Consider the following 72,089-nt stretch of genomic DNA (forward strand, 5'->3'; position numbering starts at 1 on the left):
TTTTATCGTTTTTTTTCGGTCGTTGCCTTCTTACATTGGTTCAATACACAGCAGGACGGAGCGCGCACACACACTCTCACACACGCACACACATACCGAAGCAGAGGCTGTGCTGGGCGGCGGGTGTGCCACGTTGATGGCACATCCTTTGATGTTTTGTGGGTCTCGGCGGCTTCCCCGCCCCCACGCCTCAAGCTGTTCCCTGTTGTAGAGGGCCTGGGCTCCACGTGTCCACATCCCTAGTAGAGGGCCGGCCGGTGGGCGGGTTGAAGGAGGACAGGCAGGCTCAGGAACAGCGGGACGTAGAATCTGGAGACAAAGTGAAGCAAAGGAAGAGAAGTGATGGCGCACAGACTGTGCACGATGCTGCTCCAGGCGCTGCTGGTCACCGTCGTATCGTGTAATGCGCCACCAGTCCCGTTAGATGACATCGTGATCGAGAAGACCTTCACTCCTCCCTCGTGTGACAGGGCGGTAAGATCCGGAGACTTTGTCAGGTACCATTACCTGGGATCATTCCCGGACGGAAAGAAGTTCGACTCCAGGTAAGACGGTCCTGAACTCCACTGGATCGAATCGAAGTGAATTGAACTCGGCATGAAGTGTGGTTAAATAGGCAGGGGTGATCTGGGATTAGCAGTTTGGTTCGGGCGCGTCGTGATACCGTAGTCCGGCTCTCCACGGCCCGGGGCTACAAATTCTCTTTTCCTTTCTTCCCTCCCCTTCCTTGCATGCAAAGTGCCTGAAAGTATTTGAGCGAGTATACGTTCATGATAAGTAACAGTTTCCGCGCCTGAAGACGGTGCAGAAGCTTCCGACGGGCGGCGCTGTACCAGTTTAAGCGGGCAAGGGGCATTCACTAATAGCTGCGAAAGTTAGTGTCTGCCTCACAGATTGGCTTAGTTCTGTGATTGCGTCTTTCCAGGCCTACTGGTGTTAGTACAGTCCTTTGGATGCAGGGGGCACTGTGTTGGCGTCAGGGCTATCATGCCCTCACTTCAGTCATGACGGTTCAGGCAAATTTATTTGTGGAATTCTGAGTTTTTGCGTGGCATGTTGCAGACTGCTTTCATGGTGAGAAGAGGTGTGCTTCAGTGACGACCACTTATAACTCGCATATGTTTTTCACAGATTTTAAGTATTCTCTCCGGCTGAACGTTCACTGAACAGGAGGAACCATGGTGCTACATTTACAGAATGAACAGCACAGAATGTGCTGGCAGGTTTTAATAAATTAATCTAAATTCCTAGGTGCTGGCATCCTCATTGAGCAGCAAAGTGTGTATTTGCATTGTGGCTTACAGACCACATGCTATGTTATTTTCTTTGCATTTATTAATATGTGTATTTTTCTGCCTTCTGCACAGCTATGACAGGGGCTCCACATACAATGTGTTTGTTGGTAAGAAGCAGCTCATTGAAGGCATGGACAAGGCTCTGCTGGATATGTGTGTCAATGAGAGGCGTCTTGTGAAAATTCCTCCCAAGTTGGCATATGGTGAACGAGGATATGGTGAGTCTGAAACTCTCTACACGAATTGCTGATGATGCTGACTGTATTCATAAAGTGGAGGAGTTATATGAGATAAACAGCACTTAGTGATGGGCTCTGTCTATAATGAAAGGCATTTGGCCTCTGGATATCATGTCCTTCCTGGGTGCAGAGACTCTCATCACTTGAGGTCACTCTTAATTATCTTTTCCATTATTTATTTTCCTCTTAGATGTCAACTGGACATAGTTCAGCAATTAATTAATGAACAGACAGAGCTGGGCTTCATTTGTATTAAAAAGTTTCAAACTACTTTATGTACTCCTTATGTAATTAGTAAAGTGAACTTGACTCCTGGAGAAGCTGGTAAAAAAGGAGCTTGGAGATCAGCGTTCGCAGACACAGCACTCAGTGAGCACTTTGGTGGCATCTCCATGCTACTTTCGCCCCTCTTCTCGCCTATCTCTGCCTCGGAAGCAATTTGTATGCTCACTGTCTGCCAGCCCTGTGATGCTGGCTGGTGACCATACATAGGGCAGATGGACTCTAGCAGCCAGGAGACACATCTGAAATGCACTAACATGGTGATTGCGGAGCTGCTTTTATATCAGTTTCTCCAGGTAGACCTGTCTTCCTCAGAAAAGTTTCAACTACCTGCGGAGCCTGTGCAAGAAAAAGTCTGCATGTAAGCTCGTCCTCAATTACTTGCCTGCTGCCGTTTCATAAGTCAGATTGGTCCGGTCCTAACTCCTCTATTTTCTTTTTTTTTTTTCAAGTGTATGACTTATGAAGGTCCATCCATCCATTATCCAACCCGCTGAATCCGAACACAGGGTCACGGGGGGTCTGCTGGAGCCATTCCCAGCCAACACAGGGCACAAGGCAGGGAACCAATCCTGGGCAGGGTGCCAACCCACCGCAGGACACACACAAACACACCAAGCACACACTAGGGCCAATTTAGAATCACCAATCCACCTAACCTGCATGTCTTTGGACTGTGGGAGGAAACCGGAGTGCCCGGAGGAAACCCACGCAGACACGGGGAGAACATGCAAACTCCACGCAGGGAGGACCCGGGAAGCGAACCCGGGTCTCCTAACTGCGAGGCAGCAGCGTTACCCACTGCGCCACCGTGCCGCCCACTTATGAAGGTGTATTTCATTAAAGAAATAACAACATTTTCTTTGATTACTGAAGTTCTAAGTGAAGTTGCCATCTCCGTAAAGTCCCGGTTGCTCGTCTGTAGTTACATTAATGGCAGGTGTGAACTGTGAACCTTTAATGTGAACTTCAAATAGTGTGTTAACGATTGTCCAGTCACATTAGATTAAAAAAAACTAAAATAATACTAATTCACTGCCCATTTCTGAATCAAAATAAAATGGAGGTGCTTATAGCGGGTCCATCAGCTAAAGCCCAAATTGGGCTTCTCGGCTCTTTCTCTGTCTTTTGCATACCTCAAGTCCGCAATCTTGGTGTAATCTTTGACAGTAACCTCTCTTTTGAGAAACAAGTAAATTCTGTAGTCAAGAGTTGCTTTTTCAAGTTTCGTCTGTTAGGTAAGATCAAGCCTTTTTTATCTTCTAGGGATCTTGAGAAAGCTACTCATGCTTTTATTTTTTCTCGCCTTGATTACTGCAACTCGCTGTATTCTGGGATTAGCAAATCCCTGATATACAGGTTACAGTTGGGCCAGAATACAGCCGCTCGCTTTCTGGTTGGGGCAAGAAAGTATGACTCTGTTTCTCCTATTTTAGCTTCTTTACACTGGCTGCCTGTCAGTTTTCAAATTGATTTTAAAATTTTGTTGCAAGTTTTTAAATCTTTACATGGGCTTGCTCCTGCCTATTTATCTGATCTGTGTGTTTTACACCAGCCATCCAGAGTGCTTAGATCTTCTGGTCAGTTGTCTCTTGTTGTCCCTCATACCAAGGGGGACAGGGCTTTTGCAGCTGCTGCTCCTCGCCTGTGGAACTCTTTACCTCATCATATAAAGGAGTCGTCTACAATTGAACTGTTCAAAACAAGATTAAAGACTCATTTCTATTCACTTGCATTCTGTGACCTTCAGTAATACTGATGGTTTCCTCATTGTGATTATATAACATCACTTCTGTTTATTATTTATTTTATTTTTATTTATGTTCATATATTTTTATTTCAATTTGTTATTTATGTTGTTTGTTTGTTTTCTTTTATTCTATTATTGTACAACACTTTGGCCACAGCATTCCTATGTTGTTTTAAATGTTCCATATAAATAAATTGACATTGACATTGACATAAATGTGGCAGCAACAAATTAAAGGGCAGCCTCAGGTCACCTACTGGCCAAAAGATCAAGGACTTAATTTGGCCGGCACCCTTCACACAGGTATTCACACAGAAATTAAACAAATACAAGTCGGAACCAGTTTTTAATGGATGTTGACATGTTCTGTGTGGACACCAGTGCCAAACACCCAACACAAACAGGCTCTGGACACAAATTAAAAGCACAAAGAATATTTTATTATGGGAAACTCTTCCCCTGGTGTTTCCCACCACAGCCACAAGTACAAGCAATAAAGCACAATACAGTAAATCAACTCTTTGTCTTCTCTCTCTCTTTCTCTCTCGGTCACTGCCTCCTCCACTCCTCCTTGCAAGCATTGTCCACCTTCCTCCTGACTCTGCCTCGTCCCAGTGAGGCAGGCAGCTCCAATTATTTCCCACCTAGGAGTACTTCCGATCTTCCATACACGTGGTCCAAAAGTATTTCTGGGTGGGGTTGGAGCCCCATGAAGTATGGCTCCCCTGTCCTTGCTGCACCCACTGGGGACACCCACGAAACCCAACAGGGCTGCGCAGAAGAACTCCATGTCCCATGATCCTCTGTGGCAGTCTGAGGCACCGCTGCAACCCAGGGGGGCTGCCATCTAGAGCTCTGGGGGAGGTAATGCACTTTGCACGTTCTCTCCCCTGGTCCTTCCATCCCAAGGGCGTCCCGGCTATGTAAGGACGTGGGCTATCCCTCACAGCTGACACTGGGTACATTGTGCAAATAAACAAATTTATTTCATGATTGTTTCACATTACAGTACCTAATTAATTTAAGTAAGAGTTTTTAAAATATTTGGATGGAAACAGCACCCCATCACCTCGCATTACAAACTGCCACTAGTGGATATTGTTTATAATCGACAAATGCTAAGCATGCAATTTTGGTTTCTCAGAAATCAATTTAATAAAATCACTTATTGTGAAACATAACCAATAATATTCAGTGGAACATCCACTCAGATACTAGTGCATTTGAGAGCATTGACTAGCAGGGGTCACTAAATAGTGATGTCATTCTATTTTAGGATATTTTTGATGTCAAACAGGTTCTCTGTTGCATCCTAACCACTAGCCCCAGATCCTATTTGTGCAGCTTGTTGCCTAAAGTTTAACTAGAAAAGTATTATGGTAAGTGAGTTTGCAAGATTACTTTAAACCTTGTTTATAATTCATTATTTCAGTTATTGGAGTTAAATATGAATTTGTAATGAAATGACATACCTTGCTGCCATGCTGGTCTCCATGACGTAAAGCTGATACCATACATTCCTCCATTTATTTCCTGATCCTGCTTTTTCTAAAAGCAGGTTTCAGAGAATTAGAGTTAATCCCAGCAAGGTGGGGAGCAACCTTGGGTGAGAGGCCAGGTCTACTGCAACATGCACTCACATTAACTCTCTCACAACAAGACAATTTCATAAGAGATGATCTAATTTGTCTGTCTTTGTTAAGTGGATTGAAAAAACAGGGAAAACTCATGTGCAATCCAGGAATGAAATTAAGCTCTAGCCATTCTGTCCTATCGGTAAATAATTTAGGGCTGAAGCTTCCTTTCTGTTGCTGATCATGTTTTCTTTTTCAGTATTAATTGCAGGAAAATGATGATTTCACTGATGGCTTCAGAGGAGCACTTGATGTGTTAGGCAGAGGTGAAAATGGCAGATATCCTCTTGTCCATCTCAGTATGAATTGATACGATTCTGCAGTTTGACTGTTTTTTTTTAAACTTAGCAGAGAAGGGTTTAGAACCCAGAAATTCCCAAATCTTACTCCACCTTTCCAAAAGAGTATTTTATTAAAACACTATTATAGTTGATTAGCCTGCCAATATCAAGAGTAGATTACATTACCAATAAATAATCAACTTAAAGCAAGATACTTATCAGCAAATAATGTCAAATATTTAACGGTGCTTTTGCTATATATTTACTACAAGTTATGGAAAGTTTTGGTAAGTGATACTATATGTTTAAACAGAGAAAAATACAGATTTGCAGCTTGTTTTAAGCCCATCTTTCAGACATGCTACTCAGAAAATTCTCAGGTACAATTTGGATTCTCAGGTTCCATTTTAGAAAGCTGCAGGAACCTCCGTTTCTTCTATATTTGCCACCTATTATCCATTCTTCACTAAAGCCAAAGCACATTTCCCCTCTCACCTTAGAAAAGCAGCAACTGTGAAGCAAGAGCTCCATAGCTGTTTCTCTTATTATTAATTCGCTAACATTAAGTATCAGTGGGTGTATGTGAGGATGTAAGTGACACTTTGCGTGATTTATCTGAAGATTCTGCTGCTGTGTATTCGCCAACAGTGGGAATTTACACTAGGTCTTTCATCCATCCATCCATTTTCTAAACTTGCTCTATCTTGAACAGGATTGCGGGGAAGCTGTAGCCATTCTAAGCATGTATATGGCACAAGAAAGGAACAATCCCTAGTGCCAATTTAGATTTTGCCACTCAACCTGGCCTGTATGTTTTTGAACTGTGGGAGGAAATCGGAACACCTGGATGTGAACCCCGGCCTCCTTTTTGCGAGGCAGAAGCTCTATCACTGTGCCACCATATATTACTTCTCACCCTTTTTCACACATGTACTTAACTGACCCCTCCTTTAACCGTCACCTTATCGTGGTGGAGGGGTTTGCGTGTCCCAATGATCCTAGGAGCTCTGTTGTCCGGGGCTTTATGCCCCTGGTAGGGCCACCCAAGGCAAACTGGTCCTAGGTGAGGGATGAGACAAAGAGCGGTTAAACAAACCTCCTATGAAGAAAAACCATTTTGGACGGCGTTTTCCCTTGCCCGGACGCGGGTCACCGGGGCCCCCCCTCTGGAGCCAGGCCTGGAGGTGGGGCTCGATGGCGAGCGCCTGGTGGCCGGGCCTGCACCCATGGGGCTCGGCCGGGCACAGCCCGAAGAGGCAACGTGGGTCCCCCTTCCCATGGGCTCACCACCTATGGGAGGGGCCAAGGAGGTCGGGTGCAGTGTGAGTTGGGTGGTGGCCGAAGGCGGGGACCTTGGCGGTCCGATCCTCGGCTACAGAAACTGGCTCTTGGGACGTGGAATGTCACCTCTCTGAAGGGGAAGGAGCCTGAGCTAGTGCGCGAAGTTGAGAGGTTCCGGCTAGATATAGTCGGACTCACCTCGACGCACAGCTTGGACTCTGGAACCAATCTCCTTGAGAGGGGCTGGACTCTCTACCACTCTGGAGTTGCCCCCCGGTGAGAGGCGCCGAGCAGGTGTGGGTATACTTATTGCCCCCCAACTTGGAGCCTGTACATTGGGGTTTACCCCGGTGGACGAGAGGGTAGCCTCCCTTCGCCTTCGGGTGGGGGGACGGGTCCTAACTGTTGTTTGTGCGTATGCACCGAACAGCAGTTCGGAGTACCCACCCTTTTTGGAGTCCCTGGAGGGGGTGCTAGAGGGCATACCTTCTGGGGACTCCCTCGTTCTGCTGGGAGACTTCAATGCTCACGTGGGCAATGACAGTGAGACCTGGAAGGGCGTGATTGGGGGGAATGGCCCCCCTGATCTGAACCCGAGCGGGTGTTTTGTTATTGGACTTCTGTGCTCGTCACGGATTGTCCATAACGAACACCATGTTCAAGCATAGGGGGTGTTCATATGTGCACTCGGCACCAGGACACCCTAGGCCTCAGTTCGATGATCGACTTTGTGGTCGTGTCGTCGGACTTGCGGCCACATGTCTTGGACACTCGGGTGAAGAGAGGGGCGGAGCTGTCAACTGATCACCACCTGGTGGTGAGTTGGCTTCGATGGTGGGGGAGGATGCCGGTCAGGCGTGGTAGGCCCAAACGTGTTGTGAGGGTCTGCTGGGAACGTTTGGCAGAGCCCCCTGTCAGAAGTAGCTTCAACTCCCACCTCCGGCAGAACTTCGACCACATCCCGAGGGAGGTGGGGGACATTGAGTCCGAATGGGCCATGTTCCGTGCCTCTATTGTTGAGGCAGCTGACCGGAGCTGTGGCTGTAAGGTGGTCGGTGCCTGTCGTGGCGGCAATCCCCGAACCCGCTGGTGGACACCGGCGGTGAAGGATGCCGTCAAGCTGAAGAAGGAGTCCTACAGGACCCTTTTGTCCTGTGGGACCCCGGAGGCAGCTGATAGGTTACCGGCAGGCCAAGCGGAATGCGGCTTTGGTGGTTGCTGAGGCAAAAACTCGGGCGTGGGAGGAGTTTGGGGAGGCCATGGAGAATGACTTCGGACGGCTTCGAGGAGATTCTGGTCCACCATCCGGCGTCTCAGGAAGGGGAAGCAGTGCAGTGTCAACACTGTATATGGTGGGGATGGTGCGCTGCTGACCTCGACTCGGGACGTTGTGGGTCGGTGGGGGGAATACTTCGAAGACCTCCTCAATCCCATTAACATGCCTTCCAATGAGGAAGCAGAGCCTGGGGACTCAGAGGTGGGCTCCCCCATCTCTGGGACTGAGGTCACCGAGGTGGTCAAAAAAACTCCTTGGTGGCAGGGCCCCGGGGGTGGATGAGATACGCCCGGAGTTCCTCAAGGCTCTGGATGTTGTAGGACTGTCTTGGCTGACACGCCTCTGCAACATCGCATGGACATCAGGGACAGTGCCTCTGGATTGGCAGACCGGGGTGGTGGTCCCCCCTCTTTAAGAAGGGGGATCGGAGGGTGTGTTCCAACTACAGAGGGATCACACTCCTCAGCCTCCCTGGAAAAGTCTATTCAGGGGTCCTGGAGAGGAGGGTCCGTCGGATAGTCGAGCCTCGGATTCAGGAGGAACAGTGTGGTTTTTCGTCCTGGTCGCGGAACAGTGGACCAGCTCTATACCCTTAGCAGGGTCCTGGAGGGTGCATGGGAGTTTGCCCAACCAGTCTACATGTGTTTTGTGGACTTAGAAAAGGCATTCGACCGTGTCCCTCGGGGAATCCTGTGGGGGGTACTCCGAGAGTATGGGGTACCGGCCCCCCTGATAAGGGCTGTTCAGTCCCTGTACGATCAGTGCCAGAGCTTGGTCTGCATTGCCGGCAGTAAGTCGAACCCGTTTCCAGTGAGAGTTGGACTCCGCCAGGGCTGCCCTTTGTCACCGATTCTGTTCATAACTTTTATGGACAGAATTTCTAGGCGCAGCCAGGGTGTTGAGGGGGTCCGGTTTGGTGGGCTCAGGATTGGGTCACTGCTTTTTGCAGATGATGTTGTCCTGTTTGCTTCATCAGGCCGTGATCTTCAGCTCTCTCTGGATCGGTTCGCAGCCGAGTGTGAAGCGGCTGGGATGAGAATCAGCACCTCCAAATCCGAGACCATGGTCCTCAACCGGAAAAGGGTGGAGTGCCCTCTCAGGGTTGGTAGCGAGATCCTGCCCCAAGTGGAGGAGTTCAAGTATCTCTGGGTCTTGTTCACGAGTGAGGGAAGAATGGAGCGTGAGATCGACAGGCGGATCGGTGCGGCATCCGCAGTAATGCGGGCGTTGCATCGGTCTGTCGTGGTGAAAAAGGAGCTGAGCCGCAAGGCGAAGCTCTCAATTTACCAGTCGATCTATGTTCCTACCCTCACCTATGGTCATGAGCTATGGGTAGTGACCGAAAGAACGAGATCGCGAATACAAGCGGCTGAAATGAGTTTCCTCCGCAGGGTGTCTGGGCTTTCCCTTAAAGATAGGGTGAGAAGCTCAGTCATCCGGGAGGGGCTCAGAGTAGAGCCGCTGCTCCTCCGCATCGAGAGGAGTCAGATGAGGTGGCTCGGGCATCTGATCAGGATGCCTCCTGGACGCCTCCCTGGTGAGGTGTTCCGGGCACGTCCAACCGGGAGGAGGCCCCGGGGAAGACCCAGGACACGCTGGAGGGACTATGTCTCTCGACTGGCCTGGGAACGCCTTGGGATTCTCCCGGAAGAGCTAGAAGAAGTGGCCGGGGAGAGGGAAGTCTGGGCATCTCTGCTCAAGCTGCTGCCCCCCGCGACCCGACCTCGGATAAGCGGGAGACAATGGATGGATGGATGGATACTTAACTGAAGTATTTACTGGTATAGTGTACATACATGGAAGGAGTTAGTTATCCATCTTAACATATTGTACGTTTATTTGTAGTTAAATTAGTGTTTATTTTCAGTACAATTTACAAAGTAGGTGTCAGTGAATTGGCATCAGTATAGTAACTATATAGTACTGAAGGTTTTAGTTGTACATAGTCTTCAGTGGTTACCTAACATGAATCTGTTTTATTCAGCTTAGCATTGTGGAAAATTGTAGATCATACTGGCAACATTGAGTAGGAGTGACCTGTGAATGGGGCAAGCTTTTATTCCGTGGCACACTTAGCATCAGCACTCCCACTCACATCATACTCTTATAACATTGTTACTTCTGCTGATTCACATGCCCAGAATCCTTGATATTAATCTCAGCTTAGACACTGTTTGTGTATATTTTGCATCACACATGCTCCTGATGTATGCCTGAGTTTTCCTCTCGCATGCATTAAGGAGGTAGATTACTTAGCAACTCTAAGCTTGCCCAGTACAAGGAAGTGTGAGTGTGTGTGAATGAGTTCCGCAGTGGACTGATACCCTGTGGCCCCTGCAAACGCGCACTGGATTAATCAGGTTAGAAATTGGATTAATGGTGTTACAAATGACAGAGTTTGGCTGGCATCCTAACCAGGACGGACGGTACTTACCTGTCCAGGACTCCTTTTTAATGTAAGGATTTAAGGAGATCGCCTACCAGAGGCATGTGCTCCCCCAGTCTGACAGGTATGGCAGCTCTCTGGTGGGCCTCCTGTATATACTTCTGCAGAGGTTCACTGGGATTAGAGTTCCAATAGGCACCTTGCTGGGGCTCCAGAGAGAGCTGTGGGGAGGAGGTTTCCTCCTTTTGGAGAGGTTCCTTCTGGCCTGGAAGTGCTTCCTGGATGCAATGTGGCTGCTTTGGAAGTACTCCCGAGTCTGGTATAGAGGAAACGACTCCTTCTCACTTCAGTTGAGTCAGAGTTGGGTTGAGGAGGAGGAGGGTGAAGCTAACTAAGGAGGAGTGAAGGAGAGGAAAGAGACAGAGAAGAAGACTTTTGCTGATAATTGTGCTTGTGCTACCTTTTGAAGAAGGCTGTGAAAGGTATTTGTGCACAATACATCACTTGTTTGTGTGAAGATGCAGGTCCACTCCATGCTCCCATCTTGCGTTCGGGAGCCCTGAACCCGACACCGTCGGTAATGTCATCGAGATGAGCTGACATATGAGGACAATTCTCTAATGAAGCCAGGGGATAGTGCAAAAGTGCTTTTATTTTAAAACCAACAAAAACAGTTAGTGCAGTGCTCCACAGTTCCAATAAATAAAACCATAAAAACCAAGTGTTTGGTGGGGATAAAAACATCAATAAATAAATCCATTTAAAATCCGAGGTTAAACTGCAGTCTCTCTTATTACGATCACAGCCCACCTCCCCGGCTCACCCATTGCTCCCGCAGCCGGCAGAGACCCAACAGCCACGAGCTCATTTCAGCCGACCTCCGTCTTGGCTTCCTTACGGATTCACTACCAGACCGTCCGAGGTCGGCTGTCCTCCCTTCATCCTTCACGCTCACGTTGTCACTCCTCAGAACCCTTGGGAGGACACCTGCCTTGCTCACCCCACTCCAACTGAACATTCAGTGGGGCAAACTAGCTCCTAGAGTGCTACCAACAAACGCTTCTTCGTGAGGCCCCAGCTCGTGCTGTCTCCTCCTTCCAGGTGGCCAGATCGTACTTCCAAAACCGGCATTCATGTCCTTTAACCTCCTGCTTTCTTTTTCGATCCATCTATCCAACTATCTCGATTTCTCGATCCCCCTATCTTATCTCCCCCAGTTTCTCGACATCCATTTATCTCCTGGTGTCAACCCATATATATACATCTCCCCGTGCCTCCGTGGGCGCAGCGCCTTAATCACATGCTGCAGGAAGCCAATGAAGCAATTGAGAACGATCGCACCCACACGTGCAGGTGCGACTCGCTTCAACTACCTCATTAACTCCCCACGGTCACGCAATTGCGCCCTCAGAGAACGACACGGCTATACGGATTAAAACCTGGCCCTTTTTTTTGAAGCCGCAGACCCGCTATACCACAGTTTGAACCTGGGACTTGTGTTTTGTTGTTTGGGGTGCTGCAATGCCCCCTACTGTTCACAATGGATAGTTATTTAAGTTGTTGCTTACTAATAAGGACTCAAGTGAACACCGAATTAAAGTAACTGTTCCTGTTTAGTATGAAATGTTTTTTGTGCCTGTGTGTGGTCCACACTTTGTCAGTTAATTTCTCACAGAGAAATAAAAAGAAGCAAATTAAAAAAGAAAACTGCATGGTTATAAAGCAGTTAAAAGTTCACATCCTGGAGTGCTGCAGTGGCTGTGTGTTTTTGTTCTAACTCAGTTACTCAATTAGATGGTGATCCATGCCAATAACTGAACTTGTTATCTACAATTATGGCTTGTTAAGGCTATGTCACTTTTTGTGGTTCTTCCAGTGATTTTCATTCATAGCATTCATTTGTTGGCATCATGCTGCTGTGAAGCCAGTCAAATAATGTCACCTACCCAGTGACTCACTCCAAATGGTCTGGGACTTGGTCTGATAAAATCAATCAAGTTTAATTTTGTCTTTAGTCGTATGCGTGGGCTCTGTGTGCATGAGAGCTGATAACCCATGAATGCTTATTCAAAAGTATGAGGCATATGATGCAGCAATGAGAAATAAGGAACATGTTTCGGACCTCAAAAGCCTAAGAGAAGCTCATCTGCCTGGTGTCTTGTGTTTTAGGTACCATGATGGAATGTAAAAATGAAAAAAAAAAAGGCCCGGGACTTTGGGCTAAACTCACCGTACCTGTTAATCTAGTGCTTACTCTGTCAGGCAGCACACTATTGACTGTCAGAAAAGGGAGCGTGAAGGATTGTGCTGGATGGTTGGCATGCAATTTCTAAATGTGACAAGACAAAGCAATTTTCAGTCATTTAAAACTGAAGTGGTCTGGCAACAGGGTCAGAAATTGTAGTCAACAATTTGCGTAATGTGACATCGGCTTTAGCATGTTTATTGTCTCATTTCAGGCCATTCTTTTATTGTAGATGTTTGCTGTCTGGGGATATGATTTGTGTCTCAGTATAGATTAATAATTATCAGTTCTTCACATTTTAAAACAGATACTTCATAATTTACACATACATGTAAATGAGACCAAGTTAGATGATGAGCTGTTTGTCCCTTTGTCTTTTACATTTAATTGTTAATGGGTAGCTGGCTAAATGGCTAAAACGCAGAATTTAATTGTTTGAGACCTAGAAAAAGCAAGTAAGGTTTGTAAATCTTAACAAGCGACTTAAGTAAAATGTTGCTTTAGCCAACTACTTAAGAAGCAGTAATTGGCTTCTAATTGATAAAACGGACCGGAACAGACATTTAAAATATAGCAAAAATATACTTCTTTTTGAATTTTCTATAAATATCTTAATATGCTGTCTTTCAAAATGTGGAATATGAGTAAACAAAAGCCAATTAATTAAACAATGAAATCAATTACTTAATGTTACTACTGATTGCCAAATGTTAAATTTCTAAACCAGATTCAAAGCCAAAGAAACATAGCTTAAGATTTTGAAAACCACATAACCAGGAACAAAAGAGACCTTCTAGTTTTCACTTATTCCGCAATCTTGGACAATGCAGACTACATGACATTAGTTTAAATAATGTCTTGGTGATGACATTACACAAAGTGAGTTCTGGGACACCCCCCCTAAAAATTGGTTGTTGCATCATGGCAACAAAACTACAAAATGATGGCACCCATTAGAAAAACAAAATAGTGCAGCAGTAATTACTAAGCATAATAAAAAAATAAAATAAATCTTAAAACTTATTGCAAGAGAAAACAGAAAGTAAACCCCAGAAAAATTAATGAAGTATAGGCTATTGTAACAGGATCATTAGACTGATGTTGAGAACCAGTGAAAAATATAATAAAGAGGAGATATGGTGGTAGTATTCTGGATAATTAGATTTATTTTCTTTATAGACTATGAGACATTAGTGAAAAGAACAGAGATTTGCACATATCTGGAATGACTGTCACTTGGCAAGTGATGCTGCTTATATAAACCCTTTGAAAAATCATACAAATAAAGAAGGATTTTGTTGAATAAGCTACTGTAACTTTTCAAAAGTTGTTCTAATTAGAGCTAGTTTAGAATTTTAAAAAGTATATATATTTATTTATTGATATTGTTAAATTTTCCAGTATGCAGATTTTGTAAACAACATCACCATGCAAATAAAAGTTGCATTTCTGCAACAAATGTATGTTGTAAGGCAGCAATAAAATGAAATGTACAATGTACAAGGCAGGGATTTGTTCCTGCCTTGCGCCCTGTGTTGGCTGGGATTGGCTCCAGCAGACCCTGTGACCCTGTGTTAGGATATAGCGGGTTAGAAAATGACTGCCTGACAGTGATCTGAGCTGATGTATGGCAATAAGAATAAGAAGACAACAACAGCATCATAGGGATACAAAGAAACAGGTAGTGAGTGAGGAGAAGAGTGAGTATAGGGAAAACTGAAATTGGAATCATTAGAAAGATTGGTGGCAATGGTGTAAGACACACAGGATTGAAGAGATAAATAATCCAGCTTTCCAAGGTAGAAACAGTTTCACAGATGCCTAACGAAGTCTTTTTAGGATGAAAAAATCTACTTAATAGTAAAAAGTATGGCTTCTCTGTTCCTACCAATTTATTTACTAGAAACCAGTACAGTGTTTCCCTTTCGGTTTGTGCGCGCCGATGATTTCCGCATGTGTTGCATTGTTTTCCGTGTGTGCGTGCTTTCGCTGTGAAGTGTTTGTACTCTGTTTCATTTCCCTTCCGGTTCGTACGCACCGATTACTGTATTTAAGCACGTGTTCAGCCTCTCCCTGTTCATTGTTCTCAGTCAGACGTGCGTGCTTTACCTGTGAACTCTTTGTGCTCTACAGTATTTCGTGTGCTTTTGCAGTTAACCATGGCTTCTAAGCAAGTGAAGAGTGGTGAGAATTATTGAGACTTAATTATGAGAAGTGTTGCAATGTTACTTTTCTCTATTTTCAAATGTTCATTTTTCCCCCTGTGCTTAAAACTCATTTAAAAAGAGTGTTTACAGCGATCAGGTTGTAATGCTATTGGTGTGAACTCCTGTAATGTTACTTTCTTGGTTGGCCATTAAATAAAGTTTGGATTTGTTCAAATGTTCCTTTTTTTTCCCCCTGTGCTTAAAACTCATTTAAAAAGTGTGTTTACAGCGATCAGGTTGTAATGATATTAGCGTGAACTTGGTTGGCTTTTAAATAAAGTTCGGATTTGTTCAAATGTTCCTTTTTTTCCCCCTGTGCTTAAAACTCATTTAAAAAGTGTTTATACAGCGATTGGATTGTAAGGCTATAGTGCAAACTGCTGCAATGTTACAGAGAGAAGTGGGGGGGGCTCACGTGCTGCTGAGAGAGAGAGAGAGAGCGCCTGCGTGTGCAGCTGAGCAGGGAGCCTGGGTGTTTGTGTCAGTGTTATTCAATGTTTTTACAGTAGTTTACTATTACACTGTGCATTCTATGGTGTAATTAACTATATTTGTGCTTAAAAATCTTTAAAAAAATATATTTACATACAGTTCGTACGGTCTGGAACGGATTAATTGTATTTACATACAATCCTATGGGGGAAATTGCTTCGGTTTACGACCAGAGGTTTGGAACGAATTATGGTTGTGAACCGAAGTTCCACTGTAGTTGTTATTAATGAAAGTGGATATTTAATTCTATGGGTTGTTAGTGCTTTCATTCCAAACATCAAATCCATCCACCAATTATCCAACCCACTATATCCTACCTACAGGGTCACGGGGTCTGCTGGAGCCAATCCCAGCCAACACAAGGCGCAAGGCAGGAAACAAACCCTGGGCAGGGCGCCAGCCCACCACAAAGCACATGCGCACACACACACCCTCACTCTAGGGACAATTTAGAATCGCCAATGCACCTGACCTGCATGTCTTTGGACTGTGGGAAGAAACCGGAGTACCACATGCAAACTCCACACAGGGCGGACCCAGGAAGCGAACCCAGGTCTCCTAACTGTGAGGCAGCAGCGCTACCCACTGCGCCACCCAAACATCAAATCTTTGTAATACTTATTTATTTATTTTCCAAGAACATCATCCAAATGTAAAAACAAATTAGTGATTCTTCACTGCTTTCATCATTCTGCACATATTACAACAGTGTGGCTTCATACTGTGGCTTCATAGTAAATGAGTCTGGGTGCTAAACTGGTCTACCTGTAGTCCAAAACTGTCACCAATTGAAAATATTTGGGTTATTTTGAACTGAAAAATACAACAAAAGATCCGCCAAACTACTGAGCTGCTGAAATCCTGTTTCAGGCAAAACTGAGCAAAACTACAGCAGTTGATCTCCTCAGTTTCCAGACGTTTATAGTGTTGCAGAGGTGGTGCAACACAGTGGTAAACATGCCCCTATCCCAACTTTTTTGAAACGTGTTGCAGGTGTCAAATTAAAAATAAGCATGTATTTTTCAAAAAAAAGTAGCACTGGCCAGTTTGTGCCCCATATTTTACCTTTTTAATTTGAATTATCTTCTAGCTACAGTATGTAAAGTATCCTATGATGGATGCTTTATAAAATAGTAAAATATAGTAACTGCTTGTGATACGACTAGGAGAGAAGACATTTCTGTTTCAACATTTGATATGTTTTCTTTGTACTATGTTCTATTAAAAAGCAATTTCCCCTTGGGGATTAATAAAGTACATCAAAATTAAAAATGTTGTGTTTTCATGATTTGCAAATCATCACATTCTGTTTTTATTTATATTTTGCACAGAATCCCATTTTACTGTAGAAGGAGATACAACATGTACTTCATAAGAGGTGATCCACCTAAAGCTAAGCATGTTTGGGCCCAGCCAGTACTTGGATGGGAAACCAACCAGGACAAATCTTGGATTGCTGCAGGAAGAGGTGTTGGGGAGGCCAGCATGTAGCACTTACCCAGTAGTGTGAATGTGGATCCCAATGCAGAGATGGGGACACTGTGCTGTAACAATGGCGCTGTCCTTCGGATGAAACATAAAACCGAGGTCCTGATTCTCTGTGGTCACTAAAGATCCCTGAACATTCTTTGTAAAACGTAGGGTGTATCCCGAAGTCCTGGCTAAATTGTCCACCATGGCCTGGTCATTCCTGCCCCCTAATCATCCCCTGTCTCTGAATGGCTATCTATCTCTCACCCCTTCACCACCTAACAGTTAGTGTGTGGTGAGTGTACTGGTGTAAAATGGCTGCAGTTGCATCATCTAGGTGGATGCTGCACATTGGTGGTGGTTGAAGTGGCTCCCCACTCACTGTGTAACTTTGAGTAGCAAGAAAAAGCACTATATAAATGTAATGAATTATTATTATTTTATTTATTTCAATGCCTTGAGAGAACAGGTGAAGCAGAATGTGGGTCTCAAAGGATTTTAGAAGAGAGCAAAAATTTGAACAGAGAGCGGAGGAAGGACCCCTTTTATAGCTTTTTGGGCAGTAACTGAATCATTGTAATCAATGCAATACAAGCATCAGTCATTCTAAATGTTCTTGCAAAAAGTCTATTTTCTCCTAAATATGATTTGTGGGAGCAGATTCATGGGCCTGTCTCTATTAGCATTTAACATTCTCTCACAACACAGTTATATTTAGTACTCAAATTAAATAACATCTTAAAGTAACCCTGATTATATGGCAAATTATGTGTACTTCAGGAGTGTCCAGTGAAAATGAAGGACAGTTCTACTTAAACTGTTGCTTTAGATTCCTCATTGACACTTCTTTAAACAGCCTTTGCCTCACAGATGCAAGAAACTGGGTTTGGATTCCAGCCTGGCTGCTGTCTATAGAGAGCTTGCACATTTTCCCATGTCTGTGCGAGTTTTTCTTTGGTTACTCTAGTTTTCCTGTCACATCTAAAAACTCAAATAGATATGGGAATGTGCAAACTCCACACAGAAAGTAGCACTGGCCAGTTTGTGCCCCATATTTTACCTTTTTAATTTGAATTATCTTCTAGCTACAGTATGTAAAGTATCCTATGATGGATGCTTTATAAAATAGTAAAATATAGTAACTGCTTGTGATACGACTACGAGAGAAGACATTTTTGGAATTTAGTACTGGCCTCCTCCAATCCATCCATCCATCCATTTTCCAACCCGCTGAATCCAAACATAGGGTCACGGGGGTCTGCTAGAGCCAATCCTAGCCAACACAGGGCGCAAGGCAGGGAACCAATCCCGGGCAGGGCGCCAACCCACCGCAGGACACACACACAAACACACCAAGCACACACTAGGGCCAATTTAGAATCGCCAATTGACCTAACCTGCATGTCTTTGGACTGTGGGAGGAAACCGGAGTACCCGGAGGAAACCCACGCAGACACGGGGAAAACATGCAAACTCCACGCAGGGAGGACCCAGGAAGCAAACCCGGGTCTCCTAACTAATCATCTGATGTAACTTTGAAGAGCACTTTTCGTGGTGGGGGTTGCCCACCATTAGGCACATATGTCTACTAAGTTCAACAAGAATCCATTAATTTCTCTTTCTGTTTAATGCTCATGTTCTTTTTTCATTAGACCAAGAAAAATATTCTCCTATTTTTCTTTATTATACTTAGGGCATATAAATGAGGATATTTTTCTCAATTCCATGAGAAATTAGCTCTCAACAGCTGTAAACATTTCTAAATTGTTATATAAATAATTTTTCACCTGACAATGTCTCATTGGATTGCTTGCCAATAAACAGAATAATCAGAAACTGTAAAAAGTGTTTTCTAGTGTATTTCCTCTTTATTACAAGTACACTACTACACTCCCATTTAGTTTATATTTTTGAAACATTTTTCTGCATGACCCTGACCATGTCACTTTCCTAATTCCTGTTCATGTGTACATTCATTGCTACTCAAGAGTGAAAGCTGTGCTACATTATATGTTGTTAGTTTATAACTTCTAAATAATTTAGTGAATCATAAAATGGCATTTCATCAAAAAATGTTTCATGAATCTTGGGTATAACTGTGCTTTTTTCTGTTCTAATCAACTTGTTAATTGGTAGTGTAATCATTTCTTTGTTCCTTGGGAGATTTCATGAATTACACCATGTATATTTGTTCATTATAAAGTGAAATGAATTATTTAAGAAGACATTAAAAACAGATATTCATCATTCATTACTCGTAAAGTTGCACACCAGCTGCAATTATTTTAAGTTCTGCCATAACATAATGAACGAAACTCTTGGTTGACCATATAAACCATATAACAGTTTTGCATTACATTAAATTAATGAAATGACCCAGGAAATTATTACAAAAGAAGAATGAACTGTTTTGAGTGATGAAATTATTGGCCTCATTCTTTATGGTAGAATAGTGTTACAAAAAGCAGCTATAGATTCTGAGTATTTAATTATTGTGCTAATACCCTTAATGGGCTCTGGTTTTCAAGACAGATACAAAAAATGTTTTATGCTTCATACATTGTCTTGGGTGCTAGGTCTGAAAGAGTTAACGGCTATTATTCCCATAACTACAAGATGTCAACTCTGAGCCCCGAGCCTGGTATATCGACTTGTTTTGTTTTCCAACACCCCTTGAGTGAATTCATCTATTGGTATTTGCTACAGGTGATGTGATCCCACCAAATTCTATTCTACATTTTGATGTTCTCCTCCTTGACATCTGGAACCCAGAAGACAAAGTACAAATCAAGACATACTACTTGCCCGAGGGTTGTACTCGCACAGTCCAGGTCTCTGACTTTGTCCGTTACCATTACAATGGTACCCTGCTGGATGGCACTCTCTTTGACTCCAGGTATGAGCTGCAGTCTTACTCATGTTTGCATGTGACTCTATGGCTACATGAACTTTAGAGGTCTGAATTGTATGATACATCTGTAGTACTTCCATCAGCTCTGTTTAGCATGTAGTTAGAGAATTTGAATTATTTTACAGACTGTTTAGCCCAATCTCCACTACTTTTTCCAATACATTTTATACTCCATTTTTACTTGTAGCCATAATCGCATGCGCACCTATGACACATATGTGGGAATTGGCTGGCTGATCGCAGGCATGGACCAGGGGCTGCTGGGAATGTGCGTGGGAGAGAAACGTATCATCACAATGCCACCTTCGCTGGGATATGGGGAGAATGGAGATGGTAAGAATAATCTTGGTGCCACTCTCAGTTACTAATGTAATGCTTTAGTCTCATATGGCCCTGAAGCTCCAGAGCATTCTGAAAACAGAGCTGAGTGATGAATTCTAAGCAAAGCCTTTGCACTAATGAAATGAACATAACCATAAAAATAGACCATTTTCAATTATTCAGATAATACACATTATTTTTGCTAAATGCAAGCCAATGATGCTGCTATTTTCCTGAAAACTCAAAATGATTTTGTATGTGGTTCTTTGCACTTTTGTTGCCACTTGAGCAGTTGTCTGTTTTCTGTATATCTCTGTAGGGATGAAGTTTAAAGCTGAAATGCACTTTTCATTGTGCTAAAGTAGTAGTCCTTGACTAAACATTATTTCTTCTCCTTACCTCCTTCCATCAATGGTTTCCAATTTTAGTCCCTGGGATCCCAGTGGCTACAGGTGTTTGTTCCAACCATTTTCACAATCAGTGAGTAATTTTACCAGTTATTGAGCTTGTAGTTTAATTAGTTGTTCTTTCTTTTCTTCTGATATCTGCATATAGGAAAGAGTGTATTTTGTCATAGCTTTAAGTTTTTACACTATTTTGTCATTAATTAATTCACTTTTTTCTGTGGCATATGACAATGACAATTAACAATAGACATAGTCGACACCAGGGCAAATGGCAAAGAATGATGAAAGGCTTGATATTAGAAATTGCTAAATTTTATTGGAATGTTGGAGTTATACTGTATATGCATTACATGGAGATAAAACCATTTTTTATTTAATTTTGGTTTTATAAATTTTTATCATCCATGATTATGATTTTCATTCTGCTTTTCCAGGTGTTCTGGTTATTTAACCACAGCCTTTCAGTGTTCGAGTCATTTGCCCCTGTGTTTATCCACTAGTCATTAATTGTCATTATTAGGATTCAATTAAGGAAACAAAATCCAGAGAAAAAAGGAATCCATAAAAAATGACAAAAGAGAGTTAAGATTTTAAATCCAAGGCAAAAGTATATATATTTTGTATGAGTGTAAATCTCACACAAATGCTCTTTTCAAAGTGCAAAAAGGAAAAGAAGAAAAAAAGACCAGCTAATTAAACAATGAGATCAGTTATAGGGAAAATGACTCTTTGATTGTGGATCTGGTTAAAAGAAAAACCTTCAGCCTCAGAGTTCTCCGGGACAAGATTTGGAAACCACTGCCTTACATTGTCTTTCCCTCTATCCTTAGGCAGCGATATTCCTGGTCAAGCCTCTTTGGTTTTTGATGTAAATTTAATCGACTTTCATAATCCCAAAGACAGCATTGCTGTGGAAAAGGTCTATGTCCCTGAATCCTGCAAACGGAGGAGCAAGGCTGGAGATTTTGTGCGTTACCACTACAATGGGACATTACAGGATGGAACTTTTTTTGACTCCAGGTAAAGACTTTGGGTTCACAGTGTATTCAAGGCAGTGCTACAGAAGTGAGATGATCCCTTGCAGGTGGGAGGAGTGTTGTCTTTGTTTAGCTTATCCTCAGATGGGCTGCTTCTCTATCTGTTTGGGTTGAGTCATCCTGCTGCATAAAGCACCATGATGAGTTCCTTGGTAAACTGTCTTTCCGCAGATAAGCCATGGAGCATGATTTGCTGTTCAGCCACGTTGTTATCCAAATGTAAAATTGCCTTTCATTTTAGCCACTCAAGGAACCGCACCTATGATACGTATATTGGAAAGGGATATGTTATCGCTGGGATGGATGAAGGCCTGCTGGATCTCTGCATAGGTGAACGGAGAAAGATTACTATCCCACCGCACCTTGCATATGGAGAAGAGGGCACAGGTAAGGAAGGAAGCAAAGTCATTTGTTCACTGAAAAGTCTTTTGTTTAATAATGATATAATGTATATCATATTTAAGAAAATCTCCAAAAAATGTGTGCATAAATATAAAATGTATGATAAAAGGGAAAATCATTATTACAGTGTGCCAGAGTTTAAAAATTAACAAGAATTAAAGTTTTTAACAAGTCCAGGCAGGATTTTCCTGAAGGTGGGTGCCACTGCTGAGGCAGCACAACTACCTGAGGAACACTTGCAGGAATTTGAAGAATGCCTTTTTTTGTTGACTTCAGGATTCTCACAGGTCACAGGCCAAGGTGCCATGTCATTCAGGGCCATAGGTGAACAACACTGTGGTTTGATTCTTGAACAACATTGAAACGGTTAAGGTGTAACGTACCTTAGGCAGAAATGGACCATAGATGTGTATGACCTGAGACCAGATTTCAACAATAATGTTGCAGTAAGCTCGTTTGAGACCGATGAAATGGACTACAACCTTCTAATTTAACCTTAAGCAATCTAAAACAGTTAAGCCATGGATGGATAGGAAGGAAGCATACGCAAACACCAACAAATTGGAAATGAGATCCGAAATGTATATCCTAATAGAATATACATATTACACACAGGCAGACAGGATTTAAAGGGTAATTGTAGAAATAATCAATGGACTAAATTCTGTTAAATGTGTGACTGTCTTACACAGCTTGGAAAATTAACCATGGCTCACTACGAGTGTTAACACCAGTTATTACTGAATTGCAGTTTCCACTGCTGAATGTTGGGCAATGGGCAGGTAAGGCTGATGATCTGTGAGTGATCTGTTTTATGAATTCTAGCTTTTCTTTTGTGTTGTACAAAGGAAGAGTGGGAGAAGAAAGTTATACACTTGCTGGAATGGTTACTACATGCCTGGATGCTGTTGAAAAGTGAATGAGAAAATGAATGCTGAGTATCTGAAAAGGACACACTTTGTGATAGCCATGATGCAGCTGAACCTTAGAGTTAAAAGATCACCACCTGCACTGGCCCCTTGTCCCATCTTCATTCAAGTTGTTCTGCATTTGTAGTTTTTACGTGCTTTGGTACAACAGGTGACCGGTATTTTAGTTATCATGTTCTGAAATCTGACTAAATTGTAGATATATGAAGAAAATATGTTAATATTTATGTATAGCTCTGATTAAAAGTAGTCAACTCCCTGTCCCTTTCTTGTTACCTGCATTAATGTGCATTTTACACAGTGCATTTGATCAGATCATTTTGTGGGTTCTAGTAATATACACAGGAGAGTCTAATTAAAAAAATAACACATTACATACAAGGTAATCAAAAATGCAGTCTTCACGTTTGGAGTAATCATGTTTCCCTTTAGTGAACTCAAAATAAAATGTGGGTAATTTATTAGATACTATGTGGGTAATTTATTAGATACTATCAGCCCTTACCTTTGGCCCATCCTAACAGAGTGAAGCTTCCAGATTACACATCATACTACGATCAAAAGAAAATCCTGAAAATAGTTGTGGTTCGATGGCACTGGGGACTCATTTAACCATAATCTAAGTGGAGAGAGTGCCTAGGACAGTAGTCTATGCTTCCAGGAACTGTGGTTTTGCCAGAATCTAAAGATGTTAAAAGAATCCTTGAAAAATAACTTGGAATCTGCAGGCCACTTTTGCCTGCTAAGAACAGCATTCATGATTCCACCATTGAATAGGTACTGTGAAAAAACTGAATGCAAAGTGTAAAGCATTGCTTACTCATAAAAACACAAGTACATACCTTAAAATTGTGTAAAATTCACCGGAAAAACCTTCAGGAAGTCTAGAACAGAATTTAATGGACAGACACGTTATGTGAAATATGTCGCCATAAATCTGGAGGAAGGCAAATACTGAATAGCAGGATAAGACTCTCTTACAAAAATTAAACATGTTGGTGGAATGGTGCTTTTTGGAATTAAAATTTGAATAACTTCAAAGAACCATGAATTTTCCTGTGCACCTGAGAAGAGAAGATAAACCCATCTGTCCATAAGCTGAACTGGAGAACAGTAGTGTAATGAAGGAGGAGGAGAGCTGAGCTAGGCTAAGCCATTTCAAATTTGGCAGTTTAAATCCAGACTTCAACACCTTTCGAGATGTTTTATTTAAAGAAAGTTATGCTCAAAGTCCACATGTCCTTGAATTTTAGGCTAAAATTCATTGATAGCACGGATGATAATGATTGCTGTCTTTGGTGCTAAAGGTAGCTTAATCAGTTACTGAGTGAAGGAGTAGAAGTACGTTTTCACACAGGACATCAAATGTTGCATAATGTTCTTTAATAACTTATTTATTTACATCATTTGCTCATTCAGGGTACCTTGTATTTAATATTATGTTTTTAGTTGAAACTCTGATAACATTCTCTATGAAGAATATGCAGAAATAATGTTTATATACATTGTAGGTGAAAATACATAATACTAATACAGTACATAAAATTAGCAATCTACTCTATATATATATTGCGGAAAGACAGCCCCCGGGCACAGACAGACAGACACCAAATGTCCAAAACACACATTTATTGCTGTCCTCTCTATACAGCACCACACAATGCTCTATTAGCCAAACTCAGTCCCTTCTTTCTCTCTCTGTCCTTGAATCCTTTTGCTTTCTCTACTCCTCTCCCCACAAGCTCCGTCTTCCTCCTCCTGACTCCGGCTAATGACTGGAGGGAGGCGGCCTCTTTTATCCCCACCCGGATGTGCTCCAGGTGCCCTCTGATGAACTTCCTGCGGCACTTCCTGATGTGGCGGAAATGCCACATGAGCACCTGGGAGCACTCCGGGTATCCCCAGTATTCCTTCCACCAGCACCTAAGGGTGTGGCGGAAGTGCTGATGTCCAGGGCTCTACAATCGTCCGGGAGCTCCCTGGCCGTGGCCATGGGCCCCTATAGGGTTCATCTTCCATGGTCAATTCCCGTGGCCCCCATACAAACCAGGGCGGCTGCCCTCTCGTGGTTTGGGGGAGGCATAGTCACTATATATATATATATATATATATATATAAAATCCTAAGCCTAACAGTGCAACAATTTTATGTGACTTTTTATGTTACATTTTTTGTCACGCTTTAAATTGGACTTATTTTAAAACCTACATATATATGTTTGGTATCATTCTTTTCAGAATTTATTGAACTTTAATGTGATGTTGTTAGATTTTCAAATTCTTATTCTGTTTTTAAATTAAACTAAAATATCAAGAACTCATGTCCCATGAGACGAGACTTTGTGCCAACAGTTTTAACCACGCCTGGGGCTGGAAATAAAAGACAAAGAGTAGATGGCAAAGACAGCTGCTGTACAGGCTTTTAAATGTTTGAAGTGCCGCATGAGATGCAGATCACACAGCCCAGCAGGAGCAGGCCAGCAGCTGATCGAGCAAAGAGTAGGTAAAAAAAACTGTATTTGTTTCCCATTGTATCACCGTTAAGTGGCGGTTTCAGAGGAGCGACCGCATCTCCTTGGGGTGCATTCAACCCCCCTCTTCAGAACGTGAGCGGCAGAGACGTAAAGTGGCTGGCATGTAGCAGCTGGGGGTAAGCCCCCTAGTATAATATACTGATATGTGCTTGTGTGATTATATTGATAGTGATCTGGAGGGGAACTTTTTTTGGTCTCATGGTATGACAGCCAATTTGGAAAATGTCAAAATCACCTAATCAACTGCTACTCTCACTGGTCTTAATAACTTCTTGTATACAGAAAGTAGCATATCCTATAAAGTTTCCTGTAGTGCTATAATTATATAAATAAAAGATTGTGATGTCTGCGGTGGGTTGGCACCCTGCCCAGGATTGTTTCCTGCCTTGTGCCCTGTGTTGGCTGGGATTGGCTCCAGCAGACCCCCGTGACCCTGTGTTCGGATTCAGCGGGTTGGAAAATGGATGGATGGATGGATTGTGATGAGCCACTGTCAAACATACATTTGGAATTTTGCAAACAATGCAGGTTTCCCTGGAATTAGACTGCAACAGGACAACACTCTTTGACCATAATTAATCTATGAAACAAAGCACTCCTAAACAAATCCTGTTGACTATTGGTTCCAAAGGTGAAGCAATATGTTAAGTTTGTTCCTATGTGTAATACATTATATGAAGATATTTTGGTACTTTTATGTTAAAGGGAGGTGTTGCACGCACACACATATCAGTTCCAAATGGCATTAAATGCACAGTGATTAAAGTATTTTGAATGAGTTGATGCACTGCAGAACCTAATATGATCTTTACGTAAATCCATTTGGCTCCTCTGACTTCAGAAATGGTTCACACAGGTACTTTTCTAGCCATTTAATCAAAGATTTCACTAAACACCCTGGTGATGAACTGATCTGGTACCTGCTGAAGTGGTATAGTAACTACAATTATTTGTGCAATTCAGTTTGAGCTGAACAGAAATATTTTGTTATTTTTTTTAATTTGTTCACTTCCTGCATTTGAACTCGAGCCATGGTTGCATACTCAATTGCCTCTGTATAGTTTTAAGATTTATTTTTGCTCCTGTTATTAGCAACAATGGAATACTTAAATACTCTAGATATCATGGTAAGGAATACACATAATTATATGCATAGATATAATTGCCATCAATCTTATTCAATGTTGATCTGTCACAGCTTTTAAATGGAAATTTGCAATGCACTTATTTAGAGAAAGCAAAATATATGCCACATTTTTAAATCCCATAGGAAGTGCAGATATTATTACATGAGGAATGTGTTTTCAGGAGTTCAATAATAAATGAGAAGTAGAATTAACTGAGAGGCCGGATGCATTGAAAACCTGATGCCAGTGCAACCCTCCAGGACCAAGATGGAGTAGTCAAATTTAATGCCGATGTCAGATTACGTGACTAATACTCACAGGGCATATCAGATTTGCCAGCTGCAGTTGCCGATCTTGTTGCCAGACCATCTTAATTTACACGACTCAAAATCATTGGCCATGCAATACTTACCGACTGCATACCTTCCAGCACAGTCATTCTTGCCCCTTTCTCTGACAGCCAATAAAATGTGCTACCTGATGCAGCCCAAGCTGTATGAAGGGTTAACAGGTACAGCAAGTTCAGCCACAGTATCGGTTCTTTTTTTTCTTCCATTCTGTCATTGTATGTAAAACAGGAGACATCAGACAGATCAGCTGTCCAAAACACCCATGTCCCTTATTTCTCGTTGCTGCATTATATGCATTGTACTTCCAGACGAGCACTGGTTGTCATGCACACAGAGCCCACACCTACTATCAAAGAAAAAATAACACCTCTTTGATTTTTTTGGGGGGAGACTCACCGACTAGTTGGATTGGCCTCGCAGGAGTGTGCTGCTGACAGCCTCCAACTTGCTAAGATTATGTAAATGAAGTCTATGACTGAAAATCCCTGGAATAATTGTGTAACGTAACGTGACTTGGCCTTTAAATGGAACTACAAGTGGACATCACTTGGGTGGTTATGAGAGTGCTGTGCAACTGTAGTACACCAGTCACAACAGTAATAGGCAATGTTTCCTTTTTCCTTCAGGTACAAAGATCCCAGGCTCTGCTGTTCTAGTGTTTGATATCCACGTGATTGACTTCCACAACCCATCTGACACAGTGGACATTCAAACTGTGTACAAGCCTCCAGACTGCAGCATCCTGAGCAAGAAAGGGGATTTCATTAAATATCACTATAACGCCACACTGATGGATGGGACTTTGCTTGACTCAACGTGAGTATATGCCCCCAACTCCTATCATCTCCCTAAAAGAGACCCAACAGTTTACTCCTATTTTGCTAGCTATGGCATACTCTTTTACACCAGCTTTTGTGGCTCACTTCAGGTATACGTATGGAAAGACGTACAACGTTGTTTTGGGCTCTGGACAGGTGGTCATCGGAATGGACCTGGGCCTGAGGGACATGTGTGTGGGTGAAAAGAGAAAAGTCATAATCCCACCACACCTGGGTTATGGCGAGCAAGGTGTGGGTAAGTAACTACCTGCAGTTTAGAAGGAAACAGACTAAGCGTTTTCTTATTGCTGGGGTGTTTTTGCCTCCCACTCCACTGGGAGCAGTACTTCTTTTTGTAAGGGGGGCAAACATCAATTTTAATTTTACCACCAGTAAGTTGTGTTTAATAGGTGGTGTACTTGAGACAGTTTGTTGGACCATTGCTTTTTGGCTCTGATGCTTTCTATCTTTTGTGGTGTCCACCCCTATTGGTCCCTTGCCAAATTGATATGGGCTTCATCACCATGGTAAACTTGCCAGAAACTTTATGGACTCCTTAGGAGCTTTACTTGGTAACATCTATCTTGTTCTACCCACTCAGATGGGGAGGTCCCAGGAAGTGCTGTGCTGGTGTTTGACATTGAAATAATTGAGATGGACCCTGGGCTTCCTGAGGGCTACATGTTCGTGTGGAACAGTGATGTTTCTCCCAATGTATTTGCTGAAATGGATAAGAACTCTGATGGACAAGTGGACTCTGTAGAGGTAAGCAAAAAGTAAGCAATGCTGGTAATTCAATAATGGAACTGCTTTGCACTAACAATCTTTTTTTTTTTCCCTGAAAGTTCTCTATTTATATCCACCATCAGGTGGCAACAGGAAATGGAAAACTGGCCCCAGGTTTCAGTGCAACTTCCATCATCGACACTATGTTCTCAAATCAGGACCGCAATGCTGATGGCAAAATCACACTTGAAGAGTTCAAACTTAAGGATCAGGAGGACAGGCATGACGAGCTATAGGCCAGAGGGACTAAAGAGGTGAGGTCAGGGTTCAGAAGCTGAGGCAGCAACACTTGGATTTTGACAGTTTGGTGTAAATATTGAAGAACTGGATTCCATTCACACTTTTGCACTGCTTTACATCTGCAGTTTGCGTCTTCAAGGATGGCAGCTTACTTTATTCAGACAGACATTTGACTCTGCCTATGAGCAGCAGGGAACAGGCCATGGCCACCCGGAATGATAGAATTTGAAAGTCAAGCTCCCAGGAAGCCTTTATCTGTTGTCAATTTAAAGCCACATTATGGCTTTGTGCTGCTTACTGCCCTGGCCCTGTAACCCGTGGTCCAAATTGATTGATTGAGCCATTTCTGGTATGAGGTGGCTGGTGTCTGCACTGACCCAGACCATGCAGAAAAGAAGTCCATTTGTTTACCTTTACGTATGCTGTGGTCTGGTGGAATGTGAGGCAGCCTGTCTGTGATTTTATTTTATTTTTTTACAGTCCACTATACCTCACGTTGGAATCACTGATCAATCCCAGTGCCTTACTAGTGTAACATCACTTTTGCCAATACAATAAAAGTTGGCCTCTGATAATCACAGCCTGTCTCATCTCCATCTCTTTTATCTAGAACTCCCATCTAATTTTGTTACCACTACTCAAAATAAAAGGGAAAGGTATTCCACCTGAAAATATTTGGTGTTTGGTTTAAAATGGAGTCTTTCTCTTTTAGATAGACACTAGGGATGTTAGCGATTAACAATTAATTAACCTACTTTAAGAGTTTAAAGCAAATAATCTTATAAATTATACAATTAATTTAAAATTTATTTGGGGAATTTCATTGTTGTGCAACACCTGATACAGTATTATCTAGAGAGACATATTCTACATAAAAATAGACTTGTGTGGGCAGTACCTAGACTACAAGTCAGATTGTTTTACATCCTGAAGCAGGATATGTGCCTTTAGTAATAATGAAGCATGCTAAACATACTTCACTTTGGAAATATTTTCAGCAAAAGGATGACAAAATACAATCCAGACTGCACTGAAATACCAGCACATTTTCAATGCAATATTACTTGCAAAACCAGCTTACAACTTACAGAGACTGCATCAATGTAATTAGTAGCACCCACAAGTAAAAATTGTATTGAGGAAATCACCGAAAATATGTATAGTGTAAGAGCAAAACATATTACCAATTAGTATGGTTAACGATAAAAGGCTTTCAGCAGCTAATTGATTTATAAGCCAGAATACCACATTTCTTCTTGTGGCAGTATTATCACATACATAGAAAAACAGTTTACTGACAAAACACAACAGATGAAAACCCAGGAAGGCAATGACAATAAACTCGCACTCGGGAATAATGTCTGGTCTGGATAAGACAGTTAAGTTCCAATACAATAATGCACCACTATACAGATGAAGGCTGAGAGATAAAATTGGTGGTACTACAGGGAACAACATTTTCTAGCCTAACACAGAGCATACAGCTTTGCTAACAGCTGACAGATGCTGTGTAGATATGGGGTGGCAAAGTAGTTGCATGTGTTCATGATAAAACATAAACCAATATGATCACTAATCTGTCTCCCGTGAAATGGGGCTTGACAGCATTTTTCACTTGTGCACTGCCAACTACAATCAGTGACTGATTTAATGTGTATCTTAACCATGTCAGCATAACCTAGAACATTGGTGACATCAGAACAGCTGTTTTAGGCTGCCGATCAAACAGCTAAGAGGCTGTACATGTAACCGACTCTCGACTATATCAACATGTTCCTAATTGTAAACAAAAATGCACTTTTTATTAATATAAGAGATGGTTTGTGAAATATTTCTCGTCGTGCTAAAACAAATTCATGCAATTTCAATATATACACAGTGAGGAACATAAGTATTTGAACACCCTGCGATTTTGCACGTTCTCCCACTTAGAAATCATGGAGGGGTCTGAAATTCACATTGTAGGTGCATTCCCACTGTGAGAGACAGAATGTAAAAAAAAAATTCAGGAAATCACATTGTATGATTTGTACAGAATTTATTTGTATTGCACTGCTGCACATAAGTATTTGAACACCTGGCAATCAGCAAGAATTCTGGCTCTCAAAGACCTGTTACTCTGCCTTTAAGAAGTCCACCTCTACTCCACTTAGTAATCTTAATTAGTAGCACCTTTCTGAGCTCTTTAAAGACACCTGTCCACCCCACAGTCAGTCAGACTCCAACTACTACCATGTGCAAGACCACAGAGCTGTCAAAAGACACCAGAGACAAAATTGAGACCTCCACAAGGTTGGAAAGGGCTACGGGGCAATTGTCAAGCAGCTTGGTGAAAATAGATCAACTGTTGGAGCAATTGTCAGAAAATGGAAGAGGCTAAAGACGACTGTCAGTCTCCCTCGGACTGGGGCTCCATGCAAGATCTCACCTCGTGGGGTATCACAGATGATAAGAAAGGTGAGGAATCAGCCCAGAACTACACGGGAGGAGCTGGTCAATGACATGAAGAGAGCTGGGACCACAGTTTCAAAGGTCACTGTCGGTAGAACACTATGCCATCATGGTTTCAAATCACGCATTGCACGGAAGGTTCCCCTGCTCAAGTCATCACATGTCCAGGCCCGTCTGAAGTTTGCCAATGACCATCTGGATGATCCAGAGGAGGCATGGGAGAAAGTCATGTGGTCAGATGACACCAAAATAGAACTTTTTGGTCTAAACTTCACTCGCCGTGTTTGGAGGAAAAAGAAGGAGGAGTTGCATCCCAAGAACACCATCCCTACTGTGAAGCATGGGGGTGGAAACATCATGCTTTGGGGGTGCTTTTCTGCGAAGGGGACAGGACGACTGCACTGTATTAAGGAGAGGATGAATGGGGCCATGTATTGTGAGAATTTGAGCAACAACCTCCTTCCCTCAGTCAGAGCACTGAAGATGGGTCGTGGCTGGGTCTTCCAACATGACAATGACCCGAAGCACACAGCCATGATAACCAAGGAGTGGCTCTGTAAGAAGCATATCAAGGTTCTGGAGTGGCCTAGCCAGTCTCCAGACCTAAATCCAATCGAAAATCTTTGGAGGGAGCTGAAACTCCGTGTTGCTCAGTGCCAGCCCCGGAACTTGACAGATCTAGAGGAGATCTGTGTGGAGGAGTGGGCCAAAATCCCTGTTGCAGTGTGTGCAAACCTGGTCAAGAACTACGGGAAACGTTAATTGCAAACAAAGGCTTCTGTACCAAATATTAACACTGATTTTCTCAGGTGTTCAAATACTTATGTGCAGCAGTGCAATACAAATAAATTCTGTACAAATCATACAATGTGATTTACTGAATTTTTTTTTTTACATTCTGTCTCTCACAGTGGGAATGCACCTACAATGTGAATTTCAGACCCCTCCATGATTTCTAAGTGGGAGAACTTGCAAAATCGCAGGGTGTACAAATACTTATGTTCCTCACTGTATAAGGCATAAAAATATTTTCTGGGAGATTTATTTTTGTATTTTTTTGTTGTTCAGCCAGGTGTCTCTTTTTTGGCTATTAATCAATCAAAGGGAGTCAAATATCAAATAAGAAGTGTGATCAAAATTTTCATCCGTAACAATATAGCCTTGAACCACACTCCCAGTATAGACAGCAGCTTTCATTATCACCCTGAATCACATACCCTGGCCTCCCTGTTTCATGTCACCCATGATAAATTTGCAAAACTGTCAATTAATCTGGGTCTAGGAGTAGCTGACAAGCCTTTAGACAGAAGGACAGTGACCAACAGACATTAAGTGAAATATTTAATCTGTTTTCTTGTGGTAAACAAGTCCGAGTATAGAAAAGGCACCACCTGAGCACAAATAAGAAACAACAGCAACACACAAATGAATTTAAAGCAACAGTTTCAACCAGCTGAAGTCACTTTTTCCATGATGTTTAAGCCTGTGAGGGGCACCAATGTGTGCTTATGATACTTTGACACCCCTTTATCTGAGGTCATAGACAAGTGTCTTGAATACAGCCCACTGTGAGGGGTGGGTTGGGTTCAAGGATCCTGGGGTATGGATGATGCAGTCACTCCATCTCAGCTGGTCTGTATCCATTTGCTGTCTTCTCACCTCTGCTACCCTCCCCACCGCTGCTTTGGTAGTGGCACTTGTGACAAGAGGCTTTGACAGTTTAGCAGTTGACATTGGAGGATGGCCAAATGAGAATACACAGCCATGATCAAAAGGAAAAGCTGTCCAGCTCCATCCCAATCCCACAAACCATCAGAGAATCTTCTGTAAAATGGAATTGGGCACTTCAAGTGTCTCATCCTTGACTAAAACTATATCATATAATTCCATGTACTTTTCTAGAAGTGCATCCACCTGGAAAAGTAACATAGACAGCAGTTAGATGGCCAGCAAAGATGATAAAGCAATGATGGGAATGAGAGTAGACACTCAGGAAACCAATGATCTATAAAGTCTAGTGCTTTGGGACTCTTTTGACCTCAGCTACATAAATGTGGAACTTCTCAAAACAAGTCCCATTCTACTTGCCTTATCATTTAAAAAGCCAATCTTCAGGATGTTCTCAACACTGGTAACTCCATCAGCCATGTTTAAGTCACCCAGCGAGTCCCCAAGAAGAATGATGTTGCAATTGTCTTTAAGCTGTCTGAAGTAGTCTGTGTTCTTCAAGGCACCATCATGCTTATTGTAGACATGGATCAGCTCCCCTTTGAATCCCCTCAGGACACCCTGCAGAAAATAAAAAGGTATGGATTGATACACTAAAACATGCTATAATTTTATTACTGCTTTCAAAGTGTATTAAATCCAGATGTCTCTTTAGTTGTGTCAGTGCAGCAGAATCCTACTTTCTCATGGGATGGATCAGCAATTGGTGCTGGAAGGGTGCACTCCAATGTTAATTGGGAGCGTGTAATGCTATAAACCCTTTGCTGCTGTGGAGACATGCCTGAGAACATGTCCACAGCTGAGAAGGAGGCATATGTTGTTATGTTTACTCCACCTGGTACTAAGGCCACAGATACCAATTGAGTTGGGGAGGGTGGGGGATGGAATGTACCTGCACCCCATCTTACATTTTCATCGAAGTCCATGAAGTTGGAGACAACTTTAATGTTGGGGTGGTAGACTCCTGCTTGCCGAATGATTTCCTCCAGGATATCCCCCAGACCAGCTGAGAAGATGAACACAGGAATATTGTGGTGATGGAGCTTGTCAAAGAACATCTCGTATCCCTCCCTGCAAGGAAAAAGAGTGTCAGAAAAATGTGGTACATATGTTACAGTCAATACTTCCAACAGGCCCAGACCATCTCATTGTTGGTAGGGATAGGCAGTTACGACTGTCCGATGGTTGCTTGGAGGGTGTCTAGTGTGAGAAGATGGGGTTGGAATGTTTGTGTAGTGTGGCTTGAATTTAGGGACATTGTTCAAGTGGTAATTGAGCCTACCTCAGGGAGACATCTGACTCCCTCACCACCTCTGGCAGCTTCTCCTTCTGCAGGCCTTGCTCAATGAGTAAAGTGTGTGACTTGAAGTACCTGAGGAGAAAAAAAAAATAACTGTTAGTCTGGAAAAGGATGGCATCAGCCCAAGAGCAGCTTAGGCCCCCACTGGCATACCACTCCACAATGAAGGGAAATTTCTCTTCAATGCTGAGTTGTGGGTCGATCTCAATCGGATAGTAGGTGTTCTTTAGCCTCAACAGCTGTGCAAAATAAAAGGTGGCAGACATTAGGAAGGTGGTTTATAGTAGCTCTCCCTATTTCAACATGGGTAGGATGACACATTTACCTTCTCACGACATTCCTCTGTCACTAGTTTGCAATTGTCAATGATATCTGCCAATAAAAGAACGTAAAATATAAGATATTTGTCTGGAAATTTTGTTTAGAAAATAAGCAGGGTAGCACTTACTGTGACACGTTGGGCATCGCTTTCCATTGCTGGAGAACTTACTGAGTGTCATATCAAAGTCTGTTATAATCTAGGGAGGAGAAAAAAAAAGTAAAATTTCATTACCACCACCCTCAGGGTGTAAGCAGGAAGATACCAGAAGTTTGAAGGGCTAAAGCACTAAAAGACAGGTTTGTTTTGATTTTGACAAAGAAGTAACAATGGCATGTGGGCTTGTTTAGCCAGTCAGTCTCAAGCCACCCATCTTCTGAATCCACTATTTCTATTACAGGGGAACAGAGACTCAGAACCTATCCTGTGTGCAATCTACAAATAGCAAAATTTGACTCTATACTCCTGCGGTGGGTTGGTGCACTGCCCGGGATTGGTTCCCTGCCTTGCGCCCTGTGTTGGCTGGGATTGGCTCCAGCAGACCCCCGTAACCCTGTGTTCGGATTCAGGGGTTGGAAAATGGATGGATGGATGGATGGACTCTATACTCTGGCTCTATTAGAAATTGGTTCAGAAGTTTTACTTTATTTCTTGATATTAAAGCCAGCAGAAATAGTCAGCCATAGGCAAAGTTTATACCACTTCTAGACACTTTTCATCTCTGTGGCAGCAAAGTCAATGGTGGCTCTAAATTTTACATAACAATTCTAACTTAATTAAGCAGGCCACTAATAATAAAAATGTGACCTGCTTTTAAATGCAGTTAACATTTTTTGCATTACTTACACAGCGAGGAAGCTTCACAATAGTAGGCCTCCTGTTTAGCGCACCAGACCCCTGTTTAAATCTCACCCTAGCAGTGCCTGTCAGAGTTTGCAAGTTCTCCCTGTGTCTGTGTACAGTTTTCTCTAGCTACTCCAGTTTTCTTTCTATATCCAAAAGATATTTATGTCAGGTTAACTTATGATTCTAAATTGGCCGTGTGTTTGTGTACTGTGCTCAGCATTGGTGTTTGTCTCATACTCACTCAGACACTACAGTATATAGAAATAACCCAGACTGGATTCAAAATGAATGAAATTCAAACAGGCATAGCAGAATTGGAGTGCAGTGACTAACACAGTTTCTTTATGCCTTTTAGTGTGCCCAGTGCTACTAGGATTGCCCGTTGCTCCCTAAGACACTGAACAAGAAAACTCCACAAACAGATAGAATTAATGTTATACTGACATGTGCCTTTGATGCTTAGATGTCTTCATAATGCTAATACTAGAATCCCTGAAGCCTATAAAAAAAGTCGTAATCCCAGGCCACCTTAAATTCTTTGCACCTCTCCATCAGCGTCTTTGCTTTGCAAAGCTTTACACCGGCTGTTACAGACTCAAAGCAAATGTATGTTTTTATTATATAATAGTAATAACAACAGATGCTCACTACTCAAAATGGAAAATATGGGAAAAACCTGGGATCGAACCTGCAACCTCTTGATTCAAAAGCAGCCATTCTTACCTCTACACTAGCCATGCAATTGGTATTTGGGTGTCGGTTTCTATATATTGGCAGCAACATATAAATTGAATAATTTCTTTTTCTTTGGTTATATTTTTGAATAAATGTGCACTTGTTTTGTTATACTTTTTGTGAAAGTGTATATTTGATAGTTGGACTTCATTCTTCATAAATTATACACTTCACGTGTGAGGTGTCACTGGTCCAAAGCTTACATTCCAATTTGCTGAAATATTTCACAAAAAATAATTGTGAATTCATCCAAATACTCCTTCCTTGCAGAATGAGAAAAAAAATTCCAAAGACAAGCTGGATGAAGTGCAATGACAAAAGGTTAAAGTGAAACCCAACTGTCCACTTTATTTGCAAAACAGATATGATATGCACTGGCTTTGGTCAGACTAATCTTCCACATGATGCACTCACATTGATTAGTTAAGAACAGCCAGACCAGACTTAATTGTTTTGACTTGAAGAGAGCACTACAAGCACTAAATAGTTACAAAATACATTATGAATACAGGAAAAGTGGGGACTAATCCTCTACTGTATGTGCACAGTGCCTAATACTCAGTTGCCCTAATGTAGAAAGGAAACACGTTCACTAACTCTGCGCGCCTTTGCCAATTGTACACCACTTACCTGTAATTTGGTAGCCCCGCCCTTGATAAGGCCACAGATGATCTCCTCTACCTTCTCTGGGTCCCTGATGTGAACAGTTTTCTTCTGAAACTCTGGCATCTAGTTGGAGGAAAAAATAAGTAAATGTAAGTCTATATTAACACTACTAGTTTCATCTAGACTCTGATTTTTTGAGATATCTAACACAGCTCTTTTTTCTGACTGTGCAAATAACTATCCATCTACTCTGTTTCCAATTTAACCAGTGTTATCTGCTTCAGGACAATGGGGAGCTGGCATCATTGGGTGCAAGACAAAAAAACAGCACTCTATAAAAAAACCAGTCCATCACATACCAGGCCGGTTTAAAGTTGCCAGTTAACCTAACCCATACATCTTTGTAAATTTTTAGATTTTCTGTAAATTGTAAAGGGAGAAGTACTGCTCAGATTAAATAGGCTGAAATCAAACAAATCACCAGGACCAGGACAAATCACCCTCGAGTTCTTAAGGAGGCCAGTGAGTACATATGTAATCCCTTGACACATATTTTTAGGAAGTCACTGCACACTGGAGAGATTTCGAGGGCCAGTAAATGGTAAATATTATCCCGCTATACAAAAAGGGTGACCTGGCAGATCCAAACAAGTATAGGTCAGTAAGCTTAACATGCATCAAAGGAAAATTAATGGAAGAAATTATTAAGGATAAGATTGAGCAGCATATGGCAAGTACAGGAATTTTTCTGAACTGTCAGCATAGGTTCTGAAGAGGGATGTCGTGTTTTATTAAGATGCTAGAATTCTGTGAGGAAGCAACAAAAGGATATGATTAAAGTGGATGATATTATTTATCTGGACTTTCAGAAAGTATTTGATAAGGTGCCACATGAGAGGTTGGGCATCAAACTAAAAGAAGTGGGAGTTCAAGGTGTTTTTAGATGGGTGCAGAATTGGCTCAAACACAGGAAGCAGAGGGTGATGGTGCGAGGAACCTCATCAGAACTGGCCGATGTTAAGAGTGGTGTTCCACAGGGGTCAGTGCTAGGGCCGCTGCTATTTTTTATATATAAATGATTTAGATAGGTATATAAGTAACAAGCTGGTTAAGTTTGCAGATGATACCAAGATAGGTGGATTGGTTAAATCATTAAAGAAGGACTTAGACAGCATTCACGCTTGAGCAGATTTGTGGCAGACGAAATTTAATGTAATTAAAAGTAATGTATTACTCATAGGGAGTAAAATGTTAGATTTGAATACACAATGGGAGAGTACACTTTATGAGAAGGATTTAGGAGTAGTAGTAGACTCTACACTATCAACTTCCCGACAGTGTTCAGAAGCCATTAAGAAGGCAAACAGAATGTTAGGTTATATAGCAAGTCCAAGGAGGATATGCTCAAAGTTTATAATGCACTGGTGAGGCCTCATCTAGAGTACTGTGTGCAATTTTGGTCTCCAGGCTACAAAAAGGACATAGCAGCACTAGAAAAAGGTCCAGGGCTAAAGGGGATGAATTATGAGGAAAAATTAAAAGAGCTGAGCCTTTTCAGTTTAAGCAAAAGAAGATTAAGAGGTGGCATGATTAAAGTGTTTAAAATTATGAAATTAATTAGTATAGTGGATCAAGATTGTTATTTTAAAATGAGTTCATCAAGAACATGGGGAAAAAGTTGAAAACTTGATAAGAGTAAATTTCACACAAACATTAGGAAGTTTCTCTTTACACAGAGAATCATAGACACTTGGAATAAGCTACCAAGTAGCATGGTAGACAGTAACACTTTAGGGACTTTCAAAACTAGACTTGGTGTTTTTTCAGAAGAATTAAGTGGATAGGACTGACAAGAAGAAAATGTGAACTACGCGCAGACAGTGTCCAGGGTGAGATAAGAACTTGGGATTCTGGAGCTGTGAAGCAGCAACACAAACTACTGCATACCTATATGTATAAATAGCAAAAAGTCGTACTGGTGCAGGTACTGTTTTATATGATAGTCATTAAAAGCCTAACTGCTCTATTAGAACTTGGTTTGTAAGTACATCTGATCATTTCAAACATAAACTACAGTGAGTTGCTCTGTGGAGCAACTGTATCTGTGTTAGTTCTGTATCTGCACTCTATATAATATCAAATGTATACACATGGTGGTACAATAATAATGCTGCTGCCTCACAGAAAGGAGAACAGTGTTCACATCCTGGATGCTCCATGGGTTTCCTGTAAGTGCTTGGGTTTCTTCTCAGAGACATGTGCAATAGGATAAGTGAACTAGCAATGCTTACGTTGGCCTTAGTGTGTGTATGTGTTCACTATGTGATGAGCTAGCACCCTTTCCAGGGTCTGTTCATCCCCTTTGCCTGCTACTTCCTGGAATAGGCTCTGCAACTCTGCTTTGGATAAGTGGGTTTGGACAATGGATATATACACCTAACAAACTGATAAGGTCATATAATCAAAATGCACACTTTTTCATGTAATCATTTCTTTCGCTCTTTATGGTAAGGAAAATGCAAAAGGCTACTCAAAACAAGCACCACTCACCATTATTTCCTGTACTAGTCATTAGGTTTAACTCAACACTTTCCCACAAGTAATAACCCACCGACTTCAGCCTTAAATAAGGATGGATACAGTATGGAGTATAAGTGGTTTTCAATAAATTGTGGCATTGGTTCATACAGTATGTACTAACTAAATAAATGTGAATTTATTTTCATTTACTGCTGTAATGCATGTAAATGGTGTGAGGTGATGTCATATACAGCCTTCAATAAGCCTTAAATAAGGATGGATACAGTATGGAGTATAAGTGGTTTTCAATAAAGTGTGGCATTGGTTCATACAGTATGTATTAACTAAATAAATGTGAATTTATTTTCATTTACTGCTGTACATGTAATGCATGTAAATGGGGTGAGGTGATGTCATATACAGCATATTGTGCTACCTACCTCATATTACAATTGATGTATTTAGGTTGTAAAACAACAACAAAAAAACAGCAAATAAGCTGCATGGCAATAATGCTTCATTCAACTACTCCTCCTTACTGGCTGTGAAAAAAGGAAACCAAAGCTGTATGCATTCCAACCATTATTAACAGCACTTAAACCAACAGCACATACTGTACATTAGGTATCAACACATTACATGAAAATATTTGGATTTTTATTTGCATTGCCCCATTTAAACACAACTGCATGTGCCTTGGCACTCATTCATTTTTGTATGGCAGTTATTTGGGGACTCTACCTGTGCAAACATGTAAATCAGATATATATCTTATGTTAACAGAAGCATGCACAGTCAGGCAAAAGTAAAACTGGAAAACTATTTTCAGACCAGAACTGTAAACATAGCCTAAATTAATGCCTCCACAGTGCCCTCTGTTGGAACAATGGTGCCATCTTTCAGGCACTTAAATTATGGATGCAATTACACATTATTGAAGGAGGAAACATAATGAATAAAGCATATACAAAGAATTATGAATCTCCTCTGAGAGTTGCATTGGTATAAGACTAGGTGGCAGCCTGGTTGTTGAAGTGAGAGTCAACCTGACATTTCACTCATTACCTTCCATATACAATATTGGCTGTCTAGGGAAAAGAGACAAAATGCTGTCAGATTCATCAATGGCTATATCTCTTTCTGCATAGTGCACTGGTTTTCCACTGTCAGACTTAAGACCCATCAGGTCACCTTTATTGTTAGCTGCACTGCATATAGCAGGGAAATTTGATGCTATAACCAGACTGTAAACAAATACCTTCGTCCTCTGAGTCAGCAGCTGCTGCAGATGCCAGACAGTTTGAACTGAATGTAAACAAATAAATCAAGAAAACAAGTATTGACCAGCCCTTGGATGTTGATCCAGGACAACTTCCAAGCATAAATCAAGGAGTCTGTGAATGTAAATGTTGTGAGAATGGCTCTCAAACATTCAGCAATAATCATGACTCCACAGAAAACAGAAGAAAAGCTTCTGGCTTGCAGTGAGGCTATGTGAGTCATAGGGACTTCTCACCTCTGTGTAACCACTCTTACAGAAAAGGTTTAACTGTACTTTTAGTTACCACATCAGCGTTATGTGTGTTTTCAAAGATGTGCTTTTGTTGAATGTCTTTGTATACTCACTCAGCACCTTTCAGGAACCTGTAATGGTGGTGATGTGGTGCTGCTCTGAGTGTACATACCAACAGCTTAAAAGTGATTAAACTTTCATCTGCTATCTGAGATCACAGCTGCACACTACACAATCTGCCATTTTAAATCTACTCTGGTATAAAACAAGGTAAACACAGCTACACCCGCCATCACATTGTACCACCTACTGACAGCTTCTTATACTTTTTCTTTGAAATTTTGCTCTCATAATATTAGGAAAATGACAACTTTACATGGTATTAACCCTCAAAGCTTGCCAATAAATTATGCAGAACAAAAGCAGATGTATACATCACCTAAAGTAGTGCAGTAAATGAAGTTGCTTGCATAAACTCACAGTTTGATTCTAGACACAAAACTCCATGCAAATCAAATCTTGTAGCTCTTTCTACAATGTTACCAGTATACCAGTGTTGTTACCAGCTTAATCACAAATACACTGATCAGCACACACACAATGACTCCTACAGACTTGCATATCTGTGCCACATTATACAAACACACAGATGTACACACTTATAGACAAACAGGTACCCGCAAACACAGTTAACCTCTCATATGTGCACACTTACGCTTAGTTCCACAGAAGTTTACCTCAAACAGCTGATCAGCAACAGGCAGGGAGAAATTGTATGACTGCACAGGGTTTATATAACAGAGTGGTGGTGGGGGGTGGGCATCTCCAAAAATAGCACTGCTTATCTGAGCCTACACAGTTGATGTACGGTCTGAGAGACAGTAAGCTGGGGGAGGAACCAGAATGCCTAGAGTTCTTGACAGACAGAAAGAATGACAGAGTGTCCCTACCAGCCTTACAACCCCATTATTTACTTCCTTTTCTTAATCTGTTTGCAAAGATAAAAAAGTCAATGACAGCCACAGTAGTGGGTCCAGCATCTCAGTGTGTTTCACAAGGCTGTTCAGGGTGACAATATAGGGATGGATTGCCAGCTTCAGGGCTCCGTGGCGCTCCCATATAGAGAAAGTCATTCTGTTTGTCAGCAAGCACTCTTAGGGTCTTTCAAACTGTCATGTTCCAAAATACAAATACTTAATGAAGAAAACCGTGGCTGGGAGTATCATTCCACAGAAAGCAGTCAACTCTGTGTAGCTTGACAGATTAGGCTTCCAGCATGGTTCATCCTTGTGGTAGAAACCAATAAACAGCAGTCTGAGTGAGCCCTCCCAAAGCAGAAGAACAACCAGCTTCTTCAACAAGCCTGCTATGGTGCAATGTGAAGAATTGTCAATGTCTCTTCCTTGTAGTCACTAAGAACTGCTGCCCCTGCCACTGGAGAGCCTGCCATCTAATACTGTCCAGGGGCCACTAAGGAAGGATACCAAGCCAGACCAAATTCACAATACTACCCATAGTTCTCATTGCAATTGTCAAACCAGTCACTGACTCCTAGTATTGAACATTGAGTAATTTTTATTTTTCCTATGCTCAGGGTGCAGTGCATGCATGCCCCTCATTTGTGGTTGCACACTACTTCTTCTGTCAGCAGAAACAAAGCTCAGCAAAGTGTTCAGGATTACTAGTTTGTGATAGCAGTGCAAGGCTTGCACAACCTGCGTCCCTTGACCTTTGAATAGTAGTTGTGGTAAGTCAAGCCCCACTGCTGAGCTGGCACAGTTTCAATACACATAGAGGTGGACACATCTAGAAGCAGGAATGTAATGATTGTGTGGCTGTTAGAGCTGAGGCCTAAGCTGTGTGCCAAATATCCATGGCAGGAGAAGAAATATCAGAAATACAGTTGGCTAGAAACTACAGCAGGTCTCTGTCCTGTTCTTTGCATAAATTGTCTACTTCACATTGAATCATCCAGGTAGGAATAACGACTACAGGAACACAGAAAAGCACAAAAGTCTGTGTTGGAATTAAAGTTAACTCTAGCTGCCCGGAGATGTTCTAAACATTACGGCATATCTTCACGTAATGCTTAACACAGACAGGGTGCCCACTGATAATACTTTGTTAATGCCTGCTAGCCTATCTCCTCTACTTCTTGACACCATGACAGAGCACTTACTGACCTCAGATGACACAATTTGTGAGATTAGCACAAAATTACAGCAGTTTGGGCACTTTTCCAAAACTTTTGTAAGCAATGCTATGAGGCTTAATGGAGAACAGACTACTGCTAATAGATCAGGAAGAACTCCTAGTTAGTCATTTAACCCCAGTGACTTTGGTAAATCTATCCTAGTCTGCTATGTTGTTCACACGCACTGATAACACAATCAAATTATTTTTATGGAGTGTCTGAAGTAAATACAAATAAATAACCTTTACCAGCCATCCATCCATCTACTTTCTGAATGTGCATTTTCCTTTACAGGTTGGCAAGAGCCACAGCCTATCTGTACAGTATCAAGTAAAATGGATGAACCACCTTTGGAAAAGACCATACACACAACCACATTCAGCGACATATGGCCAAAGTCCATAAGCAGCAATAATGCTAGGAACTGAAGCCAGGTTCTGAAGTGATTAGACAGCAAGGCCATCTATAAGATATCTATAAGACCATTGTCCCGCATTAATTGTTTTCCTTTCCAGAGCACAGTATGACAAAAAATGGTGCTATGCAGTCTGGGATAGCATTTGAGTGCACACACTTATTATATGCCTGCCTGTTGAATGTTTTTTTTATTACAGATGCATGTGAACAGTGAAGTAAAGTGACAGAAGAGATACCGTGTCTGAGACAGATTTGTGGTATAGTACCATATACTCCATGCCATTATCTCACAGTCCCCTGTGATATATGCATGCATGGAGATAACGTACAACACACAAAGTCTTTGGGATCACCCAGTGATGTAGTGAGTCACTCTATGCAGAAATTTGGGATGCATACATTCTTGGTAAATCCAGAATGGCACATTAGGACACAAGTGGTCACAAAGAATGGCACCAACAATACAAGTAGGACTGGGGAATAGTACAATAGTAATATTTATAGAATATTTTAAACTCCTCAATAATGCTAATCATGTGCAGGGTTTTTTTATAAAGCCTAGGTAGGACTGCGTGGGACTGATTTTTCTAACTTAGTTCTTCATGATTTGCAAAGGTTTTATTTTGCCTTAAACAATTCAGTCCTATCAAAACTATATCATGCTCCATGAAGTATTAATATGGTTGTCCAAGACCTGCAGGATATCAGCCAAAATATGTACCTGTAAACGTCAATCAAGCACTCTTGCAAAGTCGGTTAAATGCTTTGTCAGAAACAATTGCCACATTGTCAAATATCTTGACAAAGAAAATTCCTGCATATGTTTTTGTTAATATGTTTAAATCAGTGGTTTTCAAGTACAGACCTGGATGACCCTGGGACTGCAAATTTTCATCCCAACCAACTTCTTCTTTTAATTGGTCTCCCACATTAATTAAATAAACTGTTATTTTCCAATTTGTATTTTATTTGTATCAATCCAGGAATGAAAACTGGTTTAAGGATTTTTTTTACTGAATAAAGTAGGAACTTGGGTGTAAAGGAATATTTTTTGTTTACTATATTATTCTTTTTAAATTTCTGATTATGTTATTATTTACTAATAAACACACAAGTGGGTAACACTAAAATAGCTGTCGTGTAGCTTGGCCTAGTCTCTGCTGTGCTTGTCAATAATTGTCAGTAAACAGAGAGCAAACTCCACAGAAAAAGTGAATTAAAAAGAAAATGACAGAGTTAACTATCAAAAGATAGGGCAAAAACACATCTATTTCTTCTTTGTTCTTTTATGTCAGTTACCGAGCAAGGATGCTTACTTGTAGGTTATTTTATGCTGAAACTTAAAACATACATCACAGCAACTAAACGCCAGCTGGTTTCTCATATCAGAGACCACTGAAAATTACTACCACAAGACTGATTTTAATTTTTCATTTTAAAGGAATTTAAATAGTTTTAAGAGTTTTTATAACATTAGAGGCACCTTTTTACCTGCCTTATTGGCATCAAAAATTTCTTACTACACTAGGTACTTTACAGTTTCCAGCATTTCCTGTCATTTTCATTCTTCTTGGCTTAAAAATTGGAAGAGTTATTGAACTGAATTATTTTAATCCCATATTTTATTACTAACGCCCCTTTGCCATGCAATTGGGTTCAGGACAAAGGCAATTTCTATAGTTTACATTTCTGTCTGCCAGTGCTGGCTGTATGTGCATTTTAGTCATTTCATCCCAGGCAGAGTGGTGGCTCTGAGACTAGGGATCTGCACTGGCAATCGGAAGGTTGCTGGTTCGAATCCCGTAAATGCCAAAAGGGACTCTGCTCTGTTGGGCCCTTGAGCAAGGCCCTTAACCTGCAATTGCTGAGTGCTTTGAGTAGTGAGAAAAGCGCTATATAAATGCAAAGAATTATTATTAAGAATTATTATTGTGCAAAAACATAAAAATAACCAAATAACTGAAATACTAATATACTGTAAGTAATCATGCTGGGTAACTAGGAACATAGCAGAACAGAAGATTAAGCATGATGGCATAATGGGTAATTAGCAAGCAAGATAATTTACTTTCTGGCATTTTGGCACAATGAGCAAGCTAGAAAATGAGAATAGTGAAAAAGCAGTACAGCATTAAAAAAAAAAAAAAAAACATCAAGTTAAGATTTTGACAATGGTGCATTATAGAAATGTTTCAAAGGGAATTTTAGGTTAAATAATGTGCCATATAAATATGCAAACATATAAATATATCACATCACTTCTGTATTTCATTTGTTTTGCTCATGTGTGCACTGATTTTCATCTATTTGCTTATAATAAAATACAAGCCTTGGGGAATCCTTCTGACACCCTGTGAATTCGCTTTGATTGTACTTTAATTCAAAAGTTATCTTTCTATTGTACAGCATATAAGCCACTATTTATTCTTTATTACAATGATTATCACAATCATCCAAAATCGTCTTTTTTCTCATTTTAAGTTTTTTATCTATATTACCCACCCAAGTTTTGGATCAAATCACCCTTCCCTGAGTGATTCTTCTGACCAAACAGTGCCTGTCTACCTTGCAACCAGTTCCTCCCTAAGATGGTATAGTGGCAAATAAATGTCTGAACCACGCATCAAAATAAATTTAGTATTTTACCAAATCCATGCACACATTAGGTCAAAGTACCATATAGGCGTGTCTGCCTGTAAAGCCCCTTCAACTGACTCATTCAAGGATGTTCTGGAAGCTCGTCTTTAAACAGGCACTGATCTAGTTCAAGTTATTCACTGGAATATTTGATTGGGGCACTGCAAATAAATTTTTACTACTATGAACTGTGGCCTCTTAAGGCACTTTTCCCACTTGAAATTTTTCATATAGCTCACCTCAGCACAGACATTCTACAGCAGTTAGAGAGTAGCATTAGCTCATTTAAGATGGAGTGATCAGATTTTTAAAATGGCAAACCAGGAGTCAGTATGATGATAAGGGATAACACCAGCATAACATATAACATTCACAAAACTGTTCAATCATTTAGAGTCTTGAAGTGAGCTCTGTAGAAACTAGAGGACTGTTGGGGGTAAACTATCACTGAACTTTACATACTAGACCAGTGGCTTGTAGCACTTCAGTCCACGGGTGCCATAAAAGCACTTGTGAATTAGTTAAGCCACTGTGTTTTTGATATGAATTCCACTGGTACTCATGACTCTGTTTAGGAGCATACTCCAAGAAGGCAAAGCAAAAACAATTTTAGTCAAGAGTAAACAGATAATATGTATGTTATTACAGCATGTTGGCCACTGGGGTATCAGCTTGGGCTTTACTTTGGAAAACATTCCATTTCACTTAATCAGACCTCAGCAAATTTCAATCTATTAACTCAGGAATAAAGGTTAATCATTAGAATTATAAATATATAGCGCTTTGAGTACTGAGAAAAGCACTATATAAATGTAATGAATTATTATTATTATTATTATTATATTAATCATTAGGACAATCTAGAGGAGAACAGGCAATTCAGCCCAAAAAAACCTTGCCAGCCCTATCTACTTATTTCTTCCAAAAAACATCAAGTCGAGTTTTGAAAGTGTCCCTAAAGTCTTACTGTCTACCACACTACTTGGTAGCTTATTCCAAGTGTCTATAGTTCTCTGTGTAAAGAAAAACTTTACGTTAACGTTTGTATGAAATTTACCCTTAAAGGTTGTTTAGTTCCTGTTTGAAATCCAGGCTTGCAAGCAGGTTGGACAAAAAAGTCACTCCCAGTAACCAGTCATGTCAAGGGTTCTGCTGCTGCCCCACATCTGTATGTGTCAGTGTTGACACACAGCTCTCCCTCTGTGTTTGGGAATTTATGAAGATGGGGTTCCATCAATGATTGGTTGAGTGAAAGGATTTATGTCTTTGGTGAATAAATAAAACAATGACATCATAATAACATACTGCTTTCTTCACCATGAAGAACTGGTTGGGAAAACACTTCTAAAAAGCACTAGACACAGTTTAAAAAAATCATTAAGTACAGTGCCCTCCATAATGCTTGGGGCAAAGACTTTCATCGAAGGGTATTTTGCATACATTTCTGTCACACCATGTAGAAATTACAACACTTCTTATACATGGTCCCCCCGTTTCATGGCACCATAATGTTTAGGATAATTGGCATCACAGGTGTTTGTGATTACTCAGCGGTGTTTCATTACTTCATAAGATACTTGGGCTTGCTTCTACCCTTTGGAGAAAGTAGTTGCTATTGTTCAACATGAGGATAAGGGCAAAGGCTGTGTCAATGAAAGTCAAAGATGCCATTATGAGGCTGACAAACAAAAATAAAATCATTAGCAACATCATTAAAACCTTGGATTGACCTAAATCAATTGTCTGGAATATCATTAAGAATAAAGAGTGCACTGGCGAGCTCAGTAATTGCAAAGGGACTGCTAGGCCAAGGAAGACCTCCACTGCTGCTGACAGAAGAATCCTCACTAAGGTAAAGACAAAGTCACAAATGCACATCCAACAAATCAGAAACAGTCTCCAGAGGGCAGATGTGGATGTGTCAGAGACGATTACCTGCAGATGAATTCATGAACAGAAATACAGAGGGCTGATGTGGATGTGTCAGAGACAACTATATGCAGAAGAATTCATGAACAGAAATGCAGAGGCCACACTGCAAGATGCAAACCACTAGTTAGCCACAAAAGCAGGATGGCCAGATTACAGCTTGAGAAAAAGTACTTAAAAGAGCCTACAGAATTCTGGAAAAAGATCTTGTGGACAGACAAGACAAAAATGAACCTGTATCAGAGTGATGGCAAGAGCCAAGTGTGGAGACAGAAAAGGAACTGCCCAAGATCCAATGCAGGTTACCTCATGGTGGTGAGGGTGTTATGGCTTGGGAATATATGTCTGCACAGATCTGGCACACTTCTCTTTATTGATGATGAACTGCTGAAGGCAGTGGCAAAATTAATTCTGAGGTGTATAGAAACATCTTATCTGCTCAATGTCCAATAAATTCCTCCAACTTCATTGGCCAGTGCTTCATACTATAACAAAATAATGATCCCAAACATAATAATGATCAACACAGGAGTTTTTCATTGCTAAAAAATGGAAAAATTCTTGAATGACCAGGCCAGTCACCTGATTTATATCCAAATAAGCATGCCTTCCATATGCTGAAGAGAAACATTATGGAGACAAACTTCCTGAAACAAGCAGTAACTGGAGATGGCTGCATTAGAGGTTTGGCAGAGCATCACCAGAGAAGATACTCACCACCTGGTGATGTCTATGAATCGCAGACATCAAGCAGTCATGGTATGCATGGGATATGCGACAAAGTCCTAAATATGGCAGCAATATACCTACTTTTGCTGTGTCGCAAAAATTGTGGTGCGCTGAAATGGGGCGCCATATATAAAATGTGTTGTCATTTTTGTGTGGTGTGATCAAAATGCATGCAAATACCCTTAAATGAAAGTCTGCAATGTGAATTGTTTGATTTGTAATTTTAAACTGTGGCACTGAGGGTTAAATCAAGCAAAAATGTGTCTTTGTTCCAAACATAATGGAGGGCACTGTATATAAAAAATAGTCCTTTTAAATCACATCTCTTTGCCAAGAAGTTACAGCATGTTAATCTTCTTCACTAGGAAATAAGATGACTATTTAAAAAAGACAAATTTTTCCTTGAACTGAAGAGTGAAGGGTTTTTAACGAAGCGGAAGCGAAATTCTGCATGTCACTTACAAACGATAAATGGATTGCAAAATTACCATACTTAGTTGATATCTTTGAACATTTAAACATGAGTATCTCCAACATGCAATGAAATACTGAAAATATCTTGTATTCCACTGATAAAATAAAAGCGTTGAGAGATAAGTTTGGCTTGTGGTTCCTCATGTTCTCAATGAGTAAATGTTACAACATGGTGTGGCAACAGAGAATAAAGAGAACATGCCATTGATTTCTGGGCATCTTTAGGTACATAGAAATATTTTTTTCATCTTCCAAACTTGCATACCAAAGAATATGAATATAAAAATATAAGTTGCAGAAACCATTAGTATCAAGCTATTCTAAGCTTCGGCTCACAGAGCAATAGAAATTACTTGAAGTACATAATGATGACAGCATGAAATTTAAACAAAAAGAAGTACTTTTTGAGAAATTATGGATAGAAATGAAGAACGAATGTCCTCATATTGAGAAAAAACTATAGTAATTCTACTACAATTTTTATAAAATCTTATCTGTGTGAGTTAGGATTTTCTGTATTACAGTTTTAAAAACTAAAAAGAGAGAAAGGCTGCAAACAACTGACAGTAATGACAATACTTTTCTCCAGTCTTTTACCTAATATTAAAAATATCTGTGAATCATGTCAGGTCTAAATATCTGATTGAAAGGCTACAATAAAACAGTTTACTTTGTTTTGTTAATTTTATGGTAACATACATTCATTGTATATATAGCAACTCTAAAGACGTAATAAAATGTAGAACTCTGATGACACAGAGTTTAGAGCTATGATACTTCAGTTCATATAAATATTTCATACATCACACCACTAGTAAATATTATACAGCAGACTACATCTTACAACACATTCACTTTGTAGCTCGGGATCATTGCCATTTGGACTTGACTCTCATATATATACAGTATGAGGAGCTGCCTCTTACATATTTTTGGATTAAAAACTGAGGCGCTCTCCAATTTGCAGAAAAGTACAATACTCGGTCCAAAACAGGAAAGTCTGGTCACTCATCGCATCTTCAGTCTTAACGGTGGCAAAGGGGGTCTTTAAAAGCCGTCTTTCGCTGGACAGGGTTTGCACATTTTGGAAACGTCAGGAGTGAGCTGGACAGCAAGGCCAGGAACGACTACTGGTGTCCTGCCAAGCACATAATGCAAGCTCACCACCAGCTAGCTCCAAAGTCTTGGAGCTGACCTTCCAACCCATACTAAGGACAGCAGCAAAGTGTCCTCGGTCACGTGACCAGTCCCTGGCTCACGCATGGACCCCGGGGGCGGATCTTATCTGTCAAATCCCCTCCTTCCGGCAACGGTGCTCCGTACCCTCTAGCCTCCGCTCTCAAAGTCATAGCTATTCACTCACCATTTCGATGATCTTGGTTTTGCGACCGGCTTTTTTCTTTCTAGTGAAAATGTACTGCGCCAGCACCACGCCACCAAACAAGGCGAACACACCAGCGCTGGCCGCGGCCCCAACCTTTACCACAGCGCTCCTGTCCATGCTTCGCAGCTCAGCGTGGTTCTTCCCGGTCTCCGTCTTCGATCTGCCAAGAGTGCGGCTACGCGGAATACACCATTTTAGACAGCTGTGGGGGGATGCTTTGTGCGCGCGTGTGTGTGTAAGTAAATATTACAGTCATATCAAAAGTATAGCATACTAATAACTAAAGCTTATTAAGCGCGCGTGACATTCGGTTAAAAATCGAGCTAACGAGAGCGTAATTCTGAATTGATTTGTCGTAAGTGTTACGCTCTGGAACGATAAGTTGTAGTACCGCCCACGCAGTTCCGTATTTCCGTACATTGCAAAAGCATATACTGCGTCTATCTGCGCAGCAACAGATTATGATTGGATACCTTTGATTGACTGTGAATCCAATGCAAATCGGCTTCTTGTCAAATCTGTAGAAGATCAATTAATCCGGTTTAGTTAGACTACATATACAACATCTTAACCAGCTCCGTGTCTGCAAGCAGGAAAATGTAAATGGAGCGAAAACCCTAAAATGATAGCACAGAAAATAAAAACATGCTGTAGCAGCCGGCACGGTTCTTCACAGGTAAAGCAGGGAGTCATCTGTTAGTGAGCTCTTCTGGCTGGGAGAGGCTGATGTTTGAGGAGCATCGGCGATGCGCCTGGCAGAAGGCAGAGATGGGGAGAGTTTTATTTGCATAGCCTTGAGATGATTCCTAAAAGAGGACGAAAACTTACAGAGAAAAAAGAATAATTGACATTCTACGTCGGAGTTGACGTATTTGCTTGGGATTTGTCCAACTAACTAAGGAGCTTAACGGAAAGTAGAGACAGACAGGGCGATTGTTCACTTTGCTGAGGAATATCACGAGACTGAACGTATCATGTCACCAGCTGATGTTTGTTGTTTTGTGAGGCGTTTCTCGTGTCCCGTAACAACGAGATAGTGACGTAAGACTAGTTGGCATTTAGGTGTGTGGTGTTGCTTTTTATTATTGTTCACGTTGTTAAGCTAATTCGTCATTCAGTGAGTGCCTCAGTTTTTCCATCCAAGTGTTCACTACAATGCATTGAATATTTTTTGGTTTCCATTTAAAATTTAGTTTGTATTGATTTAATGTCACGTCTAATATTGTCAGTTGCAATAATGAACAATAAAAATAAGGCTGTACAGTGGCGTGCAAATGCATTCAATCTTCATGAAAGTCATCGTAATTTTCTGTATGATAAAAGATTTGTACACATATGTATCCATTCAGTATTTTAATATGAACTTTTGTGCTACAACAATACATTTCCAAAGTCAAAATAAACCCTTTTCTGTAGATATCTGTAGATATTTAAAATTCAAAAGTTAGCTTTTCCATAAGTATGGAACTTTCATACACAAAAACAACTAAAAATAAATCTGCATATAAAACAAAGACTAGAAATAATGAAAAATAAAGTCAGGAAAATTAAGACTTGAATAAATGCTTTATGAATTTACACACACACTTCAAAATAAGCAGAGTAAGGCAAGGCATAATCAGGGCAAGCCTTCAAATGTTTGAAAGGAAGCATACCTAGTAGGTAAAGGTGTGTGAAATGGAAAAAAACGTTGAGCTCTGAGAACTCTCACTCCTCCTTCCATGCTGGCAGTTCTTTGGCCTTATCTCACTCCTCTTCCTGCTTGTGCATCCCTACTGTTTTACAGTGAGACTCCGTTGTACATAAATGACCAGGTGTTTATTCTGCTGTGATGTCACCAGATTTGTGAGAAAGAATTCATTCAGTGAAGAGAGAAAAAACAGAGAAAATCTGATCAGCATCATGCATTGTATTTTCAAAACATTGCAGCTGCGGTATAATTATATCTGTAAGTCAAAAATGATCAACATTTACAAACATTACTGACACAACTATTAGGGACATTTCACTTCATTTGGGACACAGGATCAGCTCCGAAAGCATACTTCTTGATCAAGGGGAGTCTCTGTATTATGCTGCAGTTGTTCCATAAGAGAGGCCTTAGTCAGGGATAGGGACCCTCACAGCTCCTTGCTTGAGCATAATGAATACTGACAGCTTAGAACAACAACAACAACATTTATTTATATAGCACATTTTCATACAAATAATGCAGCTCAAAGAAGGCCATTTGTACATAGAAGGGCTTAAACCTAGATCCTTGCAGCTCTTATGAACTATTCTATATTTATAGCTTTTAAATAGATGTCAATCGATTCAGTTCTCGAACAGTACCACCTAGTAATTTTGTCCTCCCACTGGAAAATTCAGTGCTTTGGTGTTGAATGTCAAAATATATTTAAAGACATGAATTAGAAGAAAGGCCTACCTGATCTGAAGCTGAGCAGTGAATTGTTATTGGATTTCTATGATAGTCATTGATCGTGAATAACAAACAAAATGTTCAAATGCTTTCAGATTTTAAACTGTATTAATACTCTGGGGTAATTCAAATGCATACAGTAGCAGAAACATAACAACAAAGAGTACAGACTTACAGGACAGATTATACAGCCAATCAATCAATCAAATTAAACTTACCAAGTACATCAGGTGGAAGCATTGATTTGCCTGACAGCAGTGAATAGAAAGGACACTCAGAGGTGACTCTTAGCACACCATGATGGAATGAGCCTGTGGCTAAAAGTGCTCCAGAAAAGTGCCTCCTGGACAGGATGGAGGGGATTTTTCATGATGGTATCCAATTTTCCCATCATCCTCTTTTCCACAGCAGTTTCCTTTGTGTCCAGGGTTTACCCTGTGATGGAGCGGGCTTTCCTAAAAGAGGGTCTAGCAAACCTCTCAACAACTCAACAGGGCATATCATCTAGAGGTGGAGTGAGTGTTTTGAGGAACTCCTAAACCTAATGGATGCACCCTCCTTCTGGAAGGCAGTGACACAGGTACGGGATGGGGTTGGATATGTTTCTATGATTGAGGTTGCTGCTTTAATAAGAAAGCTAATTCACAGGGAGCAGTTGGGATCTGATGGGAATTGTTGAAATCACTAAGTGTATTATGAGGGTATTTTGGTTAACACATTTTTGTGTTGTGCTGTGTATACAGTGCCTTAAGACCAGCAGACCATTTTCAAAAGGGGAAAAAGGGTATGCTCCAGCTATTATAGAGGTCCTCCACTGGACAAGCATAAGTTAGAGTACCACTATTAAGACTGTTTTGATGAAGAGCATTGTGGCATTTGGGGTATTTGTAAAATACAACATGTAAAATATCAAATAGTTATTTTATATAGGAAATAGCTGTGTCTATTTTTGATTCTGACAAATCCTAAAGAAGCCTGTAACTTTCCTAACTAACCAAAACACAAATCCAAATATCTACGAGAGGAAGCCAAAAATTCTCAGAATTCTAAAAAAAAGACATTTATTATACACCAATCCCCTTTTTGTCACCGTCAAAATACTGCCCTTGAGATGCAATTCATTCATCCAGTTAACACTTCTTCTATTTCTAACAATGTAGCAAATTGTCCACCCTCTCAGTCTCAATTTTAGTTTTGGGAACAAAAAAAAATTAAAGGAAGCAGGATTTGGCAAATACAGAAGGTATGAAGAAACAACCACTTTTTTTGGTCAAAAACTTTGAACAAAGCGGTAAGCATGCTGTCATGTTGCAGCGGTATATGCAAGTGCGCTGTAATAAAGTCAGGAAAATTAAGACTTGAATAAATGCTTAATGAATTTACACACACACTTCAAAATAAGAGTAAGGCATGCAATGGTGCAAAATACAGTACCCTTGCTCCAGATGGTTTTCATCTGATGATTAACCACAGATGCCTCAGCAGTTTAGTGTAATTTTGCTGATTAACAGTCTGTTCATAGAGAAACTCTTTATTAACAAGTCTGTGAAAAACATGATAATCCTTGTCCTGATGCTTGATATGAGCTAACATGCTTTTTTCGACTTGATGAAAAAAAAAATCACCAAAGTCACACACATAACTGTAGAATAAATGTCAGAAACATGCATCTTGATCATCTCAGCAGAATGCCACTTGTGGAACTGATCAGCAAGACTGCAGGCAATACCTGGTGGCATCGTTGATAACTACACTCTACACTGGGGTGGGCAACTATTTTTTATGGGGGGGGCCACATAAGAAAACCAGCTTGTTGAGCAGGGCTGTACACATTCTGTCAACTGTTATATTACAGTAAACATATTATATTTCTTTTATCACCATAATTAAATTAATATACTGTAGACCACACATTCACAGATTTTGTTTGATAAATTGAACCATGGAACATACGCACAATAAAGCATGCTTTCTAGCACAATCTACAATTCCTGATTGTGTAAAACAAAAAAAGTAATGTTGTTATTCGCAGTACAGCACACAGACAGATGGTCATCACTGAGAGAAGATCTGTACCTGAATTTGTTGAATTTCATTTCTGAAAACGTCTGCTTACATATGTATGTTGATCCAAAGAGGACAAGCATTCTCTGAGCTAGTCTTCTCAAGTGTGGGAAATTCTCCTTTTGAGAGAATTATAGAATGTTAATAGTGGCACTGACATGAAGGCCTTGACTAGGTTATGCATATAATGTGCAAAAAGACCTTTGCCTTGTAATTTTATATTCAGTTCATTCATAAGAGCAGGCACATCAACAGTAAATGCTAAATCTGATAGCCACTCAAGTGCTGCTTAGTTTAGGGATGGGTTTTCCTTTCATTTGACAAAACTCATGAATCACTGATTTCAGATCCCAGACCTGTTTGAGCACATTGCCCAAGCTTAGCTACCTGACAGCTGAATGATAGCTCAGATCAGTGTGATCAGTCTCATGTTCCTCCAACATTGTAACAAACTGACTGTGATTTAATGTTCTAGCCCTGATGAAATTTACAGTATTTATTACAACTTCAATCACATGATTAATTTTTAGCACTGATTTATATAGCACTACTTGGTGAATAATATAATGAAAAAATATAAGTTTTTTGTTGGGTTAATCTCAGCCATTTTTTCCTGCATCCTTTTTAAAAGTCCAACATTTTTACCTGTCAAATTAGGAGAACCATCAGTTGTCACACCATCTAACATTTCCCACTGCAGTCTTAACTTTTGATTGTACATACTGACTTCAGTAAATATATCATTACCAGTTGTTATCCCTTTCGCTAATTGCATAGAAGCCTGCAGTTCCTCTATCATTTCAAAGTCGTTTGTTATTCCTTTCACAAAAATCAGCAGCTGTGCTGTTTCACGAACATCACAGCTCTCATCCAAGGCAAGGAGAAGAAGTCAACATTTTCTACCATGTGTTTCAGCTGTAGTATGAGATTCTCCACAATTTCTTCAATCCTACTTGTAACCATTTGCCATAAGAGGGACAAATATTCAAATGCATCCTTCTTCTCTATGCAGAGGATTGCCACCAACTCCAATAAGCACTTTTTAACAAATTCTCTGTCAGGAAATGGCTTGCTTCTTTTGGCAATTTTGTAAAGTAATATGTAGCTGTTTTTACAGTTCCTTCCTTTGCTGTATGAAGCTTTGTAAAAAGACTGCTGTTTTTGCAGTTTAGCTAACAATTCCTCCTCAGTCTTCACCTTCTCCTCTTCAGATACATTTCTGTATTTTTTTGGTGTTCTTGGTCCCGAAGTAACGGCTTAAGTTGTAGTCTTTAAATGCAGTGATGTGCTCTTTGCATAACATACAGATTGTTTCACCTCTAACCTCAGTGAAAAATACTTAGGAGTCCAGGATTTATTGAATGATCTATTTTCCACATCAACTTTTCAGTTTTTACCTCTCGTTGTTGTGTCTTTGCACAAAATGCTGATAGGATGCAGATTAACAACATGAAGAATCTCTGTATCACCCCTTTTTCTGAGGCAGTCTCCTGCAGTTTCCTTCTTTTATATCCCGTCCTTTCTGATGCAGTGTCCCAAACATATGAATTTTGATCTGTGTACCCCCTTAGCAGGCATTTTTGGAAGTGTTTTTGGGATTTGTGTGCTCTGGTAATCCTAGTCATAACACACAGTAGATTTTGTTTATCACTAAGAGTATCACTAAGCTGACATTCCTCACCAAAGCACAGAGGTTTTCTGTTAGAATGACAAAATCACTAGGCAGGACTGTTCGAGAACAGAGTGCAACATCTATTAAAAAATTAAAAATGCTGAATAATTCATGAATTTGGAGACAACAGCAGCAAGGACTTAGGTTTAAGTTTTTTCTGCCTATAATTGGTAGTTGTATTGATGTGGCCCTCTAAATTGTCAGTATCCAACAGTGATTGAGCAAGAAGTTGTGAGGGTCTCTATCCCAGCCCTGGGCCTCTTTTACAGGGCAACTCTAGAATAGCACATAGACTACCCTTGATTAAGAAATATGGTTCCAAGGCCAATGTTGTACTCCAAAGAAGGTGTCAAGATGTCTCTGATATTTTTGTAAATAATGTTTATAAATGTTGTTTATTTTTTAATTTATAAAATAATTATACCAGCTGCAATCTTTTGAATATACAATGTATGGTGCTAAATTGGGTTTCTCTGTTTTTTTTTCCTGTCTTAACTGAAGGAATTCTTTGTCACAAATCTGGTTCCACCATAGCATAACACTTGGTTAGTGGTGCGTACTGGAGTCTCACAGCATAATGGTATAGGAACAGGAGTGAGATACTGTATGGCCAGAGAGCTGCCAGCATAGAAGGAGGAAAGAGTAGTCACAGTGCTTGGACTATTCTCTGTTTTGCACACCTCCTACCAGGTGTGTTTCTTTCAAACATTTTATAACTTTGCAATAAAATTGAGGAGATTTAATTACTTTAAGCTCTTGGACTGACTAATTTCTACATTTTATTATTAGGAGTCACACATAACAAAAGTGGGTGTGAGGCATGCTGAAAGGGCCAGAAAGGCAGGGCCACAATTCAACCAGCCTTCCCATGTCGACTCACTCCAAAAAGGTGAACCTGGGTACAGTTTTTTTTTCTTAACCTGAGCAGTGTTGCAGATTTTTTATTTAAGGTAAAGAGATGCAGTGTGTTTTATATTGACAGTTTGTGGTCTATCAGTGTCACAGTGTTGTAAATAATGTGCTTGCCTAATTTTGGATTTTTAATGATTCATTAAAACAAATTCGTTTGCTGAAGGAGTTTATGTTCTTCCTCAGATGCTGGGAATATATACCCAGAAACTCCACAGTTTTTATATTGGGTGACTTTAATCATTCCACATCTGCACTCCCCTAATACAAGCACTTTGTGAGATGTTCTTTTTGAGAGGAAAAGCTGTGGAGCACTGCTTTAATACTATTCCAGATACTTACCACACTCTTCCATGGACACCCTGGGTGACATGGACCATGCCACGACATGCTTTTTTTTTTCTTTTTACAGACAGAAATGAAATGATGCGTAATTGGACTAGTGAGACCATGAAAAAAGAAGAGACTACAGTATGTCTTGGACTCAACACTCTGGGATGCTTTCGGAGAATTCTTTGCAGGTTTACCTGCTTATGTGGACACAGTTACATCTCACATTATTGTCTGCCAAGAAAACTGAACTTCAACAAAAAAAATACAACTGTTGTTGTTTTTATGATGTAGGGGTTTATGACCATGCAGAATACAAGTCTGCATATATTTTGCCCTCATATTTTCTTTTTCAGGATGTTATAAGTTTTAATTATCATTATTATAATATTATCACACCACCATTTTGGTCACTGTTTTCCAGCACGGTACCACCATTTTATGTGTTTTTAGATGGTTGTGGCCATGTTGTTGTCAGTAACAGCAGCCTGGTGTTACTGTATGACAACCAGAACCCACAGCAGCTGATATCACTGGGTCACCACTATTTTCTGTATCCAACTTTTTTTTTTTTTTTTTGGAATTTCTTACTTATACCTTGGTGCAAGTGATTCGTTATGATTTAGGAAATTTAGTACTTTTTTGATGTTGATTCTTGTTTGGTGTATTGGTTTAGTTGCTAGTTCTCTCAGCCTTCCTTGCTTTTGATTTCAGATTCTTATTTTTTATTCCATCCCCTTGACCTGGTAAAGTTCTCTTTTTGACTTGCCACCTTTCCATTGTGACAGTACAGTTTATCTTAATTAATTCCCTGCAGCTGATACATTGGCACATGTTCCCTTCCTTCTTTTTGACATAAACATTGGAAAAAAAATCTTACACAAACAGAGCTGGTAGAAGATTTCTTTAATGTACTTGTTCTTGGCCTTTGATTCTCTTCTATATATGACATCTATATTTCATTTAGGCAAAGAGGCATATGACAACAACTAAATGGTACAATCATAAGCCCTGCATAATGGTAAATTCAGAACCCTTTGCTTACTGAAAACATCTGCAGAATCTTAATACTGGTTTGGGAGGATTTTGCTGCAAAAACAATAAAACAATGATTAAGCACATTTTTGTAAAGAATTCTTGAAGGATTATAGCCTCCATGAGGTAAGATGTTTTGATTTCCAGTTTATTTGATGACTCTTTCTTAGGTTTTAGGTAACCTAATATCTTTTATCAGAACTGGGCTTTTATTTTTACAAAAGTTCACGTCTTCTAAATAAAAATTCCCATCTCTAAGAGTGGAATGCGGAGAGATAAATTCCATTAATCTGCTGTCAATAGGACCTCCATATACTGTATAGAATTACAATTTAATTTTACTGTTGTGACAGATAGGGGCGCTCTCGCTCCCTTGAACCCTCGGACAATACGCCAGACACCGGATAAAAGTCCAAATATGATATTTATTATAATAATACTGTGCACAAAGCACCACCACTCCACAACTCTCCAATAAACCATAAACAAATCACAATAATCCTCCACTCCCAGACGCTTAGCCACCCTGCCTCCCAACTCAGCTCGTCTTTTGGGGTTTCCCATAGTCCTTTTATAGTCCTTGACCAAGAAGTGTTTGTCCCTCAGTCCATGTGGCTTTCTATCACTTCCGGGTCAGGTAAAAACTTGTCCTTTTCTTCATTCCGGAAGCACGTCATTTCCTCTGTCCCTGTGACCAGGATGTACTTCCGGGTTATAGGGCAAATACAAGTCTCTGAGCCTACCTGCAGCATCCCCTTGCGGCCCCCATGGTATCCAGCAGGGCTGTGAAGAAAAACTCCAATATCCATGATGCCCTGCTGGAATTCGGGGCACCTCCATGCTGCCGGAAGGGCTCCATCTAGCAGCGTGGGGGTATTGGCCGGGATGAACGGCCGGCCATATATCACACTGTATATTTTAAGAGAAGTCAAGCAAAATTACACCTTTTATTGGCTAACTAAAAAGATTACAATATGCAAGCTTTCGAGGCAACTCAGGCACCTTCTGGCCTGAGCTGCCTCGAAAGCTGGCGAATTGTAATCTTTTTAGTAAGCCAATAAAAGGTGTCATTTTGCTTGATTTCTCATTGCATCCTTAATGGCTAACATGGTACAACCCCCTACCACTATATATTTTAAGCAATGAGATTAAGGCCTAATTGTAAAAGAAGATGTGAAAAATAACGTTTTCAGCAGCACCGAAGTCCAATAAGGCAGATAAGTCATACAAATCTACTGCCACCAGTAAGCTAAAAGCATTTTCATTAAGGAGCTGAATACAATTACCACCCTGCCATGTCTAAAATAACATGACTATTTCAGTTTCCCATCAATTTAGGAAAAAAGTCCACCATGTGTCCTGAATCTCCACAATAAAAACACAAACCTTGTAATACTCTGTGTTTAATTTTTTTTAAAGTAATGGCAGTTTTCCTAACTCCATGGGCTTATTGATATCTTTTACATCTGAAGAAGAGCTTGGAACAATAGGCTTAACAGACCTTTACTGCTTTTTCCTTTCAAAAACATTGGTTCCCAATTAGAGTACTATATAATAACTTCATTAACACTATCTTCCACCTTGTGAATGGCCAGACCATTTTTTAATTTTTCAGACAGAATGATCATAAATAATGACACTAAGGCAGATTTATCCCAAACAATTTCTGCAGCTTATGTTTAAAATGTAATAATATAGTCCCCAAGAGATTTGACAAATGCTTTTACATTAAAACAAGAATGGCTGACATCATATAGAGCTGGCGCCCTTTCCAGAGGCTTATCAACAAGAAGAGATATTATGAAAGTAATCTTTGACCTTTCAGTGGCATAAGTGAGTGACTGCTGGTGAAATATTAACTGGCATAGATTAATAAATCCTTTGTATTTATTTGGGTCTCCAGGAAAAACACTCAGGTTGTGGCATGTGTGGTTGTATCATAATATTACTAGCCTGGAATAAGGGAAAAGAAGCTCCCTCTAAAATTGCACATGTAAAGTGTTTATTTCTTATTGTCAGGATAAAAAAGGTAGTGGATGAGAAGAGGGTAATCATTCATCTGTTCACCTCACAGGAAACCTCACAAAGCAGAGCTCAGTTGTTTCATCTTTGCCTCAGTCAATTAAATGAAGTCTTCCCAAGAAAGCCCACACATTTGATGTATTAATGTCTCATATTTTTTATACCTCTTTTTAAACCTTTTATACCAAGGTATTTTTTATACCTTGTTTTGAATTTATGGAAAAACTTGAACACCACAATTATGGAATCTGTACCTTAAACAGCTTATGCAACTGTGACGTTACACCCAGCATCACCTTTAAAACATTTGTCTCACAATGAGTGCTGTAGCCATAAACAACATGGCTGTTGAAGAAACAATTCCTAAAATAGGTTTATAGTGTCAGTACTGTCATGTGTCCAGAGCACAGTGAAATTCTTACTTGCATATTCTAGGCACAGAATGATGTTATCAAAGAAATGTAAAAAAAATAACAGTGTAAAATATTCACACTGCAAACACATATTTCACATATATCTAATGAATTAATACTTAGAATCACAACACTATGAATAATGAAAGCAAACAGTAGCAAATATAGATTGAACAATGGGGGGACCAAAAATCAGGCCATGGAAGACCCTATATAATGCTTAGAAGAATAGGCTGGCCAGTGCAACAAAATACTTAGAACCACAAAAATATGCCAGTCTAGGACAGAATCGGAGAGGCCAGCCAAGTTTTGCAATTGATTAAATAAAATATTACGATCATCAGTATCAAAAGACATGTTCTGATCTAGAAGGACTGGAATAGATAGATTACATGACTCTTTATTTACTTAATAGCCACTTCTTTGTAAATTATTGTATCAAGAAAAGAGTTACTGGAAATCATCCTGTATTGCTTGACACAGAGGGGTCAAGGCTAAACTTGTGGCTTAACAATAGCTGTTTTATGACAATTACGAAAAAATTCCCTATTGCAGTAATTGGTTAATTTCTTCTTCTTCTTCTTTCGGCTGCTCCCGATATGGGTTGTCACAGCAGATCATCTTCTTCCATATTGTCCGGTGTTCTTCATCTTGCTCTGTTACACCCACCACCTGCATGTCTTCTCTCGCAGTAATTGGTTAACAATATTAGTAATTTCCTTTGAAAGTGAAAAAGCTGGTGGATAAGGAGTCAAAAGGGCAGTTAGAAGAAAGGTTGAAATAAATGTGTTGAGTCTTAAGACCATGACACATTTGATGGCTTTTCCAACAATTTTTCAGTAGTAGCCTTCATTTATATAATCCTATCGAGCTGGAGGAAGTTAGCGGCATGCTTCTGTGAAGGCATTCATGTAACATGACATGGCCAATGACTCAGACCAACTTGTCCACAACTTGTCCCGAAAAAACTGAACAGTTTGATTTTTTTTCTTTAATCATTGGGATGGGCTCTATGTATATGAGAGCTGACAACAACAAATGCTTCTCCAGAAGTACAATTTGTATAATGCAGTAACTAGGAGTAACGAATGTGGGAGTTTTGAACCTCATAATCAGAAGGGAAGCTTGTCTGTCTGATGTCTCATGTTCAATGACAGAATGGAAAAAAGAAATAATTGGATGAAATTGCAGCCAAACTCACTGTAGCTGAGAATCCCTTCATACAATGTTGGCTCTGTCAGGCAGCATGTTATTGCTGTTACAGAAATGGGCAAGCAACTGTAATTGGAAGTCTGATATGCCTCCTGAATAAAAGCTGCATAATGTGATATTGCATCAGCTTTAGAAACATGATAGTGGTGAACAATGGAATTTCTCCATTAAAAGCCAGTGGGGCACAATGCCTCTAGGTGTTGTGTAAAATAAGTAATAAGCTTCCCTCAGTAATTTAACTTATTTTTAAAATATTTATAACAACCATCAAATTTGCCTTCATAAGCTTTTTTTTCCATTTTTCCATTATGTGCTCAATGCAACTTCTTATCCAGAAAAATATTGCTTTTGTAATATCTGAATTTGTTCCTGCCTTGCGCCCTGTGTTGGCTGGGATTGGCTTCAGCAGACCCCCGTGACCCTGAGTTAGGATATAGTGGGTTGGATAATGGATGGATGGATGGATGGATGGATGGATGGATGGATGGATGGATGGATGAATTTGTCTTAGTGATGATGAGTGCTGCAAGTCTGTTTGTGGATGAAGAGGCTGGCTCTCCAAGCCCTGGAGTTTTATGCTTGTGTACAGTATATGTGTGCATGTGCAACCTGAACGTTCTAGTTTAGTGATGGGGCTTGAAGGTTACATCCCCTTATTCTTGACACTTTTTTAATTGCATGTTTGCGTTTAAGGTTCAAACTTCTCCAAGTGAAGACTATGTGGCATGAGTCAGCGACAAGGCATGAAAGGTCCAGTACTATTTGCTCCCTTAAAGGTAACCTCAGTAATTTAAAAAACAGAGAGCAGATCAATATCAGGTAGGCCTCAAACACAATGCATTTTGTTTTTCATTGCAAAGACAGCACTTTGCAGCATCTTGATCTTCACCCACTGCTAAGAATGACTTCATTGTGGGGCTACATTTGAAAAAGCCTCCAATACAGCCTTACATGTGCCTCTTCCACTTAAATGAAAACAAGACAGCAATGCATTTGTTTCAAAGAAATAGAGAGTTCTGGTGCAGAAAGAACAGGTATGTACAAAATAGTTTTCGTAATTATTTGCAGGTTACTACTAGACAGCACTGGAATCTTGTGTTTGAATTATGCTGTGTATCTAGTGTCACACACTCACGCATTGGGGACGGTTTACAAGTTCAAATACTGATATTAATCAGCCAGACCAGGGGTTGGGACTCTCACTTAATCCTCTCTCCTTTTGTTATCTCCGGTTCACCCAAAGAACTGGCCTCTTGATGACATCACCACTGGTCTACCCACTGTTGACGTCACTTCCGGCCGACTATGATGACGTAATTTCTCATACCCAGAATCCATCATACCGCCACATCAGTTCCTGTTTCGGCCATCCTGACTCCACCTTTTCCATCTCTCCACCATATTTAAGCTCTTTTATTAATCTGTTATCCATTTTTTTGTTTGTTTTCTTTATTTTTGCATAGCTTGCAGTATAGAGGGTGGCCATCCCCAAACCTTTTTCGGTCTGTTGTCTTTTATAACACTTGTCTGTGTATTTTTTCACTTCAGAGCAATTCAATTCTAAACTTGAAGAGTTGTTGTCAATTTTGCCTCAGAGTCAATAGCTTTTTCTGGACAGCATGTGGTTTCAAGGCTCTCTGCACATTGCACTCTTTTGTCAGATTATATCAGTGTCAGAGGGTATAACAATGATCAGGTTTTAATCAATACAGACCAAGCACCAGCATCTCATTGTTTGACTAATATAATTTTTGTTCTTTTCCTCTAGCAATCTCATCTATGAAGTTTTATTTTTTCTGTTCTCCTTCCTGTAAAATGAATCTGTAAATAAAGATTATACTTTGTCTGTTGCTTGATTATCTGTGTTATATAAGTGCATATTGATTTAATTTTACTATTTTTGGAATCTTATTTATTTATTCATATTCTTTCCCATTTCTAATTTGTGTTTCTTTTCATTCAACTTTTTCTTTGACATCTTGTAAACCACTTTGAGCTACATTCTTTGGATGAAAATGTGCTATAGAAATAAATCTTATTGTAAAATGTTCATGAACTAGCATGTTTCACTAGACATTAGCAAATAAGGGACAGATAATATAGTTAAGTGTTATGATTCTTTTATGCTTGTACCTTTTTTTGCAAAGTATTTTCGACTACAAGTTTTGGTTATGTATTTAGATTAGTCACATGTTATTGTGATCTCCCAATTTTGACTCTTTCTTGTTTATGTTTTTTCCTTTTTTTTGTTTTTGTTTCACCTGTGGCAAACCGTTAGGAGACATCTACACCCATAAAGGAAAATTCTGGTTTAGCTCCAACATAATTTTAATGCAAAAAACGCCACTGGTGTAGAGGTTGCACAAATTGTTTATAGAATTTTGAAATATTGGGAGAGGGGGTAACTAGATAAAAATGTTTTACTTATAAAGTTACTTTAACTTATAAAGATAATGTTTACTCTGATTAGGGATATATAATCTGTCAAATGTCTTCTTCTTTTCTCTTGCTTGCTTCATTAATTTTGAGTACTTTTACATTCTTCTTGTATATATCAATATACTGTATAAAGTCTCTATGGCCTTTTTGTCCCTCTACATTCTCTCTTAAGTTTTAAGATCATTGAAGAGAACCTTCATAGTGCTTTAACCTTGCAAGTGAGAGTCTTAGTTTTCAATGGGGCAGCAACATTGACATAATCTATTAGACTGATGTTGATGTTCTCAACAAAACTATTAAAAATTGGTTGAGTCTGTGGAGGAAAGGAAGTTATGTACTGAGGGAAATTAATAGCATACTCTAAAAGGAGATTGTATTTGGTCAGTTTCCTCTTTTCAAACATTGTTTTGGCAAAAGCAACATTAATTATCAGTGATAGTTGCATCTGTTATTTGTATTGTCTTAACATCTAATCCATATGCAATAACTGTATCAAGGATGTGGTCATGTTTATGGAATAGTGAACTATTGGGTATTGGGTATCCTATTGCCCCATCTATATATGAATGTTAAAATCTTCTGTTATAAAATGTTATCAGAATTAGTAAAAAGCTTAGATAGAAGATCCTCAAACTCATTAAAAAGAGTTTGGGCAGGTGGTAAATAAACAACATCCATACAGATTTGAAACCTTTTAACCCTTTAAGTACAAAGCAAGATGTTTAAATGCAGAGAATTTGCTTTAAGAGATTTGCTTACCATGAAATGTGCTTCAGAATGGACCGACAACAATACCACCCTGTAACACACATTTTTTCCTTTTTAGCAATGGAAGTGCACAGCATAAATCTCCTACATTCTTATGCGAGGCAAAAAAATTAGTCAGTAGTATATTGTAAATTAATCCTCAACAAAAACCCTTATAACAGCAAGGTATGGACTTTTAACTACATTTAAGAAACACTTTTCTATATATTATATACCCCTTTAAAACAGCAGTGGCAATGGTGACATAAACTCATTCAGCTTCTCTGTTTACTTTAGCGCAGCAACAACTGATCCCAAAGGAGACCACAAGCTGTACTGTTTATTGTTTCTGGCTAACAGTGGAGGTGGATGAAAAACAAACTGGAGCGCGTTCACTGTGAGCATTCATGTTCTGGCAAAGACACGATGAACCCTATTCAAAGCTCTAAATACATTTCTGTTCTTTCATAACAGATTATATTTTTTTTGAAGTGTACTTTACTTGTTGCCTAGGTAGTGTGACAAGCCATTAATATAGACCCTGCAACCTGCTAATGCATGTGATGCTGCTGTCTACCATGGGAGTAGGACCAGAGCCCAAGAGTTGTGCTAAAGAGACCCCCAAGTAGTACAGGAGAGGATAGAAATCTGGCTTCAGAACACCAGACTGCTGTTTTCGGATGTAGTTAAAACCTATATGAACAACCATTTTTTTAGCAGACGAATGTTTATGCAGCATCTGTGGAATTTTCTTGGTAATGTCACAAATGGTAGCTCCAGGAATGCAGAGTGTTAATTTGCTTATTTTTTCACACTTGACGATTAAATCTATAATAATTAGGTTAAAAGAATCTAGGAGATAGTAATTTGAGAACTGTGTAACTCAATCTGTCTTGACCAAGCCAAGTATAGTTCAGTATAGGGCAGCAAGTTGAAGAAGGAGAATCCCTGGGTTGAGCAGGCCATGAGATTTTTCAGCCTTGTGATAAGAAGCAAACACTGCCGAAGTGTGTTGCTGTAAGTAGGCATTATTCAAACTGGGAGGTACAGATAGTGCTTGATATCTTTTTTCAAGCTCAATATGTTGTTGTTGTTGTGCCGTTCTTTTCACCTTTTTGTACTATAACTGTGGCTGACAATCCTTTGCTCTGGATACTCGTATAAGCATTGGGATAGCACCTATCTGGTCACAGAGAGTAGTTATGAACATGTCAACAATTGTGGTACCATTCCGTGGAGCAGTAGTTTTTGATTCAAACTCCTCAGTAGAGAATATTACATTGAGTCCAATGGCTGCTAATCTTCTAAAATTGGATATGATCAAAAAATTCTGCCTTCGAGTTTAGCAATTTATTTGTCTACATTTAGCTAATATCTGAGGATGTTTCATTTTAGAAAAAATTGGAGACACTGTTAACAAGCCTTTGCATTACATTTTTTTGCATTTAGAATCACCAGGTAATTATGCCAGGATTCTGCTTGTGGATTGTACCACAGCATTTACACAATCATACACAATCACAGCTTTTTCATATTAAAGTTTTCTGTATGAACTTGGACTGTGCCACATATCTCTGGATCCCTGACTTTCTAAGAAGCAGTCATTAGACTGTACAGCAGGGTGGGCTTCAGTCAGACAGGGTCCAATCAGGTAATTGTTCTGTCTCCTGAATTTTCATCCCTCTTTACCAGTGGTTTTTGACCTTTTTAGCCTTGGGACCCAGTTTTAGCTACCTTTTTTCAGTGACGACTCTTTATTACCAGTGATTTTTAAACAAACTCGCCAACATTTCCCCTTGAAGGGCACAAAATAGTAAATACATAATCAACATTTAAATACAGTGTACATAATAAATGAAATACACATAGTACTCATCCAAAAATAACTTGACACACAGGTGTTTAATACTGAATTCTTGTTGAAGGAGGAATGAAGGCGGAAAGACAGACACAGAAGAGAGAAAAGTGCTGTATAGTAAATTTTGCTTTTCTACAGTACTGTGCTGCTGAGGGGAATGATTTGGGAAATGTTTCCTCGTGTAAATAAACATATGTGTGCTCTTGTGTCTGCCGTGTCGGGGGTTTGTGTCCCCCGTGGAAGTCACAATATATATCTATTGTGACATGTGAGTCTCTGTCTTGCACCCCAAAACACGAAGCTTTTATAATGTTCCTTGCATCACCCATGAATGGCAAGTGCTTATACCACTTTGGGAGCCCGTGGTTGCCCTGGCAACTAATAACCTGTCTTCCATAAACGCAGCGATTGCACCTCGGGATGCTCTTCGGCTTGTTGTCCTGTTCGAAAGGACTGAGTTTATTGGTGTTTGTGCACTGTGTATGCTGTGCTGATTTGAAAACTGTAAATAAACATGTGTAGTGTGGCAAAACCTCTCTCCTGTCTGTCTGTGTCAGGGTTAGGGTGGCGGTATGCCCCCTAGTGGCTCACTATATATACAGTATATATATACTGTATATATAGTCACACACGCACGCTTAGGGAGCAGCTGATGGGCTCAATGAAGTGTGATAACACAAAGAAAGCAAGTTTTGTACAAGGCAATAATACTGTATCTCTCTCTTATTCAACATAAAAACAGGAGAATAAACGCACCGTTTTGAAGACTGGCAGAGAGGTCGTGAACCCGAGAAAGAGCATCGGCATTGGCCTGAAGACAGCCCCGGCAATAAATGACCAAAAACTTTTTTTAGGCTGCAGGTCTAAAAAACACCTTGTAACGCACGGATTTGAATCCTTGTGTAATACGATTCACTGTAATGGAGCATGATCTATAACCAGGCTGAACTCACTGCCCAAGGGAAAATACCTCAGCTGAGTAATTGCCCATTTGATCACCAAGGCCTTCCATCTCTGCCGCATACCTGGTTTCCCACTCCAGCAGCTTCTGGCTCAGGAACATGACAGGGTGTTCAACACCATTGACACTTTGCCTCAGCATGGCATCAAGACCTGTGTCCGTCTGGAGGATGAAAGGCAAAAAAAAGTTAGGAGCTTTTAAAATTGGTGCCGATGTACATACTATGTTGTTTGGAGCCCTCTTCTTTGCAAATTTAGTCAAAGGCACTTCTCTTTCAGAAAATTGGGGTACAAACTGGCAGTAGTAGCCTGCTAAGCTGAGAAAGGCTTGGACTTGCCTCTTGGTCTTTGGACGGGGCCATTTCAATATGGCATCTATTTTGGAACACTGTGGCTGTACCGTACCCTGATCCACTAGGTAGCCTAAATATTTGGCTTTGTTTAAACCAAACAAACATTTCTTAGGATTAATCCGAAGACCGGCTTTCTCTAATGCCCACAATATAGCTTGGACCTGCTGTAGGTGTTCCTTCCATGTGCTGGAATAGATGACCACACCTTCCAGGTAGGCAGCACTATATGAGTTTTTAGGTTGAAGCACTTTATCCACCATGTTATCGAAATGGAAGGACACAATACTGCCAGAGACCACTAGGAGTGTTAAATGCAGTCTTAGCCTTGGCAAAGTCCATTAATGAACCTGCCAGTACCCTTTCGTTATGTCAAGTGTGGTCAAGAATTTAGCCTGTCCTAGCTGCTTGAGGAGGTCATCCACTCATGGCATTGGACAGGTGTCAAATTGGGAGACTTGATTAAGCCACCAGAAGTCATTGCAAAACCTGCAACTCCCATCAGGCTTAGGGATCAAGACAATAGGGCTGGACCAGAGACTATGACTCTCTTCTATCACACCTAGTTCCAGCATACTCTTGATCTCCAGCTCCACTTCTGCTCTTTTTGCTTCGGAAAGTCAATACAGGCATTTTTGGACGATCACCCCGGGCTCTGTCATGATGTCTTGCGCAATCAGGGAGGTCCATCCAAGTTTTTCTCTCGTTACCTCCGGATTAGACAGGATAACTGCTTCCAGCTCCCGTCACTGGTTAGCGGTCAAATTAGGGCTGAAGTTAAGGTCTATTTTGTGAGCAAAGTGTGAACAGGGCTGTCTGGAGGAGTGGTTGGGTTCCCTGTCTTTCCATGGTTTCACCAGGTTCACATGATATACCTGTTTGCTCAGTTGACGATTGGATTGTTTCATCAAATAATCAATGATACCCTATTTCTCTCTTTAACTTCGTATGGGCCTTGCCAATGGGCCAGTTATTTGGAGTGAGAGGTAGGAACAAGTACCATGACCCGATCTCCAGGGCGGAACTCCCATAGAGATGTGCCATGGTCATAACAGCGGACCTGAGCTGCTTGAACCTTCTCCATGTGAGCTTTTAGAATGGGTCAAATTTTTGCCAAAATATCTCGTAACTGCACAATAAATTCTAATATATTTGTGGAGGGAGGGCCTCCTCCTCCCAAACTTCCTTTAGAATATCCAATATGTCCCGGGGTTGCCGACCATACAATAGTTCAAATGGTGAAAATCCCACAGCGGCTTGTGGGACTTCCCAATATGCAAAAAAAAATAGGGGGGGGGGGGGGGGGGGGGAACTGACCCATGTCACTTCGCTGACAACCTTACGTAGCATCTGTTTGAGGGTCTGGTTAAGCCACTCTACTGGACCATCGGTTTGAGGATGATACACCGAGGTCTTTAAATGCTTTATCTTAAGTAACTGGGCCGTTTCCCTGAATGCTTCCGAGGTAAAGGGCATCCCTTGATCTGTCAGTACTGCTTTAGGGATGCCAACTTGCGCAAAGTCCCCTACCAATTCCCGTGTAATGGCTTTGGGTAGCTCTGCACAGAGGAACAGCTTCAGGATATCAGGTAGCATAATCAACTAGGACTAATATATAAACTGCTCAAAAAAATTAAAGGAACAGTTTGAAAACACATCAGATCTCAATGGGTTAAAAAAATCATGTTGGATATCTATACTGACCTGGACTGGGTAATTGTTAGGAATGAAAGGATTCCACGTCGTTTGATGGAAATAAAAATTATCAACCTATAGAGGGCTGAATTCAAAGACACCCTGAATATTAAACTGAAAAAATGATGTGGCATTCTAGTCCATTTTGCCAAAATTTCATTGCAGCAACTCAAAATCGTACTCAGTAGTTTGTATGGCCCCCATGTGCTTGTATGCATGACTGACAACATCAGGACATGCTCCTAATGAGACGACAGATGGTGTCCTGAGGGATCTCCTCCCAGTTCTGGACCAGGGCATCACTGACCTCCTGGACAATCTGAGGTGCAACCTGATCGAGCTCCAAGGTGCTGGGCTTTGCGCACAGGGCCCACTAGAGGACGTCAAGCCCTTAGGCCACCCTCATGAAGCCTGTTTCTGATTGTTTGGTCAGAGACACTCACACCAGTGGCCTACTGGAGGTCATTTTGTAGGGCTATGGTAGTGTTCATCCTGTTCCTCCTTGTCCAAAGGAGAAGATACTGGTCCTGCTGATGGGTTAAGGACCTTCTATGGCCCTGTCCAGCTCTCCTAGAGTAACTGCCTGTCTCCTGGAATCTTCTCCATGCCCTTGAGACTGTGCTGGGAGTCACAACTAACCTTCTGGCAATGGCACGTATTGATGTGCCATCCTGGAGAAGTTGGACTACCTGTGCAACCTCTGTATGGTCTAGGTATCGCCTCATGCTACCAGTAGTGACACTGACCATAGCCAAATGCAACACTAGTGATAAAACAGTCAGAAAAGATGAGGCCTCCACCTGTTCAACCATTCCTGTTTTGGGGGTCATCTCATTGTCGCTCCTCTAGTGCACCTGTTGTTAATTTCATTAACATCAAAGTAGCTGAAACTGATTAACAACTCCCTTTGCTACTTAACTGACCAGATCAATATCCCAGAAGTTTCATTGACTTGATGCTATACGCTGATTAAAAAGTGTTCCTTTAATTTTTTGAGCAGTATATTTGCATCCTCTAGCTGAGAGTTCTAGGGGTCCCACTGTCGACCCTGATACGTTCAAATGGGACATCAATGAGGGGAATGGGAAATAGAGCAGTGTGGTCCCTCCTTGGAATCTGCTGTAGCTGACATTCCAGGCAAGACACGTAAAAGTAGCCAAAAGAAAAGGAGCTTACTACATTCAAGGGTTTTTTCGGTGCCTAGGTGGGCTCCTAGGAGGTGGGTGTGCGCCAGTTCACAGACCTGCTGCCGGTAGGACCATGGGACTAACAGCAAAGACTGCACCTATCCTTCATGCTCCACTACCTGATAAAGAAGGTCATTATTTAATACAAATTGAGGGCCCTGTGGCATAGGATATTGAGTGTGATGGCCATTAGCCAGAACTACTGCATTTTTTGCAAATCTATGGTAATCATCATTCCATTGTTCCCTTTTAAACGAAGCCAGAATGTGCTTAAACTGAAAGTGCAGCTGCGA

General features: G+C 40.6%; 2 protein-coding genes across 4 annotated transcripts; one reads left to right on the forward strand and one right to left on the reverse strand.

Annotated features, from left to right (window-relative positions):
• Window positions 1–215: 215 nt before the first annotated feature.
• fkbp9 (FKBP prolyl isomerase 9) lies at window positions 216–29,279 on the forward strand. The gene is made up of 10 exons (XM_028817533.2): window positions 216–545; window positions 1,368–1,513; window positions 19,545–19,734; window positions 19,937–20,082; window positions 21,308–21,497; window positions 21,756–21,901; window positions 27,482–27,671; window positions 27,784–27,929; window positions 28,275–28,438; window positions 28,519–29,279. Exons 1-10 carry the CDS (start codon window positions 343–345, stop codon window positions 28,693–28,695), a joined length of 1,698 nt encoding a protein of 565 aa, XP_028673366.1. The 5' UTR covers window positions 216–342; the 3' UTR covers window positions 28,696–29,279.
• Window positions 29,280–32,478: 3,199 nt separating this feature from the next.
• On the reverse strand, window positions 32,479–50,875 carry nt5c3a (5'-nucleotidase, cytosolic IIIA). 3 transcript variants are annotated; one of them, XM_028817534.2, is made up of 9 exons: window positions 50,461–50,875; window positions 36,709–36,807; window positions 34,627–34,696; window positions 34,504–34,550; window positions 34,332–34,417; window positions 34,161–34,250; window positions 33,787–33,949; window positions 33,239–33,439; window positions 32,479–33,064 (listed from the first exon to the last, which is right to left on the reverse strand). In XM_028817534.2, exons 1-9 carry the CDS (start codon window positions 50,596–50,598, stop codon window positions 32,963–32,965), a joined length of 996 nt encoding a protein of 331 aa, XP_028673367.1. In that variant the 5' UTR covers window positions 50,599–50,875; the 3' UTR covers window positions 32,479–32,962. The 3 variants fall into 3 exon arrangements, with proteins under 3 accessions (XP_028673367.1, XP_028673369.1, XP_028673368.1); XM_028817536.2 differs by lacking the exon at window positions 50,461–50,875 and adding an exon at window positions 41,455–41,565; XM_028817535.2 differs by lacking the exon at window positions 50,461–50,875 and adding an exon at window positions 41,433–41,475.
• Window positions 50,876–72,089: the final 21,214 nt, after the last annotated feature.

The sequence above is a fragment of the Erpetoichthys calabaricus genome, chromosome 13, assembly GCF_900747795.2.
Source record: "Erpetoichthys calabaricus chromosome 13, fErpCal1.3, whole genome shotgun sequence".
In the NCBI taxonomy this organism is placed as follows: Eukaryota; Metazoa; Chordata; class Cladistia; order Polypteriformes; family Polypteridae; genus Erpetoichthys; species Erpetoichthys calabaricus.

Excerpts from the sequence above, each read along its gene's own strand:
- nt5c3a (XM_028817534.2), bottom strand. The coding sequence starts at position 50,598 with ATGGACAGGAGCGCTGTGGTAAAGGTTGGGGCCGCGGCCAGCGCTGGT. Across the intron at positions 36,808-50,460 it reads AAACCAAGATCATCGAAATG|ATGCCAGAGTTTCAGAAGAA; the intron begins GTGAGTGAATAG and ends TCCTCCAACTAG. Across the intron at positions 34,418-34,503 it reads CAGAGGAATGTCGTGAGAAG|CTGTTGAGGCTAAAGAACAC; the intron begins GTAAATGTGTCA and ends TATTTTGCACAG.
- fkbp9 (XM_028817533.2), top strand. The coding sequence starts at position 343 with ATGGCGCACAGACTGTGCACGATGCTGCTCCAGGCGCTGCTGGTCACC. Across the intron at positions 21,902-27,481 it reads ATATGGAGAAGAGGGCACAG|GTACAAAGATCCCAGGCTCT; the intron begins GTAAGGAAGGAA and ends TTTTTCCTTCAG. Across the intron at positions 27,930-28,274 it reads TTATGGCGAGCAAGGTGTGG|ATGGGGAGGTCCCAGGAAGT; the intron begins GTAAGTAACTAC and ends CTACCCACTCAG.